At 44.1% G+C, this 60,948-nt stretch overlaps 3 protein-coding genes and 1 long non-coding RNA gene across 8 annotated transcripts; 2 read left to right on the top strand and 2 right to left on the bottom strand.

The window, feature by feature from the left end:
- Positions 1–9,030: 9,030 nt before the first annotated feature.
- On the bottom strand, positions 9,031–11,311 carry LOC111074849 (keratin-associated protein 10-6). Of its 2 annotated transcripts, XM_041592361.1 has the most exons (4): positions 11,203–11,311; positions 10,740–11,133; positions 9,591–9,710; positions 9,031–9,524 (listed from the first exon to the last, which is right to left on the bottom strand). In XM_041592361.1, the coding sequence occupies exons 1-4, from the start codon at positions 11,216–11,218 to the stop codon at positions 9,191–9,193; spliced, it is 864 nt and encodes a 287-aa protein (XP_041448295.1). In that variant the 5' UTR covers positions 11,219–11,311; the 3' UTR covers positions 9,031–9,190. The 2 variants fall into 2 exon arrangements, with proteins under 2 accessions (XP_041448295.1, XP_041448294.1); XM_041592360.1 differs by having other exon boundaries at positions 9,031–9,710.
- Positions 11,312–22,700: 11,389 nt separating this feature from the next.
- On the top strand, positions 22,701–23,832 carry LOC111074857. Of its 4 annotated transcripts, none has more exons than XR_002607863.2 (5): positions 22,701–22,811; positions 22,879–23,050; positions 23,123–23,308; positions 23,364–23,604; positions 23,671–23,832. It is a non-coding gene; the product is annotated as an uncharacterized LOC111074857 (long non-coding RNA). The 4 variants fall into 4 exon arrangements; XR_002607865.2 differs by having other exon boundaries at positions 22,704–22,811; positions 22,929–23,050; positions 23,671–23,831; XR_002607866.2 differs by having other exon boundaries at positions 22,706–22,811; positions 22,926–23,050.
- Positions 23,833–30,607: 6,775 nt separating this feature from the next.
- Positions 30,608–36,511, bottom strand: LOC111074845. The gene has a single exon (XM_041592461.1). It carries the CDS (start codon positions 36,259–36,261, stop codon positions 30,667–30,669), a length of 5,595 nt encoding a protein of 1,864 aa, XP_041448395.1. The 5' UTR covers positions 36,262–36,511; the 3' UTR covers positions 30,608–30,666.
- A 23,197-nt stretch (positions 36,512–59,708) lies between these two features.
- LOC111074854 (protein kish-A-like) lies at positions 59,709–60,412 on the top strand. The gene is made up of 3 exons (XM_022367818.2): positions 59,709–59,812; positions 59,871–59,980; positions 60,050–60,412. The coding sequence occupies exons 1-3, from the start codon at positions 59,810–59,812 to the stop codon at positions 60,153–60,155; spliced, it is 219 nt and encodes a 72-aa protein (XP_022223510.1). The 5' UTR covers positions 59,709–59,809; the 3' UTR covers positions 60,156–60,412.
- Positions 60,413–60,948: the final 536 nt, after the last annotated feature.

Here is a 60,948-nt window from a genome sequence, read left to right on the forward strand (position 1 = left end):
TCATAGTCCATACTCTGTGCTGCTGCTGCTGCTGCATGCCCCATCAACCGAGAAGCGTATCCAAAGGAGACAGAGTAGACAGTGGAGCCGGTAGAAGTCTGCTATCTAAAGCTGTTGATAAAGCGCACATTAAAATATATATACGTATCTAAGTATCTCAAAGATACTGCTGCTGCTTCTGCTGCTGCTGCTGCACTGCTGGAACAGGTGAGGCGAAGCGTCCTTCAGCCTTCATTCCAGGGATATGGCCATGTGGCAGGGGGAAGGGGCATTCAAATGAAAAACCGTGAGAATCAAAGCAGCAGACAAGTGGAGCGGAAAGCTTTCAGTGCGTGGCCAAGACGAGAGGGTCGGTCTGGTATGGAAGTCTGTCCAAACCGAAAAACTGTGTCTTGGTGGGGGGACGGGGACGGGAACGGGAACGGGACCCAGTGAAGCAGTCGTTCGCCGATTGTCCGGTGAAGACGAGGCTCCATAGTCCGCCTGTCCCTTCTGTCTTCGTTGAGTTGTTAAGTTTCGTTTGGTTCTTGGGATGGTTTTTCTTTTTTTCTTTTACATTTCATTTATTACGCAGAGGTTTTCCTTTTCTCTTTTTTTTTTTGCTGCTTTTTTTTTTGTAAATTAAGAATTTCCCTGCAGCTTTTTACAGCTTCTCAATGACTGACTACGTCCTCGAATCCATGCCCCCCGCAATCTCTCCAGTCCCCTCCCCCAACACAAAATGCTTCAGTCTCTTAGTCTCCGCTGACTGTTGGCGTTATAAAAGCTCAACGCTTCATTGCACAAACATAGTGAAGAGACCGGAAGGCAGTCAGGCAGTAGAGGCATCGTCAATTCTAAAGGCCTAAAGGGGAGTGGTTGGGCAGCAATCTGGAGCAGCAGCAGCAACATCAGCAGCCGAAGTAGATTGAGTGGGGGGGGGCAGTAGTCGAGTATTGGGGAAGGCATTCCACCACTTAACAGAGCACACAACTTGGCTTGCGGTCGACGCGTCGACAAAGTCGGCTTCGGTGGTGAATGCTCGCTCCCCCAGCTCCCCCTCCCCCAACGACGATGGCGACACGATATCGTTTCTGCATACGTGAGCATAAAATATGCCAAAGGGGGGAGACGGACGAGGCTGCGTCGCCTCCGGAGCGGTGTCTGTGGCAAAGACAAGAACTCAAAATTAAATTAATTAAAACAATATAAACAATAAGCGAACGACATGCGAAGGAACACCTACGAGAGAAAGCAACGATAAAGCAGGATGCAGTAGGGTACAGTGAGGACTCTCGCTATGAGTTGAAGGCAAATCAATTCTGGGCAAGAAAAAGACAAATGAGAAAAGTCAGTCATTAAATGATATTTTTCTGGGCAGGATGAAAATTCTCCCTACATAGAATAATGATAACGTTTTCTGTGCCAGATCCACTCTACACTCTTCTGTATAGCCAGTGACCACTGTAGCCAGTCCTTTGCTTTCACAGCACACACACACACTCAGTGTGGGCAAAAACCCTTTTCTTTGTAGTTTTATGCGTGACATAACCCATTCATATGCCAGGCAGCTCACAGCTTAATCTTATTGTTTACTTGTTGAAAGATGCCCCCAAAAAACCAACCAAACAAACAAACAAACAAATGGCTAAAAAATAGGAAATCTTTTTGAAGAAAAATATCCAACCATCTCTGACAGATAAAAAGTCCAAGCATTTTTCCTTTCTGACATTTTGGAGAGGTTCGGCGCTGCGCTGTGCTGTTCCTGCCAAGCAGAAATCAAAGCAAATAAAATAAGCAAATTATGAAAGAGATGAAATGGAGGAGGCGAGTCCAGAGTGCTGGAAAATAAATTCAGAGAGCGTCTGGCTGGGAATTTGTTGAGTGGAGAAGATTGGACATTGATAGCGTACGTGGTCAGGCTTCCAAAAAAAAAAAAAGAAGATGCTTCTCTGCTCTTCTTGGCTGCAACCTGGAGTGGCAGCAGAAATATGTATACGAGTATGTAGTATAGTCGGGTAAACATGTTTCAAATATTTATGCGCTCATTTCTGGTGGTTCTGCTGCTGCTGCTGCTGTTGCTCAACTATTATTGTGGCAGAGAGCGCACTTTATCTTTGGCTTGACAAAAACCGCGACTTTCAGTCCTACCAGCAGAAGGTCCTTCAACATAGTACATATTGTAGCTTTGGCTGTGGTTGGATCTGTTTTCCCCCCTTCTGTGGCAGTCGGAAGGCGAACCCAGGACACGTTTTGGCAATGAACACGACAAAGGAACGTGTGTTTATTTTTATTTGTGGCTCCCACCCCACAAAAGGTAAAGGTGAGCACCAGAGCAGGACTCCAATATTCTCGCTGCTCTGTTTGGGGCTCTCGGGAAAAATTTATGTGGCAAGGAGGCTCGTAAACGCCGTGCTGTCGCTTGGTTGATTGAATTTTTGCCCATTGCATTGCCGCCTCTTGCGGCGGCGAGGCCGGTTGTAAATTTTTAGTCGCGCAAACTAATTGGAAAACTCGAGAATATCGAGGTGGGACAACTGAAGCCTCAGATAATCCATAATTAAAACTAAACATTGCATAAGTAAATTTCATTGTAGACATTGGATACATTTATCTTGTCTTTGCAAAGAAAAATGAAAGAAAATTGAAGGTAGATTTAATTTTTTCTGGGCTAATATCAATAGTAAAATTGTAAGAAAATTAATTAAAGAAAAGTAAATGTAGGGGAAAAAAAATGGTGTTAAATATATAGAAATAGGAGAATTCTTTTTTTGGGACCTTCTTCCACTTTGGGCCTCATGTTTTTTCTATGCAAATGTTTGCCCACGTTCAGGTTCAGTTTTTTTTTTCCTGCCAGAGCAGGATCTGTTCACATAAAATGCAAAAGTAAACAGCATCATTAAATGCGAAAAGCACCTGAGGACAACGCGGGCATCTTCTGGGGTGGGGTGGGGGGTAAGATGCGGGCTATTAACAATGTTGCCACTTCATTCAAATTAAGCAAGAGACCCTCCCCCAACCATTCACCCTACGCCGCAACCTACGTGACGGTTGCCACAAAAACGTCTTTTGCCTTTCGCCTCAATGTTCAAATTTTAATCGCATTTCTTGGTCGTGGTGGCTCCGAGTCCTTTTCACTTGCCGCCATGTCCTTTGGCTTCGACACTTGCAAGGCACAGGGAGAGGGACAGGGGGACAGACCACGACTGGGTCTTGGACTGTCAAGGCAAAAGCAGACCAGGAAAAGGGTTTGGTTTCTTTTTTTTCTTGCCTCTTGTTTGTCCCGTATTTCGTCCTTTGGCCCACTGCCCTCACGGCCCACGGCTGGCTGTCACTCACTCATTTGTTTTTGTCTTCTGTTCTGCGTTTTGCTGCCCGCAAAATGGAAATGGAAATTGGTTTTCTCTTGGTTTGCTCCCTTTGCCAGAACGCCCCACAAACAGCAGCAGCAACGGCAACGGCAACAGCAGCAACAGCAACAATAACATTCATTTAAAATGCAAATAAAGTGACAAATTACCTGAATTAGTGACACAACCAACGTTCAGCGTTGAGCGCGTTTTCCTCTTGAGGTATTTACTTTTGTTTTTATTTTTAAATGCCCAATTTGGCTGTTGACTTTGGTTAGGCGAGTGCTTCTTTGGTTCTTCTTGCTGGTTCTTCTGCTTTTGGTAATTGAATTGTGGAAAAACACTGCACAGGCAATCGAAATGGAGAGTTCTCGATGGGAGGGTGAGATGAAAATGTTTTTGGATGCCTTTAAAAGAAGAGAGATCTCTACTTTATATTGTAGGGCATTAGATGGCCATTCGATTTTGAGGTGAAAGAAAAATATCTGACCTTATAAAGTATACGAAAACATTATTAACATTTAATACCTGATAGACCTACGGTTAATAAGGCAAGCAGGTCTAGTAAAAAAAATACCTGAGTGCAGAGGAAATATATATTTCAGCCTTTAATCCCTATCAAAAAAGCATTTAATTTATTTTTAGCTAATTGAAACAGTTTTAATATAATTTTATTAACAATGTTTGTTTATTTATTTATTTCATTAATTCTCAATAAGTTAATATATTTTGAATTTTTTAAAATTTTTCCTAGTTTTTTTGATTTATAATATTCTGACTACTTTATTACTTTCATTTGTTCAAGTGTTTTTTTAGTACAAATATTTAAATATTATTATTGTTATTATTTACAGCAAACATTTAAGTTCTTCAGCTTTTTTTGGTGTAGCGGAATATGGATTGGCTATTGTGAAAATGTGTTCCCAAAGAAAAATAAATAAATATAACTTTCAAAATATTTTAACACATTTGAAATTATTTTTTTTATAACACCCCCTATGCCATATGCAACACTTTTTGTTCATCCATAATTCGCTCTTCAAATCAGCTGACAGCGCGGTTTCCTTTAAAGCCCCAGTCCCCGTTGCCCAGCCAGCTATTAAATTCAATTATTGCCTCCGAACAATATTGAATCAAAAGTAGAAAGAGAGTCTGGCAGAGAGAGAGCGATGAGTGCTCTAGAGCAGCAAAAGGAAAACTTAAGACCTTCTGCACAGCTGTCGTGTAAATATTTAATTTACGAAATTCCATAATAAAATTTTCCTTCTGGGTTGCGTTTGGCTGCTGCTGTTGCTGCTGCTCCTTTAAGGCAGCTGGGTTTTCATTTCGCATGCCAATTGTTTGGCAAGTGTCAAAATAATAACAAGCCACCCCCAGTAGTCCAATCCTGAACTCGACCTCAGGCCCAACCCCCCCAATCCAACTCGCACCCAGCCCCTTGGGTGCATACCAATGCCAAGTGTCAAAATATTTCGGCAATTTTTTTATGTTAATTTCGTATTAATAAAATAAATATTAAATCAGAGCGAGGCGAGGGATGTAGATGAGGGTGACAAATGACAAATGTCGGGGGCACAACGACGACTATATTAGAGACCAAAACCACTAATTTATCCCCAGAGAAAGTGCGGGGAGTGGAAAGAGTGGCAGTAGCCGTAGCAGTCTTGGCTGGCAGCTGTTGCCCTCCATTGAACCCACCCTTACCAGCAGGGGGGTTGGCTTTGATTGGAGCATTTTGCTGTGCAGGCTTTGCCTCAATTTAAATTTCATAAACTTAAAGATCCCTTAGCCAATTTTGCTATTTGGTTGCGTTATATTATTAAATTCTTACACTCTCGAGTCGTTGATTTTGATGGGCTCTGCGGCATTTTCTTTTATAATTGTTATGGCTCGAACCGAGCTGCTAACCCCTTTGGCATTGGCATTGGCATCGGTGGCATCGGTGGCAGCGGCTGCTTAGCGGCTCATTAGCCAGAGTTTTATGTCTCAGGCCATAATTTGTAGGCGCTGGATGGTAGTAAAAGTTTTTTGGCCATAAACAGCAGCAAGAGGCATAAGGAAAAGATGATTTTCGAGGCTGCGCCATAAAACGCTGTTTCCGTTTCCGTCGGTGTTTTGAGCATAAAATTTCGAGTCTAGGGAATAAAGGTAGGAACATAATTGCAGCTATTTTCGATATAAATTTAATATAATTGGAACGGTCGATTGGGATGGGAAATGACACCGGACCATAGCCGCAGGGCACAGGTAATACGAAACCTATTAGAAATACGTTGAAAACTCTTTAAAAGTTTTGCAGTTGCTAAATTTCTATTGCCTTAAGAAATGTTGGAAAATGATTGAAAATATATTTCGTATTCAAAATATTCTCTGGGGAAACCCTAAACAGGTACACAACTTCCATGGTTCCCAATCCCATTACGACCTGGGGCCAAATTGTTTTCCTGTTTGCATAGTTTTTTACCTCCCATGGACCCCCTGTCCCTGTGCAACTCTATGTACTCGCTGATCCCTGGAATGTGCAACATCGTGTGTCTGCAACGGGAAGCTACTTGTTGGGTTAATGACATCGTAAAAATAGCTGCAGCTGCTGCTGTTGCTGCTGCTGCTGCAGATGCTGTATGCCGTGCGAAAACTGACACTGTTCCTCCAGCAGGGGCCATAATAATTAAGCCCTTTGCCTTCCCTTTTTGTGTCTGTGTCTCGTTTTTGGCTCTAAATAGTTCCAACTGAAATTTGTAGCATTCCCCAAGAGAGTTTTCAAGTAAGCAAATTGCTTGAAAATGGCCTCTAACTGCAGTCCAAAATACTTGATGGTCTTACAGCAGTAAGGAAGGACGTAATGAGGCTGCTATTAGGTACTGCTGGGTATTCATTTACTAAGAAAATTTCAACACCAGCAAATCTTCAAAACTTTCAGCCCATTCGGAGCATAAACCTCTCTATTTTCTGTAGAGAAAATCCCCCAATGTGTAGGCCTTGATTCTAAGTTTTCCCAAGAGAAACACGTACTTCCTCTATTTCGAATCGAAAAAGTTCAGTTGTAATTTTTATCTCGAACCGTCAACACCTTTTCCCTGTACCTAACGGATTTGAAAGTTTCGGTATAAAAATTTACAAACAACACAAAATTTTCAAATAAAATATTTTCGGTTTGTGTTCCTAAATCCGTGAAGCTTTTTTTGCTGGTCAAAACTGTTTCGATCCAAGAGAAACTTTCGTATTCCGTGTGAGAGCGCAACAAAGAAGAAATCATGTGCGGCGGCTATGGTTGTGGCAGCTACGGGTATGGACCCTCTGGTCCATGTGGTGCCTGGTGCGGGTCGTATTGCGGACCCTCATGTGGACCATCGTGTGGTCCCTGCGGCTATGCGGGAGGTTGCTGTGGGTCGCGCGGTTGCGGCCCAAGCGGACCGGCCTGTTGGCCATACGGGCTGTATACTTGCTGAGCTTCAGAAGGATTTCAGGAACCAATGAGAAGAGACCATCAAGGATCCATCCACACTTGTTAAACGAGGAGGTGAGCACGAAACAAAGAACACGTCGACGTCGTCGGCGCGGGCACGGGCACGGGCACGGGCGCGTTGCCAATAAAAATTTCAGCTCAATGGGTTGGGGGCGCAATTCAATAACTCGTCCTGGGACACAAAGGAGCTCGATGGACGGGGATAGGTGGGTGGCTAGAACCTTCTCCTCTGCCTTCGATTGTAAACAAAACTCTAATTTGAATTCTTCTTTTGGAGGGGTGGGGCCAGCCGCATCAGATGTGCAAAGCGAAAAGCGGATTTCATTACAGCGTAGAGGCCTTTGGTTACCGTTGCCAACCAAAGAAAACACAGGTGTAAAAAGGGGCTCCAACGAAGCTTTCACTCCCTCCCTCTCTCTCTATCACTCTCTCTCTCTCTCTCACTCTCTCGCTCTATGTGTGGGAGTTTTATTACGAAATTTTCTGGTGCTTTGTGTTCATTGTTTATTTGGTGAATGAAAGAGCGGCAGTAAGGACCCGCAATCAGGGCCTCCTGCAGTGCATTTGGAATTGAGGCACACACGCACCCCCTACTGAGAGTCTGGCTAAATGCTCTATAACAAAAATTTGCCATGTGGCACAGCTTGAATTGTGTTTGTGTGTATGGCACTCAAATCTCATAAAGCTAAATATTAGAGTCATAAACACATATTAATCATATGAATTTCGCTCTTTTTCATTGCAGGTTGGTGTTGTCTAAGCTACGACTATATTTTTTGGATGAACTGAAAATTGGATGGGAAAGGGAAAACATCTCATTAAAAAAGAAAAAAAACTGGAGGCTATTGACATAAAAACATGTTGTCTATTGCTGCTCGCGGGTGTTCCAACCTAAAAGCATGAGCAAAATTTGTCCCCTAAGCCTTTAGTGCCTCCCAAAGTCTTAACATGTCTGTACGCCTAAGCCACTAAACAAGCCAAGAGGCAGAGACAGGCAGAGCGAGAGAAAGTAAGCCTCGCACCTTCACATGAAGCGAGAAACTCCTGCTTGTAGCTGTAGCTGTAGCTGTGTACCCCCTCCTTGGGAAAAGCCATTGCCAAACATGTCTCGGAAAATGGCTGGCGGCTAAAAAGTCTGCGTTTACTTTTTGGTCGCCTATGCGAAACTGAAAGTCATGCGTTTTCCGCGCTTTCCGGGTGCCAGCGTGTTGATTTTACTTTTCAGCCTCTCTCTGCTTTCGCTGTTCACATTTCTGTTCTTTTAAGGGAAAAAGTGGAAGTGGAAGTGGAAATGGGATAGAGACTTGTGTGGGGTGGGGGATGGTGTAAGGCTTAGGGGTTAGGGGTTGTTGGGTGGCTGGGAGGCAGCTATTTTGCCAGCAATGTCATGCTGTGTCACGTTATTTATTTTTGCTGTAATTTTTGAGCCTGCTCCTCCAACCCGTTCCCCTGCTCCGTGCTGTTCCTCTTCTGTTTTTCTTTGCCACAAACTTGACGTCTTTAAATTAACATAAAAGAAACGTTAGGCTTTTCGATGGCGCTGTCGTGAGTTTGGGTCTGGGTGTGGGCGTGGCATATGTGCCCATTCCGTTTAATTATTTTGTTAAGCAGTTGTCACACAGGCGGCAGCGCCCGAGGGCCTTAAGCAGACACTTTATGGCCAGGGCCAAAAACTTCGTTGACTAAGCCGATAATACGGCAGCGAGGAGTCCTGGGTCCAAAAACTAACCCCAAAAACACTGGGGGCCAGCGAACAGCGGCGGCCCTGTGGAGCCGCCCGCCCGCCTCGATAAGCCTTAAAGCGCATTGTGGTCAGTTTTTCGGTGGCCAGATCTCTTTTATTTCTGTTTGCCCTTCTGCGTTTTGTGGCCCAAAATCCTGTTATGGCCTAATCTGGAGGGTTGAAGAGAGTACTACGGCGAGGACGAGGACGAGACGAGGGCGAGGGGTCACGCGTCTCTAAGCCAAATACCTTAAATACTTTTTGACGTTTTCACATGTGACTGGAACCAAAATATGTCGCACCCTTGGTCAACGGGGTTTCTCCCTTAAGTGGGTCGTAATTCGTTTTTGGCCACACATTGGGGTCTTTAGGGGGGTAATAATGTGACCCATACCCTGCCTCCATCAGTGTGTGTGAGTGCGACAAAACTTATTGGCTCGAGAACAGATGTGTGATGGCTCCTTCTTGAGTTCTAAAATCCTCAAATGGATACAAAAAACAAGCAGAGATTATTGTACATTTTTGTAGCTTTGCATACTCGTTTATTTGACTATATTATAGGCTTGGATAGAATCGATTAGACATAGTATATCAAGGTGGGGTTAGGTGGTGCTGCTCGATTGTTATGGGCTATCGTGATCGTGATCGTTATCGTTATCGTCTACGCCAGGTCTAGGCCGAGGGCTGCACACAGCGCGTGTTCTCGGGCAGATCGCAGATGCCCTTCAGGGCGTTGAAATACTTGTCGCCGCAGCTCACCTGCAGGGGCTTGCCGTAGCGGCAGATGTAGTAGTCGTTGCAGCTCTTCAGGGAGGCCATCATGAAGCCGTCGGGCTTGTTACGGCACACGTAGTGAGTGTAGGTGAAGATGTTCAGCTCCTGGGCTTGAGGCGCGACCTGCTGCTGCATTGCCTCCATAAGTAATCCGGCGGGACGGGTAGGACGAGGGGGTCTCACTTGCATGGAGGCGGGCTTGACCTTGACAGCTGCGCTGGCTCCGCTGCATGTAGTCGTAGTCTCCCCACAGACTGTAGTAGTCTCATCACATGATGTGGTGGTCTCTGTCGAACATGTAGTCGTAGTCTCCCCACAGACTGTAGTAGTCTCATCACAGGATGTGGTGGTCTCTGGCGAACATGTTGTGGTTGTCGTTGTCGAACATGTCGTTGTCGAACATGTCGTTGTCGAACATGTCGTTGATGTCGTTGTCGTTGTCGAACATGATGTCGTTGTTGTCGGTGTTGTTTTCGAACATGTCGTTGTTGTCGTTGTCGAACATGTCGTTGTCGAACATGTCGTTGTCGAACATGTCGTTGTTGTCGGTGTTGTTGTGGGTGTTGTTGTCGGTGTTGTTGTCGGTGTTGTTTTCGAACATGTCGTTGTCGAACATGTCGTTGTCGAACATGTCGTTGTTGTCGGTGTCGTTGTCGGTGTTGTTGTCGGTGTTGTTGTCGTTGTCGAGCATGTCGTTGTCGAACATGTCGTTGTTGTCGGTGTTGTTGTCGGTGTTGTTGTGGGTGTTGTTGTCGGTGTTGTTTTCGAACATGTCGTTGTCGAACATGTCGTTGTCGAACATGTCGTTGTTGTCGGTGTTGTTGTCGGTGTTGTTGTGGGTGTTGTTGTCGGTGTTGTTGTCGGTGTTGTTTTCGAACATGTCGTTGTCGAACATGTCGTTGTCGAACATGTCGTTGTTGTCGGTGTTGTTGTCGGTGTTGTTGTCGGTGTTGTTGTCGGTGTTGTTGTCGGTGTTGTTGTCTGTGTTGTTGTCGGTGTTGTTGTCGGTGTTGTTGTCGGTGTTGTTTTCGAACATGTCGTTGTCGAACATGTCGTTGTTGTCGGTGTTGTTGTCGGTGTTGTTGTCGGTGTTGTTGTCGTTGTCGAGCATGTCGTTGTCGAACATGTCGTTGTCGAACATGTCGTTGTTGTCGGTGTTGTTGTCGTTGTCGAACATGTCGTTGTCGAACATGTCGTTGTCGAACATGTCGTTGTTGTCGGTGTTGTTGTCGGTGTTGTTGTCGGTGTTGTTGTCGGTGTTGTTGTCGGTGTTGTTGTCGGTGTTGTTTTCGAACATGTCGTTGTTGTCGGTGTTGTTGTCGGTGTTGTTGTCGGTGTTGTTTTCGAACATGTCGTTGTCGAACATGTCGTTGTCGAACATGTCGTTGTTGTCGGTGTTGTTGTCGTTGTCGAACATGTCGTTGTCGAACATGTCGTTGTCGAACATGTCGTTGTCGAACATGTCGTTGTCGAACAAGTTGTTGGTGCAGACGGTGTGGTAACACAGGGTGATACGGTGGTCGTCGGACAGGGTGTCGGTGTGCAGGCAGAATCAACATCTTCTGTGACCAACGCCGATGACTGTACTGCAATGCATCCAGTGTTGTAGTTGACACATCCCTGGACCTTGGCGTCGAAAAAGCGGGAGCAGGTGCTTACCAGCGCCTGTCCTCCCTGACACTCGTAGTACTGAGAGCAGCTTCCCGGCACAAGAGCCCTGAAGCCGTCCGACTTGTCGACGCACACATAGCGACGATACAGCTGATTATTAATGGAGGTTGGCACGCCGGGCACACTAGCGGCACTGATACTGGCCACCAGCAAGGCGGCACAGGCAATTACTGCAATGGGGGGGGATATGGGTTAGGTTAGTCCTTGCTGTTTGACAGACAATAGTCCAAGATTCATACCGAATATGCTCTTCATTCTCAGATGGCAGCTATTCCTTTTGATTGCGGGTTCTATTCTCCTTGACAAGCTTGCGTACAAAGAGCTGTACTGGAATGGCAGTTTCGCAAGTGCCGCTGCCTTTTATACAGTGGCCCCCGCACGGAAGATACGTATCTTTACAATGCCCAAGTGACCCTTATCGATGGTCTGACATGTAGATGGAGGTTTGATATCTGTGCGTCTTGCGACGACAACCTTGATTTTGAAAGCTCGCGGTGGCGAGGGGGAATGGGATGCTGCTTTGATGCCGTGCGTTATCACCTCACGAATGTCATATGGCCTAAACTTTTCAATTTCAATAATTATTTCGCACGAATCGGTGCCAGGAACAGGCATGACACATCTCTCTGCATCTACAACGTGCTATTAATTAAGAGTTTTCGACTATCATCATTCGATATTTGACACTCGGCAACGGACATCCGACATTCAACATTCCAGCTCCGAGGATATTCTCTCTACCTCATCGCAAATACAAGCCCAGCCTCCCTCCCATTCTCATTCTCCTCCACTCCGTCCGGGTGTGTGTGTGTGTGTGTCCGTGCGGTCAGGGCCTGGTGACGTTAATTTATCAAAGGAATTTACAATTGTTTAATTAATTAGATGCATGCCGCATACGCACAAAGACAGCGGCTAGAGAGTTGAGAGTAAAGACATAGCCAGCATGCCAGACAACAAATGAGCAGGAGGCAGCAGCCATGATTTGAATTGCACATATTTGCCGTCTATGTCATGGCCCGAGTCCAGTAGTCCTTTTCAATCGTGTCTAAATAGATGTAAATGGGTGTTTGGTTTGGCAAGGACAAACCTGGGTTGCTTTCTACCATGATGTTAGTCCACCATTAACGGCTGATCATTCGATGAAATAAAGCTCTGCTATCGATTATTCATTCTTTGTATTTAATTTCCCTTCCACTTACACTACCCGACACGATTTTTCCTCAAGGAACAAAACCAACTTTTTCTTAAAGATTTGGGGCTTAGAAATGGTTTGATGATATTTTTTTTTCTATGGCAGAACTTTTTTTTTAAGAATTTTTGAAAACTGGTATTTTTGTAAATACCATTTTTGTGTTGTAAAGAACTTTGCTATTTTGAAAAGATAATTAAAACAGCTGGAAGTTAAGCCCAAACACTTTGTGATTTCAGCTTACCGTCTGGGAAATATAAAGCATTGAAATGCAAAAATTATGATTTTTGTGCGGTATTTTTTACGAAATTTTGACTTTAAAAACTCAGGAAAAGTCGAAAAAAAAATTATATCCTGTGTCCTAAAAGTCCATTTCCTGTCGCGTTTACCTAATCATAATTCAATTAAACCAAATTAGAAATACCTGAGATATGGGATTTCATTCCTTAACCCATACAACAATCAGTAATTTTTAGTCTTTTCAGTCAATTCTAAGGATATACAAACTTTTTTATTTGGTGTTATGTTGCTACAAGTTTTTAAACATAAGTGATACATTTGGTTTGCTAATGCTTGTTAACATTTTTTTAAATAATTTAAGTTTTCTGGCTGTCTTCCTTTTGTATTCGAACCAGATTCTCTTATGAGATTCCACACATAGTCGCCCATCATGTTCTCATTCCAAACACCTTGATAACGTTGTTCCATAGATTTAAATTGTTGATGAACGATGATTGCGACTAACGTCGCCTAGGTTTGTCGGAAAAAAGTCCAAGTGGGAGTGCAGGAAATGGACTTTTAGGACACAGGATATAATGTTTTTTTCGACTTTTCCTCAGTTTTTAAAGTCAAAATTTCGTAAAAAATACCGCACAAAAATCATAATTTTTGCATTTCAATGCTTTATATTTCCCATACGATAAGCTGAATTGGCTTAACTTCTAGCTGTTTTAATTATCTTTCCAAAATAGCAAAGTTCTTTACAACCAGAGGTAAGATACTAGAGTTATGTGAAAAAAACAAGCGCTACCTCTGAAAAAAGCTTTAAAAAAAATAACAGTCTTCAAAAATCATTTAAAAAAAATTTCTGCCATAGGAAAAAAAAAATCATTAAACCATTTCTAAGCCCCAAATCTTTAAGAAAAAGTTGGTTTTGTTCCTTGAGGAAAAATCTTGTCGGGTAGTGTTATCATTTAGTGGGGGGCTGCCCAAAAACTACCAAAATGCTACTCACACCCCGATAAAATGTCACGAACGTGTTGCAAACATGTGTTTTTTTTTTCCTGCTGAATGGTTTCCCCCTCGATAACGATCAATAGAGCAGCATGTGGTGGTGGTGCGGATCGTGCGGGCGCTCGTCAAATGCTTACTATGTAATTACAATCAAATCGATAAGAAATCAAGTCAAGTACAGGTCGTGGTCGTGGTCGTTGTCGTGTTCGGAAGTTGTACTCAAAAAAGTTCGTGCGTGCAAATCGCCTGTACAATCATTTTTCATGTCACATCAAAAACAATTACCAAAGTCGAGACTTGAGACGGAAATTTCTCATACGAGTATGCCCAGCAATAATTTGTTGCCTCTCTTTTTTTTTCATTTTTGCATGCAATTTTCAAACATTTACTTTATAAGAAATTGTAAACAATTATTTTCTGTGTTAGAAGTAAAATAAATTAAAATTCCCAGGAAAAGGTGAGAGTTTTTTACGGCTAAAATAATATACAATTTCTTAGAATCTGTGTGGAGTCTTTTTCGTAGCAAAATACTCCAAATGTGTTGTCTGATAGCAAGAACGGAGTTCCTGTTGTTATTTCCGTTCAGAATAATGCAATTAGCAGTCTCCAAATATATGATAAAAGTCGTTAGTTTATTTAGTTCAAGTATTTTGTAGGTCTCTATTAACCTTTTACAAATTCTATTCGAGGTATTTCCCAGCCGCTTAATCATATAATAACCATCTAATTTTATCCAACGAATATCTGAACCATGAACATTAATTTCAAATTAGAATTCAATTTGGTCAAAACGAACATTAGGAGCGGCGGTCAGGGGACACAAACCAAAATCCAAAAAAATATCCACACAGCAGCCAATGTTGTTGCTTGTTAAGCCATAAAATGTGTCTGTCTATTACCGGCAATTACATTAAAATCTCGACTACCCGACAACAACACCAGAAAATCTTTATAATAAAACATTTCAACGAAATTGAATTGAAATTTTGTTGGGTTTATTTTTTCATTTTTTTTTTTTGCCAGCTAGCAACCCTTTCATAGAAAGGTGGCTAGAAAGAGTCATGGCTGAGTGTCGTAATGGTTTAATGGGGTGGAGGTAGAGTGGACCCAACATTTTGGGTCAGCACCGCCTGCAGCGCATTAAGAGAAAGTTGCTGCCTTAAAAAGGGGGCGGCTCTGTAAAGGATACAAAAATCAATAGTTCAGTAGTTGAAAATTTAAATTTCTATGCAGCAAACAAAAAAAGAGACAAACAAATTTTAAATGTTTCATGTTTTGTTTCGAGCAGAGATTATTTATGCGACTTTATTTTACAGTTGACTTGAGGCAGACGAAAAATGCCAAAGAGCAACAAAAACAAAAGGAAGAAATGAAAGCAAAAAAGAAATCACTTAACCCTTGAGCAACCCCGACACATACGAAATTGACTTGAATTATCGAATTTCGTATCGGTCCCTGGTCTGGCTCTGGCTATGGCTATGGCTATGGCGACCCTTTTATCCAACTTGAACTCGAGTTCAGTCGGCGGAATGGCGGGCACACACACACACACACACACACATGGGGGCAGAATCAAACGGAATATAAATCAGTTTAATGATTTCTCTGCCAGCAAAAACAAAGCAGAAAAAAAACGTGGAATAGAAAAAGAGCGGGAGAGTGGGAGAGCCGAGGGGGAATTTCTTGTGTGTTTGCACTCCGCTTGGCGCCCGGAAACGGAAGCAGCGCCAGAGTGTGTGTGTGTGTGTGTGCGAACAAAAAAAAAAAAAGATGGCTATACTCTGAGAGGGGGAACTTTAAACGGTTTCTTGTACTTTAACTATCCCTGTGTCCTGCTGTCCTGCCCTGTGTCCTTTGTGCAGCGGAATCACCTTGTCGCAATGGCGGGGCGTACTCTGCGGAACATTGCCTTACACTTTGCAATTTCCTCACAGCGCAACAAGTGAGAGGGAAAGGCCCTGCTGAAGCCTCGACTATTTGATGGCCTGTAACTAGGAATATTCTTTAGGAGAATCTCTGTAAGGAGAGTGCTCTTGGTGGACAGAGTCTCCTGCCTTGATGAATCCATGTAGGAAATAATATTTTACGGGACATGTAGGTCTCCGCTCCCGATTCTTGGTCCAATATGCTCCGCTTGTATTGGTTGTGGGCATAAAAAGTAATCTAGCTTGTCCTTTTGCCACAGCATCGTCATCGTCATCCTCGTCATCGTCGTCGTTCTGGCGTGACCCCATTTCCCCTCAAATTAAGTTCAATCGAATTGCCTGCTACTCTGCCACAGTTTCCAATCAAAGTCTTTCAGCATGAGGCATGAGGCCAGCAAACGGAAGCTGCGAGATATGAAAAGGGAAGCGAATCGAATTAAGTCGGCAGCTGCTTATTGATTTTCATAAATGAAATGCAGCAACATGGATTGCTTGGATAAAACACACCACAGCACACCACAGCACAGCACAGCACACCACTTACCCATTCTGCTTTTAGGAGTCTCTGATGTCGAAGCTGATGCTGGGATGCTTTGGGTACTTGGAATTGTTATTCCGCATGCATTAACCGTTGCTGCTCTGCTGCTGCTGCTGCTGCTGCTGCTCGTCCCAGCCAGGTACAAACTTGCTGATAAATAATTTACAAGGAGACAAACTTTGGAAAGCTGCACGAAGACTGCGCTGAGAATCACTGACAATATAGAGAGCAGAGGAGAGCAGAGCAGAGCGGCCAGAATGGCCGGAAGGCATGAAGCAGTTTTGTCGCAACGCTAAAATAAATTCACTTGCATGCCAAGTACATTTACACACACACACACACAGGGATACAGGGGATACAAAGGATGCAGGATATAGTTACTCACACACACACACACACACAAGAGTATCCTCAGTCGACTGGCTACGCGACGATTCAGTGGAGTGCAAAGGGCCATTGGCTGGGAACTCTCCGACTCCGACTCGGACTGACTTATGGCAAGATAAGCAGACGAGTTTGAGTTACAGGTTAATTTATTATTGAAACTAATGTCTGCACCCCCTCAACTCGCCATTAGGGTGGGGCCAGGTGCCAGATGAGTCACATATCAGAATGGGCAAATCGGAATCAGAGTGCTGGTCTCCGCAGGGGTAGGCGAAGCGCAAATTATGAAACTCGACTTGACAAATGTCACTGACATTAATTAATCGTTGAGATACGACAGGAACTGCGCCTCAGCTGTTGGCCTGTGCGCCCGGCCACACCATGTGGTGCACGTACAGTCAAGGGCATTGGGCAGGGACAGGGACAGGGGCATGGGCATGTGAAGGGGATTTGCTGGTTGGGTTATGTCCGGGAAGGTGTGGTCATTCATTTGCTGTGGGTTGCTTACTGAAGAAATTAAGAGAACTTTTGCTTTGAAATACAATCAAATACATCCAAAAATATCCCCCTATATCGATACACCTTCTTCATTCATTCACTGTGTGCTAGCTCCTGCCATTTTATGCATCCTCCGTAGTCCACACTTGATTTACCTTTTCGCAAAATGACAGTCTTGGGCATGTGGAAACTTTATGATTTATATGCCATATAAAAACTTATTTTTATCATCAACGCACTTGCGGAGTCATCAGCAGCATATCAGGGGCATAGGGAAAGTGCCCCAGCAAATCCCTTTACAATATACGAAATCCACAAAATTTCACAACGCAGGAGCTTGAAGGATCTTTAGCGAGCGAGTGAGCGAGCGAAATCCATATAAAGAAACACGCAAACACATAAAATCCACAAACAAACGTGCCCATATGCGAGCAAGTATATACTTAGTATATGTACATATGTCTATGTGTATGTGTATGTGTGTGGGACTGTACATAAAAAGTAACGCTGGTATAAAAATAAGCTGAAATATGCACACACACACACCTTGACGATTTGCTGAAGGAGTAAAAATTGTACAGTGGAATTTACACGCTAAATGCGTCCCTAAAGAGAGCAAGCGAAAGTCATTAAATGGCCCCGGCCAGCAGCTGGAAGGAAGACACCGCCACACACCACACCAATCCACACCACCCTCGCAGTAGGCACCAAAAAGGTTTTACATGTCATTGCGGAGAGCCCCCCCCCCCAATGGAGAGTGGAGAGTGTAGCCAGAAATTGACATAAATACATAATGAGCAGCAATTTTCGTACCTGCTGCACCTCCACAGATACATATGTGTGTTGTGTGCTCAGAAAATGGCAGACGGCAAAGTGCGTGGGACTTGGGGCTAAAAAAGCGTAAACTTTTACTTTAATTTCCCGCCGGAATTGGCCCAAGAAATGGCAAATGGCCGCACGGCTAAGCCATTGGGCCAAGAAAAGCGAAGCTGTCAACATTTTTTGCCATCAAAGCGCCTAGTTGTATGCAATTAATGTGTGTGTGTGTGTGTGTGTGCCCCACCCCCGACTTGAGGCCTCCAGGCGTGGGGCTTTGAGGAAACTACTTACGAGGCACTACAAACGGCACGGCAAAGCCTAAAGAAATGAAATTCCTCTACGAATTTTGTATGCCCTTACGGAAGTGACAAACGAACGTTTACGTTTTTACTAATGTAATGAGATGTGTATCTGGCTGTTTTTTACTTTTAGCAAATTACTTACGTGACTGATAGGCCATCAATCAGTTGATATCTTATCTTATCGCATCAAATCTTACAGCTACATAACATACATAACGTAAAGATAGGAGCAGAACCATTCATTCCATAACGAAATGAAATAACTGCATACAAAATACTACTAATAAAATATCTAACGAGGTGGAGGAGTTCCCCGTTTTTCCCTGTTGTTGGAAATACCCTTTAGGAAGACATCGCTTTTGGGCTGTGGACTGTGGGCTGTGCTCTAATATTAAGGCCAAGTTGTTGGCTGGCAAAGTTCACACGAAGCCAAAAAGGAACGACAATTCCCGTGAGACATTTTCAATTATTTATGCTCAGGCGATGGAGGAGGAGGAGGAGGAGGAGTGAGGGGCTCAAGCCCTGGCCATATGTGTCGTGTCCTATTCTGTGGCTGTCGTGTCCGTGGCAGGACTGTCACTTGACAAATTTGCAGCCATGTCCATGGCCAGCTTTAATGTGGTCCAAGACAGCCAGACAGCCAGACGGCAAGGAACGTGAAAATTTCGTTAAGAAAATTATTTACATTTGCAAATTTTATGAGCTTTGTTTTCACGACTGAGACGGGAGACGGGAGACGGTAGCCAGGTGAATGGGCTAGCGCTCGGAGCTGGATCTCTCCCACATGGCTGCATATTTAATGTATGACTGGAAAAGCAAGTGTGTGTGTGTAAGTGTGTGTGTGGTGTGTGTGTGGAGTGTGCTTTGCACCCAATCCACCCACCAAAGCATATACTCGTACTCGTAAGTATTCGGCTGACTCTGACTCTGGGCCGCTGACTCCTCTTACCCTACACGTGTCGTACTTTTTAACCGTATTAAATTACATCCCTGTTGGCGTTTATTAATGGCGCAAACTTTTAATGAGAATGTGCATATTTAATTGCAAAGTCAAGAGGGAAACAGAGAGAGAGAGTGTAAGAGAGTGTGAGAGAGTGTGAGAGACCTCCGTGCCAGAGTGTTTTTTTTTTTTTGGGTGCTGCCATGGCAACCGCTAAGATTCTGCTGCTTCCCATTTTTGCACATTTTTCGGGCTCTGTCGAGCTCACCAATATTCCCAACATTCTCCTGCAGGAGTCGAGGTATTTGTTTACCTGCTGCTGCTGCTACTGCTATTCCTGCTGTGGGAATGGAAGTGAAATGGGTACTGGGAATGCCACTTAGCGGCAACATCTCATCAGCATTAATGTGCCCAGGTCGTCGTCATAATCAGCGCTGAGGTCGCAAACGCCAAATTGCCTCAATGTTTGCTTTGTTTTGTGCTCACTTTTCAGACATAGTACCACAGCACGGCCACAGCAGCGAAAGGTCCATTAAAAATGTGAACTAATTTGGAGAGGTTATTAACAGAGGATCGTGGAGAAGGGGTTTTAAGTGTGGAGCTTGGTTTAGGACATACATTTGACACAGTTTTAAAAGCGCGAAATGATGTTGCTGACGTAAGCTGAAAGAAACGATTTAATATTAATTATAACCTAAAGGTTTTTCTTGCTGCGTTGAAGGAATTCTCTGAGCTGTTTATTCAATTCAAAATTACCCAAAAATCTGTAACGAAAAATTCTACTTCAACAAATCAAAATGTCTGCAACTGCTCGAAAACATCTCCATTTCAATTAATATAAAAAACTGAAATGGGGAAAACTCCATGAAAATGCACTCTGCAAAACTCCCAGGGAAACTCCAAATGTGATTGGCTCTCAAATGTAATTAATTGCGGCAGCGAGAGCAGCAAATGAAGCTCAAATCATTCCATTCCTGTAAATGGTATCGTTTTATTTTCGTATACATTAAAGTTTATAATTTGATTAAAAGTTCGCTGGCGGGTACAGTAAAGCCCCTCACCGTGGTGTAAAGGTGTCATTTAACACAATCAACTCTGAAATGGAGTGCAAAACATCCCGTGGCTATGGTTTATTTGCCAGTCGCAGACCAAACCCAAAACAATTAATAGAGTTGCATGCGAAAAACCTTTTTGGTTCCAGAGATTGTTGCCATTTTGAGTTAGTGCAAAAGTTGTAGAAGCGCCACAAAAAAAAAAAAATGCAAAAGCAACAGCAACAGCAACAGCAGTAGCAGCTGAAAAAAAAAGATTGAAAAAATATTTTGCCAGGGCGGATGTTGGAGGCGCCAATACAGAGCTCCATTTCCGTTTTTTTCATTTTTTTTTTTGTTCCCTACCACCAAAAAGAACATACATACATTGCATACATTTTGTGGCACAAACACACACACACATGCAGATGTCGAGGCGTATACGTAATATTTTCTGAAAATTTGTTCGTGTGTTGTGTGTTAGGTTCGCGTTGGGGGGTTCAAAGGTTGGCTGGTTGGGGGCACACACTCATAAAAATAAACTGAAATTGTCAAATAAATGTATGTATTCAGAAACGAGTGAAGGAGTGAGGAAGAGTGAGAGACGAGCGAGGTAGAGTTGGGGCAAAAAGTGTCTCACGCTGCTGCTGCTGCTGCTGAAAAGTATGCAATGGTAATGGACTTTTAATGTTTGTATTTTTGCGTTTCTCCACTCTGAATGGTAGGGTGTGTGTTTCTCTCTCTGTGTCGGTGTGTGTGGGAGTGGGTAGTACCAGCGACGCGTTCGGCATTATTATTTCTATATAAATATAAATTTGTTGAATAATGGTTGGTGGACTCTCTCTCTGTTGGTCCTTGTTGAATGCAGAATCGAGAATGGGGTTCTGGTATCATGAACTGCTGGGGGGAAATGGCGAATCAACAACGAATCAAATGCAAGGAAATATATACGAAACTGTGCTCTAAACATAACTTAAAGGTTTCCATATAACAAATACTGCCAATCGATTTTAGTTTAAAAGAAGTAACTGTATATATTTTTTAAAATTAATCAAATATCCATACCACATAGTTTTATTTTTTTGCTGCACTCAATCACAAAAATAGTATTTTATTTCGATTAAATTTAAAAGCTTATCCCAAAAATTAATTTTGAAAATTCGTACGTAAGTTCGTAAGCAGCCATTAATTCTTGTTTAGAAAACGACTAGTTTAAGGCTCTATAGAGATCTCTTTTAGATCTTTCCTCTTAAGTTTCTATGGGGATATAGGGGCACCCCACTCGTAACGACCCAAGCCAGCCACAACAGTATCTTTTGCAGACATACTATACTTCGTACCTCTCCCCAGACACGTTCTATTCATCATTCATTCGCCCCATGCTTGCCTTTTTTTCTGTGTGTCTCTCTCTTGGGGGAAGCCCCGTTACGCTTCATTAAAAACCACTTGGATATTTAAATACGCCCATAAATGTTGCTCCACCACCACCACTAGAGCCGTCGCCAAAAAAAAAAAAGCGCACGACCCCTCGTTGGAAGAGCCAAAACAAATGATGGCCCTTTCAACCCGCCAATTGTCAACTCGTTTCAACTGGGGGGAATTGCCCTACCCCCAGAAACAGCAATCCCCTCCCCCACTTGAAACGCATCTCGTTGTATGGCATGACATTAACCCCATGACACCCACAAAAAAAAAAAAACAAGCAAAAAAGGTTTGGCAGCAAAAATTATAAACCACTCGAGCATATTTTGCAAGTCCACACACACACACACACACACACAAGCACGCCCACTCCACAGCACTACCCTGCAGCTCATCAGGATTGCAATTTTTCACCGAGAATCAAACAGCAGCAGAAAAAAGCTTTGAAACGGAAATGCGACCAAACCAAAACCGGATATGAGTGAGGGATATACACAAATATGTATTTATGTGTTGTATTGTGTGCTGTATGCCCAAATGTGTGTGCTTGTGTGCATATGAGTGTGTGTTTATATAGCGGCAATATACATACATATAGTCGAGACCGCGTCGCGTCAACCTATAAATAAAAGAAATGCGAGCCTCGACGTAATCCTCATCGTCTGTTGCCTGTCGCCTGCCCAACGTGGAAGTATGCAACAAATTTTTTGTGCCCACACACCCACGCCCCCCGTCACCCCCATCGCTAACCCCCTCTGTGTTTGGTTATTAAGGAGCATCAAGGGGCGGACGGACTATGGCAATGCTTTTTAAAATATATGAGCATACTTTTTGGCTGCCTGACAGTCAAAGCGCACACTGGGAGGGTGAGAAGGAGAGAAGAGGACCGACCGGAAGCCAGTGAAATTATTTTTAAACGCTTGCAGACGGATGTGTGTGTGTTTGTGTGTGTGTGTGCAGCGCCCGCAGAATGTAACGTTATATTATGAAACAAAAGCTCAGAAAAAACGTCAAGCTCTGGCAATGGAAATGGAGACGAACAACCACACGACAGCAGGGACAGTAGTGGGTACAGGAGGGGGGTGCGAGGCGAATGCGCTTTAAATGTCAGCCATTTATTAAGTTGGCCCAAAACGCAGTAGACGGGCAAATGGCAAAACGGCGAATGTCAGACTGGACCAGAAATCGCAATCACTTAGACGAAACGAAACGAAACGAGACGACAGATGCGATGCGATGAGGGACATTCCCGGGGTTGAATGTGGGCGCGTATAGCAGGGAAAGAGGAAGGGAGAGCTCCAAAGACATTTTTGGTAATTGGGAGAGTGCAGAGTGGATTCCCGATGGATACCAATATATTTAATAATTTTTTTAGGATCAAATTGGATTGCTTTTGTCTGCTAGAAAAAATTGATCAAAGTATACCGTTTGGAAAACATTCAAATTTGTAAATTCTAAATTGTTCTTAATTTATTTTTTGTTTCTTTTATTTTTAGAATGTGAGTACAAAATTATTGTAAAATTAAAATGGAATATATTACTGAAAATAGCTGAACACATAACACAGGTATGTAAACAGGCATCTAGTTGAAGAACCACTTTAAGGTTCATTTCCTACCGCCCAAAATTAACAGTAATACAAATATCATTCACCTATGAAAAAAACACTTTGGATCCCAAGCAGGGCACCCCTTATTATGCACGAAAAAAGGGATCCAAAACCTTGAGCTGCGAATTGCCCCCCAATTTATAATTACTCACTCATTCAAGGCAAACAATTTGAATGCTTCGCCAACAAACAAAAAAGTTGGTTTTTTATTATTTTTTTTAGGGGTTGCCACGAATTTTCTTTTATTTTTATTTTATTTTTTTTAACAGAAAACATGAAAGGAGTCCGCTTGGCATCCGACTAGAATATACTTATTACTCAAGTTTATTTTAAGATCAAAATGCAATTTGGTGGGAATGCCTTGGGATTTGACTTCAATTGCTCCCAACTGTTTTTTTCCGCTGTTTCTGCTGCTGCAAATAATTATCAAGAATTCACACAAAACACACTTTTGGGTAATGTTTTGCATCTATATTAAATAATGCTTAAATAATATCAGACCTCATATAGGGATGCCAAAGGGGAATAACAAAATCTGCTATTTATTCTATTAAATTTTTGTATCTGCTGGATGCGACGCTTCTGCTAAGCGGCTTCTGCTAATCTTCCTCCTGCTGGGCCACAGCCCAGTGTCAAACGTGTCACTGGCAAGATTTAACTCAAGATTTACACAGCAAAAAAAGTTCTACGCAAAGAGTAGGATTTTTGTATTAAATATGAAACAGGAATAATATTAAACTGTCCACAAAAGGTGTGTATTGCTGTATCATTTTTTGTTATGGAAATCATTTTATTAATTGCATATCCTCGCACTTAGATCAATATGAGCTCCGATATGTATTTTCTAACACTTATTCTTTGGCAAGGACACGCTCTGAAAAACGACACTTGATCGCTTTCCGCTGCAATCTTTTTGTATGTAAATTAATTATAGTAACTAAATTGACTTAAAGTGCACTAAAATCAATTTAATTGTAAAATGATTTGCTTTAATGTCGTTGCATACCTCCCTCTAGATACCCGCTAGTCTTTTGAATTTTCCAGGGTATGGAAGAGAAGAAAAATTTATGTTTAAATTGTTCGCTGGCCAAATTAATTGAAACTTTATTTGGATTATGAAATTAGCACACGGCCAGCGGACCAGTGGAGTTCTTCTTTCCCCAGCATTTAAGCGCTTTTTAATTAGGTTTCACATTTTTCTACCCCGCGGACTGTGGGACTGGTTGGGGGGGGAGTAGCAGTAGCCAGCGTTGGCTTTTGAAGTGGATCATTAGGATGAGTGTTGGTGGTGGCTCAGTGGTTTCAGTGGCTGACCGGGCACGGGGGGGGTGGGCAGTTCATAAATTGGCGCCACTTTTTAATTGTGTGGAAAAATGCTTCAACTAGAAAATAATAATTTGTCGAATTTGTTGAATGAAAATGCAATTAAACTTTCGACTTGAAAGGTAGAAGGCAGGCAGGCAGCGGGCAAGGCAGTCAGGCAGGCAGCAAGCAAGCAAACCAAATTGAGATGGACATGAAAACGACGGCCAAATGGCATTTGAGGCAATCAAGCGGCAAAATGTAAATGAAAATGGACAAGAGAGCCAGAGAGCGAGTGAGCGAGGCAAAAGTTTTCTTTTGGCCTAACCGAAAATCATTCATGAAATTTGATTGACTGCATCAATGAGTAAATGACTTCAACCACTGACAGATGAACCGAGACACACACACAAACACACACACACGGGGCTGCCTGTGGGGCAAAAAAGTTTCGTTCGTTTCGTGCGGCGGAAATGTCCTGACAATTCCTGACTCAACTTTTCCCCACACAATAACAAAACCTCTCGTCTGTCTGTCTGTCTGTCTGTCTGTCTGTCTGTCTGTCTGTCTCTATCACTCTGTCGAGCTCTTTCTCTCTCTCTCTCTCTCTCTGTGCCTGTTGGTGCTCTCGCTCATGAAAATTGACAATCAAATTGCAAATAGCTTTATCTTGTAGTTTGCTTATTTATTTATATCATTTCGTACACTTCCTGTGGGTAGCATGCAGGCAGGCAGGCAGGGCAGGGCTGGGCACAGGCAGATGGCGGCCATAGTTGTTAAGCTTATGCCCTGTCTCGCTCGCTCCCTCGCTCGCTCGCTCGCACGCTTCATCTATGTGGCCGCCATTTTGTACGAGTGTGTGTGTGTGTGTGATTGCCTGTCCTTTTTGGCCTGTTATCCTTGGCTTATGTTTTCAATTAAATTTCCATACAATTTTCATGACATGATGAACTACCTAGGGCCTGGGCCTGGGCCTGGGCAGCAGCAGCAGGACTCTCGACTCGACTCGACAGGACTCTGAACTCGGATTCCGATTCGGACTGGACTCTGCTCTCAGCTGTGACTGACTGAAGGATGATGCTAGCCCCCGCCCCCCGCCCTTTTGTCGGTGTGTGTGTGTGTGTGTCAGTCAATTTATTTAATAACAAACGCACAGGACACAGGCACAGATACGCAGCAAGTTACAATAGCCCCCCCACCCACCCTCCACTCAACAATTCCAGATCCATCTCCTGTTCCATCATAAAAATCTCCACAGAGATTTCTGAATAAATCAAGAGCCAAATATTTTATTTCATTTCATTTTCACTTTAATAAAATAGACAAAAAGAAAAAAGAAAAGAACAATAAATAAAGGCCAGTCTGGAGGGGCAGACGAAGCTTTTGATACACTTTCGTAACAATTCATTCCCATGGGGGGATCTTTTATGTAATAAACCGATCTCTACTCTACATTCTGCACCAAAAATATGGCTTAGATCAGGTTCGATCAGGTTCTAACATCAAATTAAAATCATAATACCCGCTGCAAGGGTAACCAAAAGAGACTGATGGAAAAGAATGCAAAGATATGCGCAACAGAGTCAGAGTCAACGGAAGCGAAAAGAGTCAGAGCTATGGGGGGGTACAGGGACACGAAAAATCAGAAGAAAAGAGTCAGGGGGTCAGAGACAGAGACAGAGAAATCAGAAGAGAAAAGAGTCGTAGTGCTGGGGGTCAGGGCTGGCATAGAGACAACGGAAGAGCAGCAGTCGTAGATGGGGTCACGGACAGGGCCAACGGAAGTGAAATAACGAGAGATAGGGTCAGGGACAGGAACAGAGAACAGGAACAGGAGCAGGGAACACACTCAGAGCTGGCTATAGCTCCACAAACAGAATAAGCAACAACAAAACTGTTTTGTATCTGACTGCTGGAAATTCATCATGCAACTTTTTTTTTTTTTTGCAAACTTTTTCTTTCCCTTTGACTTTGCGGAATAACTGAAACTGTATATGATTGACATGATTTTTCTATTGTACCCAAAATGCTTGAAGGGTTCTTCGTTCTTGGAATGCAGAGAAAATGAGTTCGTTGGCAAGAAGGAAACGAAAAGCATTCGGTGATGGACAACACAAGTAAATGACAGATGCAAATGACAGAGAGTGAGAGAGAGAAAGGGAGAGGAGTGAATGAATTTTAACAAACGGCAAAAGGTACACCATCTGCATATTATTTGTATTCCAGCTTCAGATATGATAATCGAATGGAAGAAGAACTTCAACCTTCTAAAAATGATTAAAAATAATTAATATAAATATAAATAAAATAAAATATTATGGCAGCTACAAATATGACAATTAAATGCAGAAGAAACTTTTACTAGAAATTTCAACCTTCTACAGATGTTATTAAAATATAAATATAATAAATATAATATAATATAATAAATATATACATATGTACATAATTAAATATAATAAAATATTTTTCCAGATATGATTATTGAATGAATCTACAGCTATTATTAAAATATAAATAAAAATAATAAATATATATATATATATATAAATAAAATAAAATATTATTCCAGCTACAGATATGATAATTGAATAGCAAATAAACTTTTACTAGAAATTTCAACCTTCTACAGATGTTACTAAAATATAAACTCCTCAATATTTGGAACCACAGATATGTGGCATTCAGATTTAAGGCAGATTAAATACCCTTAAAATATATACCCAGCCATATCCTTGACTTGTCTTCTCGCAAGTCTAACTTGACATATTCCAATCACATTCCAGTTTTCTGCGCACATTTTCTCCATTGCGGTTTGGTGTATAAGCCATCAAAATACTTGTAGCCGATTGCTTCTGCTCGACTTGCCACCGGAGAGAGTCCAGTCGTCAGATTTACTTTATTATTTATATCAATCAACCGTTAACCAAAATTGCTGCGGCAATTGATTTCCGTAGGACATTGAAGCAAACAAAGTGCTGGGCGAACTATCAAAACAACCGCATTTTTGATGGGATATATGTATATGCATGCAGAGATGAGAGAGAGAGAGAGAGGGTGAGTGGCAGGCTGGGCAACCGGCTCTGGCTCTGTCAGACAGGCTGACAAAAACAATAAACCAATGAATTTGAGATGGGCATAAATAACAAAGGGCACCAAAAAAAAAATCAAAATGGAAATAATCGAAATGAGTGTGTGGGTGGGTGGGTGGGTATAAAAGTTAATTTCACTTATCTGGATCGCTTCATTTAACTGTGGCAAAGTGGGTGAAACTTTAATGGATAAGGCAGGAGAACCCGCCCAGAGGGAGGTCCAACACAAAGTAGGAGTCAAGGAGTATACCAGGTAGGGGATAGCCATGCCACACAGCCAACCAGCAGCAACATCATTTCAATCAAATGTATTTTGTTTATGACAGGCAGAGCAATGAGCAACGGGGCAGAGAGAGAGAGAGAGAGAGAGAGAGAGCTGAAGCCAAGGCATGATTTATCATTATGCGACTCAGCCAACGCACCCAAACCCAAGCCCAATCCTGACTCTGGCTCCATCTCTGCCTCTGCCCTGCCACTCGGACCGGGTTGTTATGCAACATAAGTATATGTTCAATATATAATAACATGAAATATATGATTGCCTGCCACATAAATAAAACAGCAGGGCATAAATGTTACAAATGAACAGACGTCAGGCGAAAAATGTTACGCAGCCTTCACTCCACAAAAAAGCGAAACACGAAACATCATAAAATGCATATAATATACATATGGAAAATGGATTAAATGTGTATGTTATGTTATATGGTGTAGTGATGCCTCAAAAGAAGTGCCATAAGCTGCACTAACAAATTGTACTTAAATGAGTCAAATATATTATTAAAATGGTTAGAAAATGGTTAGTAAATGTTTCATAAATAGTTGAGCTATGACATTAATTTTAGTTTTTAGGAAAAAACAGTGGGGTTTTAATCCCACTGGAAGATTTCTATAGCTGAATGGCTCTAATGTTGATTGAATTCGTTTTGAGAAGAGAACATTTTTTGGGTGTGAAATATAGGACATAATTCATATTATACTTATATTAATAATAATTATTATATAAATATTTTATACTATAATAATAATTATTTATATATATTATAATTATTTATTATTATTTTCTGACAGTTTTCTTGTGGCCAAAATAATTATATTTATATAAAATATACTTAATAATAATAATAATTATTTATATATGTATATTATAATTATTTTTTATTATTTTCTGACAGTTTATTGTAGGCAAAAAAATTTTACGTCTTCTGTGACAGTATTTGCAGATAAAATACTTATGTATTAAAGTGTATAATGTAATCAAAAATATTAAAAACTATTAAAGTTCGACTCCCTGTGAGGCAAAGTCAATGCCCCATGGCCCATTTCTCCGCTGGTATAGAATGTCGAATTGGAATACTTTTCAAATATAGATAGCATTTGCTGTTCGGTACTCGTATGCTCATATTGTTGCCAGATTGTCGTTGCAGATATCAAAATACATGACTATGGCACAGATATATATCTGTGAAGATGTTTAATTTCCTAAAAACAAGATTCGGAAGCAGCGTTATCAATGGGCTACCAGAATGCATTAAATACAAAAAAAGCCTATTAATAGAGCAGCAGCTACACTTTCCTTAAGCATTTTTAGAGTGATTTTTCACATCTACCGTCTACCGATAATTTAAATTTAAACAGACGCTGAACTTTGACATGAATAGCTTAATTAATCGAAGTGGCCTCAAATCAAATCAAATCGCAAAGCAACGCAACGCAACGAATCGAATCGAATGTGAATCGAAGCTCCTCCAAAGTGATATTAAAAACCAACTGGCGGCGTCAATTAAAAATAAAAGGAGCAGCAACTAAATAAATGGCATGCCAAGGCAGACAGTCAGCCCCGGTCAAAAGGCAAACATTCAAGTGCTGAAAGCATTGACAGACAGATAGACAGACGGACGGACAGACGGACGGATAGAGAGCAGCGAGAACATTGGCATCAATGGCCAAGCCAATCGAATGTAGGGGATAGGGGGATGTGGCGCGAGTTTATTGAATGAAATTAGACGGACAAATAGTTAGAGTAGCCATTCGATGCAGAGATTTTTCCATTGACTGGTTTGGTCTCTGCCGCCTACCGCCTACCGCCTGGCCATAAGCCTAATGTAAGTCCTGCCTTCATCCTTCTCCTGCCTGCCATTCGATGTCGCAGTCCGCAGTCCGCAGTCCGCATTGGGAAACGTCCATTAGCTAAGCAGATTAATTGCTAAAAGGTATTTAATTCGTGATGCTTTTATATTTTCAGCGAGAGCTCACTTTACTCTGTCCACTCCCCACCACTCTCTCTCTCACTCTCTCTCTCTGCTCACTCACTGGGCGTGGGGTTGGCATCGCTTTTCTTTTTTGCCTTTCCTTTTATTTCATTTTACGGCTGCTGTGCTTTTTGAGCTCCTTGGAAATATGGCGTTAAGTACTCGTATTTCTCTGTTTCTTTGGCTTCTGCTCTGGCTCTTTTTTTTATTCTGCCTGCTCCTCGTTTTTTTTTTTTTTTGTCACTTTTTTTAATGCTTCATTAGCTGCTAATGGAAATTGTGTGAGGCTGGCTGGCTGGCTGGCTGGCTGGCTGGAGTGCCGTATCTGTGATTTTCGCTTTGTACAAATTTCCCTTTAAATGTGTAGAAAAAAGAAAAAAATGGTGGATCCAAATCGGGCAAAATGGCAATCACTGTGGACAACAGAAACGTAGCGACGCACACACTTTCGCTACTTTCACGCAAATAAAGGAAAGGAAAGGCTAAAAAGAGAACCAACAGCAGCAGCAAATAATTTCCAGAAACTTGTGTGATTTATGTGCAAATATAACACAAAAGCTGAGGCAAGTTTTATGCCATAAAGTAAGAAAGAAAGGAGGCAAAGAAAGAGCTCAAAACAGGAGCTGGAAACATAGTAAATGCTGTAGCAAAAAAAAAAAGGAAACAGAGAAGCAAACAGAGAAGCAGAGAGAGGGAGAGAGCACTAGTGCTAGTGGCAATGAAGTAGGACATCAGGTAGCAAAATGAAAATTACCGCTGCAGCTGTTGCCAAGTCAAACAAGCAGAGTGACGAGCGGAGCGAAGCTAAGAAAAAAAAAAAAAGTCAAGAACTTGCTACACAATAGAGCGAGAAAGAGTGGGAGGGGGAGAAGAGAGGAGGGGTGTAGCAGAAATAAGTCCAAAGAAAGCGACAGCTGCAACAGTAGTGAAAGCTAGCCCCAGAAAACTTTCAAAAAGATTTTTATAATGGACACAAAAAAAAAAAAAAGAATATAAATAAAGGAAAAACACAAAAGCCAGAAAACTATCGAACTGTAACCAAAAAGGAATCCTCGGGTTACCCCGCCTGTACCCACCTGTACCCCCCTGCACCAATCGCACAAAATTCTCTCACTTGTAATTTATTAAATATTATTAAATATTGCGCATAAAATAGCTAAAAAATCTCTAGCTAATATTCTCATACATTTTGGGATTACGTTGAATATTCTCCTCCATGATCTTCTTGTGTGTCAGCTCCCAGTTCTCCAGGCGAATCAGCACATCGGGTATGACCTCCTTGATCTTGAGGCGAGCCACCTCGGGCCCGTCGCGCAGCTCGATGTTCGTCTTGAAGTTATAGTTGGGCGTATAGCCGTGGATTTTGAGGAAATGATCGAAATAGAAGGGCACTATCTGCTCCTGCATGTTGTCCACCACCAGCAGCGAGTCCTGTGTCAGCGAGTCGGCAATCACTTCGCCATCATCCTTGAACGCGCGCATAAAGTTCTTTGTGTTCTCCGAGACGACAAGCTTGGGCACCGGCACATGCACGACGCGCTTCTTGAAGAACAGTCGCGGCAGCTTGCCCTCCCGCTTGGGCGGCTTGTACGGCGGCTCCAGGTTGCGCTTCACCTTCTTCATTTCCATTTCGATGCGCCGCTCCACCTGGTAGGCCTGCGCCGATATCTTCTCCAGATAGCGGCGCTTCTTGCGCAGCGACAGCTCCACCTCGCGCACCTTGTGTATGTCCATGTGCTCGAATCGGCCGAGCAGCTCCATCACCACATCGCTGACGCCGGCCACCATATCGGCAGTGCAGGGCACCACATCGCTGGTGCCACGCACCGTGTCCGGCACGACGCGTCGCCACACCTCAGCGATGACGGCGCGATGCTTGTTGAACTCCTCGTCGGCGAAGGACTGTTCGATGGGCTTGTCCAGATAGTGCAGCACACGATGCTCCATTTCGATGGCACGACCCTCCATGAAGAACTTCTTGGCCGATTTGCGGGCCACGTACTCCTCCTTCTCCTTGAGGTGCTTGCTGCACCAGTCCATGAAGGTCTCCAGTCGCCCCTGCAGCTCCGTGTGAATCGACAGCGTAAAGTGCATCTCCAGTAGGGTCATGAAGGTCTTTGTCTTGAGGTTATCCACGCCCTGCAGAAAGGCCTCGGCATCGGGAAAGACCTGCAGAATGGGATGGATCTTCTGCATGTAGACGTCGTAGTAGAAGGCGCGTATGGCCCACGCATCGTCCTTGTCGCGCACACGAATGTTGACAATGGCTCGCCTGGCTATGGAAATGTCTGCGCGTTCCAGCTCGTGCACCACATGCTCCGGCTCCCCCTGCTCTGCCGCCGCCTGCTCCTCCGCCACATCTAGCTCCTGCTGATGCTGCTGCTGCTGCTGCTGCTGCTGCTGCTGCTCCTGCTCCTCAGCCACTTCCTCGGCGGACTCGCCCTTGCCCAGCTTCGAGGTGGGCAGCAGGTGTATCCAATCGTGCTCCATGCGCCAGTCCTGATCGCCCATCAGGTAGTGAAAATTCTGCAGCATTATGCAGCGTATCCAATGGCCCTCAATGAACACAATGTCCATGTTGAGCATCATCAGCTCACGCTCCAGCTCGCGAAACTGCTGCTTCAGCTTGTCGGTGATCTCGTAGTAGGCCTTCACCTGATAGACCAGCGTCATGGCCGCATTGTACTCCTTCTTCTGCCACTTGGCAAAGAGTCCCTCGTACAGGTTCTTGGTGTTCTTCATGTTCACCCAATGCCGCTCGTTCATCCGATCGTAGATCTTTGTGCGCACCATCTGGCCCTGGATCAGCAGCGACTCGTACTTGAGTCGCATGGCATCCTTGAGCAGCTCAATGCCCGTCTTAAAGTTGAATGTCTTGACATTGGCGCGACTCTTCAGCTCCTCGATGTAGTTCTCATCGAGATCTGTGATCACAGCGCCATAATATTTGCGATTGCCGGGGCCCAGCAGTGTATTGCGCACATCGGGCACCTCCACCTCCAGGCGCAGGCGCAGACTGTTCCGCAGCCGTGTGCTGAACGTAAAGAACGTGTCCTTGGGCCCCATCATGGCCGACTGTTCCTTGTGCTGGCCCGAAAACGGCAGCATGCGATACGGATCCTCGTCCTCGGCATTCACATCGATGACCGTGGTATGGAACCGAGAGCGTCGCATCTCCTCGAACGGCACCAGTGGCTTCCGTATGTAGTCCAGGGGTATTTTGGTCTTGCCCTCGACCACCAGAAAGCTGCCGCTGTCATTCGACAGATCTGTGCACGTGGAGCTGCTCAGCGAACTCAGGCAGTTCTCAATGCTGCGCAAATCCTCCTCCAGATCAGCGGTGATTGCCTTGCGGTCCACCAGCAGCCGCTCCTCGCCCGGCTCAATGTCCTTCGTCTCGTAGATGGCCTCGCGCGTCTCGCGCAGAAACTCCAAATACTGCCGCCGGCCAGGGAAATCCAATTTGGCTATTTCCTCCGGATCCCTGGAGTGAAACACAAAGTCATGCGGATAGCAAAGATCCTGCACCACCGCACCCGCGGCCTCCTTGTTGTCGGTGCGCGTGGCAGCCAGATGCTCGTGGATGATCGTCTCAAAGTCATAGCGCGGCATGGTGAGGTCCATGTTGATGTGCTGCTTGCACGGAGGATTGGCCTTGTCGAACTTAATGACCGGCTCCTTGATCCGCTTCAGTACGGTCGTGATCTCCGGATGCACGGTCTTGTTCTGGTACTGCACATGGACATTCTTCACTTGGGTGGGCGCCCAGTGGTCGTGGTGGTGGCGTGCCTCAAAGATGTCCGTATAGCGACGTTTCTTCTTGCGCACATTCGCCAGGCGTATGCGCTCTGGCTCGGGCTGTTCCAGCAGCGGCACCGGGGAGTAGGGCAGCACCTCGTTGAACAGGGCCGACGGGATGCGTTCGGCCTCGTAGTCGCGCCGACGACGCGGATGGATTGTCAGCGTTTTCTCGCGCAGCTGTGGTGCCGGCATATTGCCGCGATAGCGCATCGGCTGGTACCCGGCACCGGCCAACAGGCGTCCGTTGGAGGACATTTGGCCGCACATTTTGCTGTTGCGCCAGTAGCCCTCGCGATTTCGGCTATTGCGAAAGATCGAGGCGACCGTCTGCTGACCATCGGGCGTGCTCTGTCGCCGCATGATGCTGTTGCGCCAATACCTGTCGTGGTTGGTGTTCTTCTGCTGGCTCTCGGGCTCCTCCCGGGGCGACACGCGTCCCCGGAGAATGCTGTTGCTCCAGTTTCTGTTGCGGTTGCGATTCTTCTGATTGTTGTTGTTGCTGGCTGTTTGCAGCAAGCCCTGACGCTTCCAGTGGGGCATAAAGCAGCGCAGGTCCTTCCGCTGAGTGTCGCAGCCGCCGGAGAGGCGACTGTTCGCGCTCGAACCCGTTTCATCGGTGTGCGCCGACTGATCGTAGGGTGGCTCTGGCGTTGGCACCCAATCCACTTCGATTTCCTCGTGATCGCCCTCGTCCTGGCCCAGATCCCGCAGCTGTTGCTTCTTGATCTCCTGACACGGCAGCCCCAGCAGCTCCATGCGTGCCAGCTTCTTCTTGTGCCGCTTGATCGAGGCTATTTTCTGCTTTAGATTCAGATACTCGAGTGTGGTGGTGGTCTTGGTGGCATCCAGCACATCCACATCGGCGACATCCACCTGATTGCGGTCTTCGAACACAATCACCTTCTCGGGGAAGACATACCGAATGAGATTGAACTTGCGCACGTTGTACTGCAGCTTCGGCTTGATCACTTTGATGTTCTTGCGCAGCAATCGATGGTAGTGCATGCCCAGCCGCTTGTCAATGAACTCCCGGACGGCGCTCTGGCGCACATGGCGCTTCATCGTGAGCGGCAACGGCGGGAACAGATCCAAATTGGGATCGTCGGGATCCATGACCTTGATGATGCCCCGCTCGATGTCCAGCTTGATGGGCTCCTTGTGCGGCACCAGCTGATTGAGCCACTCCTCGCGCGTCAGACAGCCCTTGACCGTGCGCTGGCCCTGCATGATCTGGTGGCGATGCAGCTTGCCGCGCAGCCCATCGCCGTGCTTGAAGTGGAAGCCACGCAGCTGGAAATGGTCACCAATCTTGCCCACCTTCAGGTAGTCCTCATCGTCGCTGCTCTGCTCGCTGGGCGTGGACCCCACGCTGCCCTCGATGCTCTCCTCGCAGCGCAGATTCTGCTCGGCGGCGCGCAGCTCCTTCAGCTTGCCGGTGCGCTCCAGGAAGAACTGTTGGGTGACCTTCGCCTTGTCCCGGGCCACACAGTTCTCGCGATGCATGACCGCCTTCAGGCGCTCCGTTTCGGTGAGGGTCTTGGGGAAGACCTTGCGATTGCGCACCACCGGCTTGATCTCGACATTCTTGCGGAAACTCCGCTCGATGGCATCGTCGATGATGGCCAGATCCTCGCGCAGATCCTGCTCGGCGACGGTGCGTGCCTGTATCTCCTTTTCGGCCGCCTCCTGCTTCTGGCGCTCCTTCTCCTGCTCCAAGGTGCGCTGCTTGTTGCGCAAATAAATGTCCTTGTAGCGTGCCTCACGCCTGGCGCGCTCCTCGTCGATCTTCCTCTTGTTTGCGGGCTTGTCGGGACTGCGATAGAGATCCACCAGACGTGGCGACTTGACCACCGGCTCCTCCTGCATCGGCTCGTCCTTGATGAGGGTGGTGAAGCGTCGGGGCACCGCCAGACGCTCCGCCTTCAGCTCTGCCTCCACCTTCACCTGGGTGTTCTGCTTGGTGGCCCGCCGGGCCATGTACCGATTCACGCGCCAATAGGTCTGCGTGTCCTCCTGCTCGTTCTCGTCCTGCTCGTACGTGTTCTTGTAGTCCATGCCATGGAAGTCCAAGTTCAAGGGATTCTGCAGATCGATCAGTTCGCTGATGTGCGAATCGGAGCCCTCGGAACCGGTGCTGGCGCACAGATTATCGCCGTGCTTCACCATCTTGCTGATCACCTCGTACTCCTGCACTTTCGTGAGCGGCTTGTGCCGCAGCGCCACAGGATTCACCAGGCAGTGCGTCTGCCGGGGGTCCTGCGTGAGGAAGAACTTCTGGCGCGACGGACGCAGCTTCGCCAGCTGATTGTAGTTATCCGGACAGCGTCCGATGTGGGAGCGTGGGGCGCCGGCAATGAAGCTGGCCGGACACGGCTTCTTCCACACCTCGCCCTTGAAGAACGGCGGTCGCTCGGAGGGCTCGTGCAGCGAGTCGATCATCTCCTGCGAGTCGGGCATGCCGCGCACCGGGGCCGAGGGCCGTGCCGACGACACGCGACTGCTCGATTGGCTCGATGCCGTCGTCGAGGTGCAGCTCTGCTTCCGTATCTTCACCGTCTGCACGCCATCGCGGAAATGCGAGTTGCTGGAGCTGGCGAAGTCGCGACCCCTCTTGCGCACCACACTCTGGCCGCACTCGTCCCGCCGGTGCAGATCCGTGCGCTTGATGTTGGCATCGGGAAACTCCAGCGTCTGCACCGTCAGCTGGTGGTCCGAGTCCTTGCGCGAAAAGTCAATGTTGCGAAACTGCTGAATGATTCGCTGCTCCTTGGTCTTCTTGCCGGTACTCTTGCGCGGCGGACACTTATTCTTGCCCAGCACACGCTCCGATCTGTCCTTGTGCTCCTTGTGCTTGTGCTTCTCCTGCTCCTGCTTTTCGGCGACATCTGTGGGCTTGGCCTTTTTAACACCCAGGCGCACCTGCACAGTTGTCGCCTTGAAACTCTTGCGATCATCCGCCATGCTGGCTTGGGGGAAATTTAGCAGCTGAAATTCGGCTTAATAATTATTGTTCACCTGGTTGCTCCCTGCGCTGCTTCTTGTATAAAAAATATATTTAGTTTGCCTCTACTTTTGGCTATTGGTTTGTCTTTGGTTTTATCTTTGGTTTCTATTCAAGACTGACTTGATTACGAACTGATATTGAAATCATGACTGGGTTTTTGTAGGATATAAATGAAAAGTGTGGCAGGGAATGCTGTGGCTGGAAGAGAGCGGTGATGTACTGTTTTCGAGTAGAATCTCTAGGTACAGTTGCTGTCGAAATGTTTTTACATATTGCTAATATTTTCCGCTCTTCCTTCAACAGTCGAATTTATTTCTCTACTCGTAAAAATATTAAGCATTGCCGTCCTTGATTATAAAGTTATACTAGCCTATCTCTTTTCTTTACGTTACATTTCGAGATTTGTTGATAAATATCACCATTTCGATGCGGTCCAAATAATATGTGTGCTACCGAAAATTTTGAAAATTATGAAATCTACTTAAATTTTTGCAACACTTTCGTTGTTAAATAATACTGGAATGGTTTATTTAACAGTTTCAAGCTTTTTCAGTTTTGTCTTTGGTCATTTGGTACCGGTGTCATGGATCGTGGCAAACACTCTACAGCGGAAAACGGTTCGTGCTTAAAGCGCTCGTTTCAGTAGGAAAGTAATATTTCGAGATGCTTAATACTATTAGTTTTTTAGCTATTATGATCAGAAATGATAATAAACGCGAATTTTAAAGCAATAAAGCAAAACACGTGATCAACGAAGTTATTTGTCAAAATATCAGTAGATCAACCATTGCAACAGGCGAGGGGAAACCACTTTTCTCCTGCTTCAGCATTAAAACATATTTTTAATGTTGAAACTAGTATTGAAAGTATTAGAAGAAGCGTTAAAGATCTAAAAAAAAATCGAAAGTAAACGTTTGATTAAAACCGAAATGAAGATACTCTTGGAAATAAGTTTAAAACTTAACATGACACAACTCACATTTTAAAAATATTTAACATGTTTTTTATTTAATAATAAATCCACTCTTATTTTACTCTCTAAACTAATTACTAATTTACTTGATTTCTGTATCTTTATCTTTCCAGAATTTGGAAATTTTTATATATAAAAACTTTGAGGATCCGCCTGAAGAAGTTTCTTACTGATTTTATCAGTTGCAAGCTAATATTCTGGTAAGCACATACATACATATGTATGTACATATATCCCTTTTCCAAATATTCTTACATATTTTTTTATTTTTATTTTAAATCTCACAAAAACTTACTTTATTATTTCCTATAAAAGTGAATAAAGACATCAAGAAACCCAAGTCATGGATATCTGCTAGTCCCCCCCTTACACCTTTCCTTTGCTCTGCTATTTTGCTTATCATATTGGAAACCATAAATATTTTTGCACACACACACATCTGTCACTCCCCCAGCCCACCACACATACACACACACACACAATCAAAATTTTTATTACAATTCTTGGCAACATTTGTGCCGTGGGTTCTGCCCGGTTCCTCCCGTGATTTCCTCTCAGCCTACTTTTGGCATCTATTTCAGGGTTTTTTTTTACCGTTCGTTCGCCCTTAGCTGCGGTGCGCCCAGAAGTATGCCATAAAAATTGACTTGTTTTCCATTTGTTTTTGTTTGTTTTTTTGTGGTTTGTCGCACTGCGGTTCGTTCGAGTTGGAGCTGGGGAACTTTCCTTTCTGTTTGTTTTGCATTTTATGGCTCACATATGTCAGCTCTAATAAGTCAGCAAACTAAGCCCCAGTCAATCCCCCCAGCTTCAGCTTCAGCTTCCTCCAACTGCCACTCCCCCAGCTTCAGCTTCTGCTACTGCCATTCCCCCACTGCTCTCTCTCTCCACTGCCAACCCATCCTGTCCCTAATGCCAAATAATTGAAATTAATAACAACTCGAACGGAGAGGAGAGAGCCCCAATGGAAATGCTGTGTAATAATTCAACAAAACAACAGGTAAGGGGGAGACCACCCTCCTTGCCTGTCACTTACCTCTTTTCAATTTAAACCAAATTCACGGCATATTCATTTCATATTTATGTTTATTTCTGACACTGCACAGTGCTCACCCCCGCCCCCCCTCTCCAGCGGAAATGAAGTTAATTTTTGTACATTTTCTATTCGAGCGTCAATTTTAATGCGCAATTATTGTCCGTATTTTCCGATTTTCCGTTTTTCGTGTTATTTACCTTTGACTGACAGCATTTCCAATTGTTTCCACGGTAAGGGTTTTATCTGCCGTTTTGTTGTTTCTGTTATTGCTGTGTTTTGTTGTTAGTATTCTGTTTTTTCGCTGAACAAATAAATGATTTATAATAATTTCAGAAAATGGCACTTAGAGAGCGGAAATTGCCCGAAATGAAGCCGTTTTAGTGGGGCAATTGTGTGAATATATAATCCGTTCAGCGAAATTCAATTAAGGGGTAAAATTTATATAGACAAAAAACAGGGGAATGCAATATGGTAAATAAGCATTAGGAATGGGGTATTATTCATAATTAATTGTTATTAAATCAATTAAGTTCCCTGATGCTCTCTAATTGAGCGAAAGTTTTTATGGAAATTATGGAAAATTTTTCTCTTAGGCTTAAAAATATTTCTTAACTTAGAAATCTCCAGGTAAAATGTGCAAAATCTTTCCTACCATTTTTCCAAGACTATAAAAATAAAAGCAACTAAAAATTGGTTAACCTTTTCCCTACCCATCGTCTGCGCACTTTTCCAGCTAAAAAGTTTAATTCAATTAAGACTTTTTCCCCCCTCCCGACAGCATTGTAGTTGTTCTTGTTGTGTGAGGAAAGAGCGGAGGGTCGTGAGTAGAGCGAGGAAGAGAGGATACACAGCGTCAGCGGCAAAGTCAAAGTTGCGCTTTTCAATTTTTTGTAGCATTTTCCTCGGGTGGGCGTTTGGTTGGTTGGTTGGTTGGTTGGGTGTTTTTTTTCCCACCTGCAACTCTCTCGCTGCATGTTACATTCACCTTTTCTCATGGAATTCATTAAAAATGCATTCGACGGCTGTGCAGGCCGCAGCGGAGCGTCGCCCCGAAAAGAAACTGCAAAATTTAAGCAGCAAAACTTTCGAGTCGACGCCGACAAAAAAAATAAAATTAAAAAGTGTTTGCCATATGGCCGGGAGTCGGTAGGAGTCTGCCGGGCGTGGGATTTTCCCTTTGTGCTTAAGTTACTGCCAGGGTGAACAATTCTTTGGGCCAGACGCTGTCTTAAAGCTGCAGAGGTTCAACGTTGCTTTGGGGGCTTACTTTAATTGGCTGGAATTCTGGCAAGGTGAAAATAAATCAATTACGAGGGTTTCTGGGAAGAAATCTGAGACTTTGGCACCCCATGGCAAGTCTGAAAATTCACCTTTAGCCTTCACCTTTATCGTTAAATATTTTCTACAACTATGAGGTATTTTCCCTTGAAGATTTCTGGATTCTAGAACTGCGTCTGCTCTTACTTCCCGCTTCTGCTTTTACTTCTATTCACTCTATTGTATGTCTCTATGTTCTTCTAATTGCAGCTCCTTTTTTTCATTTCCTCCCTGCCCCAGCAGCTCTGATTTCCATTTGTATCTTTGTGCTCTCTCGCTTTAATCTCTCTTTCGAACATCTTTTCTCTGCTGCTTCTCCATGTCCATGTCCATGTTTATGTCCTTTACTGCTGTCCCCTAATTAGCCAGGTGAATCTCTCTGGCTCACCTTAACTCGTAATATCCTTCAACCTAATTCGCTTAAAATGCATATCAATATAAGCAAAGTTTTCCAAAGTTTTCCACCGCTTGCGCAGCAGCAGCAGCAGCCCCACCCCGCCCTGCCCTGCCCTGCCCACGCTGCTTTTCCCTGTTGCACTCGGAGTATCCCCCGAGTTTTTTTTCGCACGCGCTACAAAGTTTTTAATTGAAAGTTTTAAGCCTTAATTGAAGTTTGCCCAGTGGCAAACTGGGCCCTCCCCCCCGCTGGCGCTTGTAATGCATTTGCCGCTTTGCCAGCAGCCTTGCGGCTTCTTCCAGTGCGGCTCCAGCACCTTGGCTAACTTCACTTGCAGCTTCCACCTCTAATTTCCACCACCCCATAGCCCATAGCCCATAGCCCATTGCCCATTGCCATTTACAGCTTCTCCAAAGTGTGTTAGCCGGAGGAGAGCCGCCTCGTCAAAATCGCGTACTTTTTGAGTGAAAGGCAAATTTGCCTTTTTAGTCCCAGGTACGAAATAATTATAATTTGCAAATTTCTCCTCCGTGCGGACGTTGTTTAATTTTCTGTGGAAAATGCATAAAAGTTACACCAAGTCGCGAGCACTGGCCACAGTTTTTTCAATTCTTTTTTAAGCCTTTCTGCTTTTTGAGGGATTTCTGCTGAGACTTCCCATACTCCGATACTTCCTCGAAGGGATATTGATGTGGCTGAACTTTTCATTTTCGATGGCATTTATTTTAATTAAATGGGTTCACAGCTCCTGTGGGTCCCCGTGGGTCGTCCTGTGTGCGTGGCTTCGTAGAGTCTAGTGTAATAATAATATACATTTAACACTATGCCGCGGCAACTCTGTTGCAGCTTCTTTTTGGCGCAACAATGTTAACAACTTTTAATAACCAATCGTCGGGCAATGCCCTCCCAGATGCGTTGTGTCCTGGGAATTATTTAAATATATATTTTATTGTAGACAAGATCGCACTTTGAATGCACTTTCTGGGAGGGATAGATATCCATGTACATGTATTTATATGTTTTACGTAAGAGCATTTAGACATTCGAAAGATTTTCACTGCACTGGAAGCAACATTGAATTAACCAAAATATTTACAGATTAAAAAAAATTATTTCGATTAGAGTTTGAATATACTTGAACCCTGACATGAATTTTTATGTGCGATATCTCGAATGCACATAAGAATAAATAATAATTATAATAATAATAAATAAAAAATTAATAAAATAATACATAAAATAAATAAACTAGGATTATTTATCATCCACACAATTGCATTTAACGCTGATAAACCCAATTTCGATGTGATCTTAAAGATATTTTATGTTGAATACTGGTAGTATATATTATGTAAATGGTACATAAGGTGGATGGTTTTGTTGGTTCATCAAAAACTAATACCATCTGTGGCAGAGTTGGCCGAAAATCAATAATTTCTGATCATTAAAACGTAAATTTTAAATGGTGCAATTAAATGGGAATTTCAATTTAAAATGTGGGAATTTACGCAATCAACGAATGGGGAATTTTGGAGAACTATCTGATAGTGATGATATACGGATAGCTCTTGATTGCCACTCTTTTTCATACCAAACTCTGGCTAAAAAACCTTATCATATATCATACATTTCTTCCCCTTTCAAACTTCTCCTGCAATGATGTATAACCAACTTGCTACCCTTTTTTTCCCTTTGATATTTATCCCTCTGCTCTTTTGTTCCCTGTGGAACATATGACGCAAATACTCACACTCCCGCCAGTCACCTCACAGTTGACCTCACACCGAGAATACATAAAAAAAATAAAACAAAATGAAGAATCGACCATTGCATATCGCGTTGTTAATTAAATAAAAATATTACATTCGAATTTACGAAATATTTTATTATTTTTTACGTTCATTTTTGGCCCGCATGCGGCCCCTACTATTGTTGGTTTGTGCACACACACCCACCCACCCGGATGTTGTTCTTGTTCCATCATGTTGTCGTATACATAAATATATATGTACCATGTATGTATGCATATGTAGGCATATAAAATTATTCATTATTTTTCTCTGATTGTATTCGTATGAGTACTCATGAATGTCTGCGTGTGCGAGTGGGTGTGCGTGTGTGGGAGAAGTTACCCCAAAACCAACGCACACAACACAAAGAATCAGAAGAAAATGTCAGTTTTTAATTAAATTTTCACGGAAGTGCAGCCACATTAAACGGAAATGTTGAAACATTTAAATGCAAACGACATGAGGCGGTGGGGGGAACAAAAAAAAAACAACAAACTGTAGGACACGATGGATGACCCACAGTGTACCCAGAGTACTGTCACGACCCCACCCAGAATCCGGCAGCCCAGATGCAGCACATCCTCTCATCATCACCATCATCATCATCAGGAGCAGCAGCAGCAGCAGCAGCAGCGCCTTTGTGGTCGTTGTCAAGTTGTTTGCAGAGCTCTCGAGAAAACTGCAGCTTTAATATTAAAAAATAATAATAATATCAATATGTACGCGAATCATAAGTACTTATGTGGCATCAATGGGTGAAGGTTTTTAAATGCTTAATGTAGGGAATAAATAGAGCAAAAGGGTTCGTTCATATTTCGATAATTTAAACCATATTAAATATTTAGAGTCTAATATTTAATACTGAATACCTTATAATACCTATTTAATTTAATTCTTGATTTAAAAACACACAATTACTGAGACTTTGCCCATGTAGTTTTTCCCCCCCAAGGGCCCTAAACTTACAGGGAAAACTGCAGTTTTCGGAATTACATTAAAAACGAGCATCGAATATTTTAATGGTGTGGGGGAAATGTGTCTGTAAATTCATTTCATATGCAAAGAGTTTTTAGTGTTTATTTATGCAATAATGCAACGACAATTAGGCCAATTAAATATTTATTTTTACACTCGCATTTCGGCCATCGGCCAATCCCAGTGGACTGGAATTGAGAATTTTATGAACATTTTAATATTTGTTTTAATTTACAATTGTTTTTGCTCTGCTCTGCTCGGATGGACCCAATGAACCATCCATTTGGAGTGCTGTTTTCGAGCCGAGCCACCACAAAGGCAGCAACAACTTGCTTAATTTCCATTTTGTTGTTGGTCAAATGAAAGCAAACAACAAGCTACAAAAAGGGCTGGACTATTGCACTTTGTCAACTCCAAACAAATTGAAAAATCAACAAAGAAATGAAGGCAAAACTTTTTGAGCCGAAGCATCAAATACGCTTGCAGCTCGATTTGTGTTCAATAGCTGAGAGTCAAGTGAGCCGTTTGTTAATTTTTACGGAGGGTTTTAATGAGCATGGGAATTGACAGACGGACCTACAAAATATAAGGAATATTTATCAGAGAAATATCAGACATTGTACTTCCCTTCCCTTCAATCCAAACATTCGCTCAAAATTATAGCACCCTCTGTGGTTAGGGTATAGACAAAAACTACATCCGACAAGTAAAATCAACAACAAAGTGCAAAGTGAACAACAATACCGGGCCGTGGCGACAAAATAAACTATAAATAAAACCACAAAAATTAATTAGTAAACCAGCAACTAACTGAAAAACTAAAGTATATTAATTAATCGCTAGTTGAATTTCCATTTCATTTTTTGTTTGTTTGTTGATGCTGTTGTTGCTGCTCGAATATTTTCATTTGGTTTTTCCTGGTTTCGTTATTAGTTATTGCTCACTTGGGCATTGGCACACACACACAAACACACAGCAGACACACACAGGACACACACACGTGTGTATAATTGATGGGCGAAAAAAGTTTGGATTATGATGCATGGGCCTCTGGACAAATGATCCAAATGTAAACTGATATGGATTCTCTGGGGTAACAGAAAATGAAGTGGAAATCCATGAGATACACATAGCAGCATATGTATCTGAAGGATGTAGCTAGCATAAGTGTGGGATAGAGAATACATTTTGCTTAGGTCTGTAGTTCATTTGGCTCCACTAATGTGGCACAAGAAAAAATTAAATTATAGCCGTTGGTTCAGTAGCCAAGGCTAGAAAATTCTGTTACTATTAATATTTTGTTTTCCACGCTTAATTAAATCCCACCCGCAGATTTTCAATATTTTAAATATCCCATAATTCTTTATAGTTTCACCATCAACCTTTGACACCTTTTATTATTACCCACCGACAATACCCGACAATTTCAATTTCGCATTATAGACCCAAAACCGCGGCAATGAAAGAGAACACAGACCACAAAATTATTATTACTGCTACTGCGACGGCAGTTGCTTTTACTCCTGCCGCTGCCGCTGCTGTTGCTGCTGCTGGGAACACGCATAAACATGAACAAAAAAATTAAAAATAGAATGCGAACAAAAATTCATAAAATGCGATAGAATATTGAAATATACTCTGGATATTCAGCTCAGTGTACAGTGAGAGAATAAAAGAGGGAAAGTTGAAGGTGGAACCAGTAAAGAAATATGAGTAATAATATTTCTTTAATCCCCTTTCCCTGATTTAATTATATGCTCTAAGAATTGTTTTCCTTGACTAGTATTTTCTCATCTTACAACAGCTTTAATTACAGTAATTTTCTCGCCGTGCACATTGATTATAATCCGCCCCCCCAAACACTAACCCATAAGTATGCGGACGCCACCCTTTACAAACCTGACAAATCTCTACAGATTGCCCCAAACTCCAAGCCGTGCCAACATTCTGCCGTGCTGCCTGACCGACTCGGCTATATGTTATTAAAACCATTTTTAATTGAAAATTAATTGAAATATCAATTGAAATGGCATTAAAATGCGTCCAACCGAGAGCGCACAAATGCCATGGACAAACACAACCTGTAACCTATAACCCCCTGCCGCCAGTTGCTGCTGGCACCCAACTACAACCCACTTGTCCATCATCATAATAATTCCTTTGGCGAATTTATGCATTACAATTTATTATGATGCCATTTCATTTGGCATTTATCCAGCCACCCATACGGATATAATACCCACTCGTACATAAATACATACATATGTACATATTTACATACATATGTATACTAGTGTGTGTGTGTGTGTGTACGCTTGAGTGCCAGTATCTGGTTTCCTGTGTCCTGTGACTGTGTCTGCTTGTGAAGATAATTTGTAATGGTTTAATTTGAGCCCCCAAATATGCATTTATCAGCTCGGGCGAGTGATCACTGTACTTGAGGCTCGAAATCAATTAATACTCAATTGTAATTGGCGAAAACTTTCGAATCGAATCGCATTGCAGCGCATCGCATCGAATATCGAATGCCGTCATAAATTAGCCAGAGACAAAACACTAATTGAATTAAGCGGATTTACAAATTTGTTGAACATTATTAATTGAAATTGGAATTTCGTGTGTGCTACGTGTGTGTGTGTGTGTGTGTCTGCTGTATGCGTGGGTGCACGGTTCAGTTTAAATCATTTGTTATGTATGAGTATTAGTTTCATGCTGCGCCCCAAGGCTGTGGTAGGGCACCCTGAAGCAGCCATAAATTCAGATGCGACCCACTTTGACATTGCTGCAGCTGCCCCTCAAAGATGGTGGATAAAGGGTTTTTATGCTGTGCTCTTTTCTGAAATGTACACTTCATTTTTTTTTTAGATTTTACTTCATAGAACCCCCTGAACAAACAGGTAGCTGGGGAATACAAAAAAAAAGAGAACCTGCATCAACCCAAAGCAAAACGTGGCTTCAGTGTTGCAGTTCAACTGGCAATGGGTCAATGGATGAGTTACGAGAAGAACTCAGCAGCAGCAGATGCAAAAACTGAAACTGTATCGCGATTTTCTACCTTTTGTGGGTGCTGCTGGCCTCAGTGGACCAAAGGTTGGTCACTTTACCAAGCGAAAAATGGGTCAGGACTGGCAGATTTGTCGGGCTTTTTCCCCACCTTAAGCCCTCACTAGACCCCAAAGAATGCTGCATCCCAAGCAATTTGCAAGTGTTTACCGAGAAAACCTCAGTCATGGGGGGGGGGATCGAAAACAAAAGAATCACAAATCAAAAAATCAACACAAACACGCTGGGAAAACAGAAACAGAAAACCAAGAGCCAAGAGCTAAGAGGAAACGGAAAGGAAATGCGCCGTGGAACATGGCAGGGACTTTTACAGACAAATACAGTTAACCACATTTTAAGCACATTTAAATACAACAACAAATGGGGAAAAATGGCCCCAGACGTGGGCGTGAGCAGGGACTACTGGCAAGTGGAGTGGGAGTGGCAAGTGGAAGTATGGTTAAGGCCGGGCAGACGAAGGCAATGAATTACAATGACACGCACCTAAAAAAAAAAATAAAAGAAAAGAAAGAAAGAAGAGACAATCAGATACCTCGCGACTCTGTGCAATAAATACTTTACGGGTTGCCTCTATCTGCGCTTTCAATATACCCTCTGACGCGACGATTAATGGGTATGGCAAAAGAAAAGGAAAAACTGTGCGGCATGACAGGGAACAATGCCGGGCAGAGGACATGCCAGAGTACAGCAGCAGCAGCAGGAGAAGCAGCAGCATCAACAAAGGAGGCGGCGGCGGCATGCCACTGTGCGAAGGCATCCAGCAGGAGCAAATACTACAAGCAATTTAACATTATTTTAATGCCAACCTCCTTTCGTCTCTTTTGTCTCTCAGACACGGCTGCCACGTCCAGCCCTTGCATGGGAATCTCCAGCACAGCACACATCCCTCCACCCACCCACTGTGCACTCTCCGGCACACACCCCTCCATTCAGCACAGCATATTTACATGCGTGTTTATCTGCCATGTAAGTAGTGTGTATAAAATAGAGCGACTGTTATCTATGTGTGTGTCCCTGTGTGTGTGTGTCCCTGTGTTCGTGTGTCATGGCCGCCTGTTGCGAATTGGAAGGGAACTCGCCTCAGAGATGCCTCTTAGCTGCCGGATTTGCTGCCCTGCAAAGCTCCCTTATTCCTTTTCCAGGCTCTGGCTCTGCTTAATGTGATTCGTGACTGAAACTATCGCGACGACGACGACGACGACTGTCATGAGCTTTCCATGTGAATGAGAGTCGTTCCCCCGTTCCTTCATGAGTGTCCCCATCGCTCATCTCCAGCATACACAGACAGGCACACACAGACACGCACTTCAATTGTAATAGTGTGCAAATGTGTTTGTCATTTGTCTTTTTAACGCCAAACTGCCTTTGAATGTGTACGTGTGCCCTGCCCTGCTCTGCCCTGCCCTGCTCCACCCTGTTGCCTGTGTTGCCCTATTCCCTATTCACTATGCCTGTCTCCAGGCTACCCAAAATGGAGGACTGCTAGCCCGCTGTGAGGCCGACGACATTTCGACTTCCGCCGGAAGTGCGCATTAAAATTGCCATTAGCCAAGCGGGCAGGGAGATGGTGGAAAGCAAAGCGGCAGGGAGAAGGTTGAAGCAGAAGCAGAGAAGGAGATGGCACATTTTGGCAACTGGCAAACAATAGGCGCGTAATTTGCTCGGCCACACAAAAAAAAGGAGCAAAAGAGCAGCAGAACAGGAGAGACCAGAAGAGCTTTTGAAGCAATTGTGCCGCCACTTTGCCACAGAAGAATCCCCCTAATGACGATTTGTTGGTGTTAGTTGGACCACAGCCGCACTTGAAGAATGCCAGAGAGAGAGAGAGGAAGAAACAGGGATAGAAGTAGAGATAATACAAATAAAGAAATTAATAAAGTTCTAAACGGAATTTGGTGCAGTTTAAAAGCAAAGTAAGGAGAGAAAGTGAGAGATGATTTTCTGTTTAAAGCTGCAACGCCCCACGGAAACCAGCTCCCTGTCTAGCAGGGGAACCCTAGCCGTAACTTACCCTACATGCCACATGGTGTTGACTGCACTAAATATTCAAATTTTATATGGTTTTCCCTGAGGGAGACTTTAACCCTTTCGGTTTGCGTCTCCGCACTGTAACCCTTCCTCGCACAGAACATTCTATAATGTAAAATAGTGTTGGTGTGTTTTTTGTAGTTTTTTTTGTAGTTCAGCTCTAATTAGGGGTGCATTTTTAATGATGTTCAACGCTTTGCAGCACTGTTTATTTTTGTATCCACTTTTCCGCCCCCTCAAAATCATTTCAAGCGTGTGAAGCAAAAAAAAAAAAAAAAGAAAACACAAAAACAAAAATAAAGTGTTATTTAAACTTTAACCAAATGAAATGCATAGTTCAGCCATCCTGTGAATGCATCAAAGAATTTCACCCAAGCGGGTTTCGCATAAATATTTGCACTAACCGCACAAAAGTGCCAGAGAGAGAAGGGGTGAGCGAGAGAGTTCTGGAGAGCAGAGAGAGGAGAGCGGAGTGCCACCACACACTCCTCTTCCCTACGCCACGCATGAGTAATTTATTTAATTAATTTGTTCATAATTAATGCCAATGGCAAAAATACCGTTTGCTCTGTATGTTTATAAAAATGTCATAAATTTTCAACGTTTTTTTTATTTTCCTCGTGCTGCTGCTGCTGCTACTGCCACTGCTGCTGCTGCCACTGCCACTGCTGCTGCTTTCTTTCCTTCGGTCTGATCGACCCACCGACCAACCGTCTGTCATATTCATATTGCATCGCCTGATGCGACTTTTTGCAAGCTATTTGTTAAATATGTCACTTTTAATATGCCACGCACATTTTCACTTATTAAGTGCGCTTCATTCGGTGACAAAAAAACAACAACAACAAAAAAAACAGAGTACGATATAAAAAATAAATATTATAATAATAATAATGGGTGGGGTCGAAAGGCGAGGTGCCCGCACTGGCGCCCGCCATTGTGCAGCGTTGCGTATGCGTGATTTTTAATCAACCCATGCAGCAGCAGCAGCAGGTCCACTACAGCTTCAGCTACAGCTACAGCTGCAGAGCCTCATCATCATCAGCATCATTCTCGGCGGCCTCATTCACATTCAGAACCGCAATCCGCAGTCCTCTCAACCCTTCAGCGTTGCATTAAATGCATTAAAGAAAAGTATTTTATTTCGTTTCATAATGTTTATGATCGTTAAAAAATAAAATTACGTGGCGCGAAAATATGATGAACAATGTGAGAGACCGCGACAATGCTGCCACAACGTTGCTGCCGTGTCTGCTGCATCTGCTGCTGCTGTTGCTACACAAATGATAATGATGACGAAACCCAGTGGATTAATGACGATTTATAGGTGGAAATTCAGTGAGAATGTCGTTAAGCTAGGTGTGCAGAGGTATACCGGGAAACAAGGTATTAACACATCATATAGAGAAGAGGTAAAAGAAGTTTTAAGGGCTAAAGCTGAAATATATCAATGGATGGCAGACAAATTTGATTGTACAGAAATATGTTCTATATATGCCAGTATTTATGTATAAATAGATGAATTAATTGAATTAATGGAAACTTTATGCAATTTATGTTGTAAAAGTATTTTATTTATTTTATTTATTTATTTTATTTATTTATTTTAATATTTTATTTTTGTTTGCTTAAATTGCTACATTTTATACGTTATACAATTAAATCAATGGACTCCATTTTAGACTGATTTCTCAGCCGTGCACTTGATCTCAATTACAATACCAATACCCGAAAACATGCCAAAAACCTCTCAAAAACACACACACGTGCCGCACACGACAACGACTGTGTGTGTTCCATCATGTGCAATGAGGCGTATGAGCGATTTCTGTGTATGCGCGCAGAAAATGTTAAGTGCTTAATGGTTAATGCCACTTATGTGGCTTGTATCAATTCGGCAGCAATCGAGACCGCAACTTGTGACAACAATTGAGAGCACAGATACCGCCCCGTGAGCAGATACTCGAACAGAGCAGAGAATTGAATTAAAATTGCAAATCCACTAAACCGAAGGGGTGGGGGTTAGGGGGGGAGGAGTGGCAAATAAGGAGAGGCTTAAAAAAGAAATCTCACTTAATGCAATAAAATGCCAATGCCAAGAGGGGCTATTTACAAGAGAGGCTGTGGGGTGGGGTGGGTTGGATGGTAGGGGAAAATGTATCAATTGGCATGCACACAACCCCAAAACACACACACGCATGCATGGATGTGGATGTGGATGCTTCACTCAATTTGCAGGCAAATAGCAAGGAGAAAGCGGCTTGATAAAAATCTATTGCATACTAATAGGCACTTCAATTCAATTCGCTCACTTAGCCAGGACCTACATGTATATACATCTACATCTACACATACATATACGTGTGTGCTGTGGGTGTGTGTGTGTGTGCTCAGTGTGTGTGTGTGTGCTGCACTTTACAATGACCCATAATAAAGTTTGTTTGCCGCTCTGTGTCTGCCAATTTGAACATTTTGTGTTTGCCCAACGATGCCAGAGCAAATAACCGATGTCAAAGAGCAGCCAGCACAAAACCAGAGAGCGATAGAGAAAACAAGAGAAAGAGAGAGAGAGAGAGGGAGAGGGAGAGCGAGCGAGCACCAGTGATTGTTGCTTCGCTCACACCTTTCGTCAAGTTTACACAATGTTACGCATACGCCACGTTGCCCATTCACCTGCCGCCATCATATGTTTCCCACTTTCCGGTTTCCTGTGCCAGGCTACTCTAGCCGTGGTGGGCAGGGTATTGCAAGGGATTACAGGGGCCAGAGCGCATGTTTGCTGGCTGGCTAAAAGCTCTCTTTAGAGTTGAGCGTAGAGCTCTTAAAGAGAGCGAACCAGAAGAGAAGCGAGAGAGAGAGCGAGTATTCACGGCAATGGGCAGCACTTTTCTCCGGAGTTGTGGTATTTTCTTGCTAGTATTTTTGCCGGTGTTTCAGTTGGAGTTTATGGCTTGGAATATATAAAGAAAATGCATTTTATGTGCCAAGATTTTCATGTGATTTTTCCATTAAGAATATTCATAAGATTTTAAGCACAAGTACGCCCCGAATTCTCATTGATTTAATCTCAAAATTTAAACTTTAAACTAATCCTAAATCATGGAGAGTTGGACAGCAGCCCACACATCGACCTCAACCCGGGCTATTAATTAGCCATTTTGAATGCCATTTGGAATTCAACCTCAATCGATTGATGACCCCTCCTCTCCTCATGATGTCATTTGCAAGCTGTCAAGAGCAAATCCTGTGCGACACCCCCACTCGCCCACCCCTTGCTCCCATACGCACCTTATGCGAAGGCATGCAAAATACATTAAATGTTTGAAGTTAAATTGAATGGAGGGGGCAAACGGGCACGGGAACGAGGCTGGGTACGATGCCTCAACTAGAGGCCCAGCAGTGCGTATGAGTGACATTTAATTAGTACGACATAAGCGTCGCCATAAAGTACACTTTGAATTGTATTTATTTGCGAAGAACAGAAGCAGCTCTTCGAGGCAGCAGGGGGAGAACTTTTGTGTTGCTGTGTGCCATTCATGTGTATTTGGAGGGTATTTACACACACATTTCACACCACCAGACAGACACTTGAACAAAGTGTAAGACATTTATAAGCAAATATTTATAGCGCACTCTCAGCAGCAGCAGCAGCAGCAGCAGCACCACCACCAGAAGATGGGAGGGTGGGGTAGGGAAGTGCGAGGTGCAAAACAAAATAATTACAACATAAATTAAGCAAAATAACCGCAAACGCGTAAATGTTACTTCGTGACTTCTCCACTGTCGCTGTGTGTTTGCGTGTGTGTGTGTGAGAGAGAGAGAGAGAGAAACTGGCGTTGAATTAGGGGTTGTAAAGCTGTGAGAGCACGGGGTTAGGTTACCTCTTAAGTAGCTTGCAACAAGATGCTCAAGATGTTGCCTTCGTGTAATCAAATTATACTCGTACCTACCTGAACCACCTAAGAGATGAGGCTGAGGCTGAGGCTGAAGCTGAGAATGAGGTTGAGCCTCTACCCCCGGCCCCAAGAACTGAATGAAGATGGGAAACTGTGTGTGGCGGCTTTCAACTCTCAAACCAAAATATTAATATACGAAAATAACAGAATGATGTGCTTGAAAAATGCGCAAGTAATCGCGGAATGAAGGATGTGCAAATGGAGCCTGGCAGCAACTCTCCCTCGATGAAAGAATGGAAGCTGCCGCACACAAAGCGTCCGTATGGAAGCCACACTCCTCAATCCACACTCCTCACTCCACACTCCTCACTCCACACTCCTCACTCCTCACTCCACACTCCTTTCTGCCAGCAAAAGTATTTTCTTTTTTTTTTAATTAGATGAAACTTTCACCTGCAGCTGCTGTCGCGGTAGGGCAGGGCAGCGCAGGGCAGAGCAGAGCTACTGATGGGGATGCTATCTACGTCTTGGAATTTGACTTTATTTCATACTTGGTAAAGTCTTTGGTTCCCTTTACCCTCCCTGCCTAAAAGCAAACTTGGCGGCGGGAACTATGCAAGAGAAACTCAACACAAAAACAAGATAAAAGTGCTGCCCAGCAAAAACCGAAGGCTTAGATGCCCTGCCAGAGCGGTCAGTGCTGTGTGAATGATACAATGGGCATTCTTTTTCTGCTTAGAATATTCCAAGAAAATAAATACCATTTTATGGAAAGTGTAGCATATTTCCCATGCTAAGAGTATCACATATTTTGGTTCCTTCTTTGCTTCCTCCTTGCTTCAGTCGGGGGAAAAGTGACAGCAGAGAAAGTGGCCAAAAAGCCCAGCAACGAGCGGCGGTACGAACGACACGACACGAGACGCTGGTAGTTAGTCCTCTTGCCTGCGAGTGCGTAGGAGTTAAATGGAGTCAGCAAACCCATCTTAAAACCCCCACAGGTGTGCTTCCCTTATTATATTTCATTTGACAATTGCCTTTCTCGTGTTAGTGAAAGACACAACCAAATGAAATGAAATTAAATGAAATGAAAGGAAAAAAAAAACGAAATGAAACGAAACGAAACGAAAGGAAAAACATGAAAATGAATGAGCCCTGGCTGAGTGAGTGAGAGTCGTCGAGTAGGCGTGGTCGTCTTGTGGGCGTACCAAATTGTGTACATGAATAAGTTAACTACCGCACTAATGTACATTTGATGTACTTTTCTGTCCCGGTTGTCAGGCTGTGCGCACTGAGGGGTCTGAGGGATCTCTGAGGTCTGAGGTGTGTGAAGGCTCTTGGAGTTGGCTGGATTTTAAGGTATGACTACGGGTAGGAGTACGAGTACGAGTACGGGTAGGAGTACACTTCTCTCAGGTATACAGACAGTTATTTGTATTGAGGCACTGGCACCTGAGGCTGGGTGTCTACGCTTGACAGGTGCCACAAGGCAGCCGTCGTCAGCAACAGCTCCCCCCCCCCCCGCCCCCCCACCACCCACACCCATTACCATCTCTACACTCATCTTCACATCCCCCCCACCCATCTTTAGCTCCTTGTGACGCAGACTTTTGGCGTATTGAAGTGGAAGTGTTGTGTGTGTGTGTGCGAAAAGTTGCGTTGTGTTTTGGTGTTGTCTGACTTTCAGGCATACGGAAAGTATTCCAGCTGGGTGCACCGTGGGCCTAGGAGCTTAATAAATGCCACAAAAATTAATTGGACAACTGTGAAGAGTTCTCTAAGCGAGAACAGAGTAATATATACCCAGGTAAAGTCCATACAAATATGCTTCTGGAACTCGGGCCTTCTTTGGAATTTCGTTCCTTGTTTCTCCTTTCTCCCATTACACACAATAGTTGATTAATTTCTGCCACTGCCGTTTAAGTTTGGCCGTCACTTTGTGACTTATTTCGGGCCCACTGTGCCTGCGGGCAATTTCCCCCCAAAATCTATATCTGTATGCATTATATCAACTTATATTCAATTTCCTTGCTTTTCACATGACTTCCCGGCACACGCATTTTGCTCCAGGCAACACTTCTGCCCCTCTTCACACTCCACCAGGGTTGTCACCTAAGCGACAATGGCAACACGTTTATTAGCTTCCCAGTGCCCTCCCACCTGCTGCCCGACTCACGGACTCCACGGCCTACTTTGTCAGCTGAGCATTCGAAAATTTTCAAAATCAAATTAACTGTCTTTCATTTCAGCATGGAATGAAAGTCGAAGGAGGGAAGGACTTGTGGGACTTGTTTTCGGTTTCCTTTCTTTTCTTTTTTTTTTCTTTTTTTTTTTTTTGCTTTTTTCAATTTGCATGTGAAAAATTCACTTTTATTGTTACATTTTCTGTTCATTTCCTTTGAGTAATTCAAAACCTGCATTGACAACGGAAAGCTGCATCAGTGAATGGAATGAGAGAGAGCAGGGAGAGGCGAGAAAGCGAGAGAGAGGGGGCAAGGACTTTGGAACAAGATCTGTGGCTGTTGCCAGGCCCACCGACCCATCCCCCGGAGGATGTCTCTCGTCTTTGGAGACACATTTGCCAGAGCATTAAGTTTCACAGGCTGACGCCAGGCTGCCAGGCTGCCAGTGGAAGCTTCCGTCATGAAAATGATTTTTATTAAAATTCGTTGACAATTACAGAGCGAGAGGTGGATGGGTGGATGGGTGGAGGGAGGCGCCACCTGAAGACGCAACCGCTCCGCTTGTTTGGCTTTTATTATGCCTGTTCTCTCTTCTGTTCTGTCCTGTCCCTTGTCCGCCCCCGTCTGTCGCTGGCATGGGCATGAGTAATGTACACGACGGCTTGTGTGTCACAATTACCCAAAGGGATTTGTCTGCCGACGTGCAACAGCCAGCGCTGCCGCTGCCGCTCCCGACTGCCAGTGCCAGTGCCAGTGCCAATCCCCCAACTCCACCCCAAACTCCACCCTTTCCTTTCAACATTCCGCAGGCAACATAATACCAGCATTATGAGCAGAGCATGCCAAAGGGGATATCTGCACATTGTTATACACTAGCCATGGAATTGCTTTACCCCACAAGCATACGGGTCTCCCTGTGTAATCGGGGCAGTTCCTTCAACTATATTCATGGGCAGGGGATCGCTTAGCTTTAAAGATTCACATCGTAAGTACTTTTGCTGGTAAATTGATCTTTAACTGCTCTTCCATCTGTAGGTCTCACTCGTCGTTGAGATGCTGCCCTTGGCTCAGCCTCAGCTGCTAAGTGCATGGCGCTCCCCCCCCCACACACCCACCTAAGCCACGTTCATCCGCTGCTTGAGCCCCGTCTGCCTTTCCGCTTTTCATTTATGTTTCTCCTCTGCCTTTGCTCTCTGTGTATTAAGTGCAAGCGACTGAGCAGCGTAGCTCGTACCTTCAAGGTATTTTGACTTAATATTTAAATTATATTTTAATATTTTTGCTTCGCTCTCGACAAGAGCAAAGACAAACAAGTGCTCTCTGGCTCTGGCGCTGGCTCTGCTTCTGCTTCTGCCTTTTCCTTTTCCTTTTGCTGGCTTCTGTTTGGCGCTGCTCTTTTTGTGTGTGTTGTTTGTGTGTGTGTGTGTGTGGCTCTTGCTGCCTTTTGGCTTATGCTGTACGGTGTACACCGGTGCGTATGCGTGATTTGGCATTTTTGTTTCCATTTTGAAATATTTATGGTATATTTAAGCATATTTTTGTGCCGTTGAATAACGTCTAGTGTCTAGACTTTACTTAAATCAAGAACAAAAGCGCACAAAATAGCTGCAAGCCAAGTGTCGGAGAAATGTAAATCCCATTTGTGTGCCATCAAGCCAGGAGTAGGCGATGCGGAGTGGGAGTGGGAGTGGGAGTGGCCAATAACCTTGAGAGACCAACGAACGAAGACGCAAAACGATAAAGAAGTGAAATTCATGGACTGCCTGCTGCTGGCGGGGAAGGGGGTTGTGGTACGTACGTATACGTACCAGGCCTGCTGGCACTTAAAATGCACTCAACTAAAATGCCACAAATGTTGCAAAGAGCCAACAAAACATCAACAGGCCATGAGGCATCAACTGGGACCCTTGGTAAACGCAAACAGCAAACAGCAAGCCAAAGAAAAGGTCATTGAGGCAAAACGTAAACGTAAAGGAAAATACGAAATGAAAATAAAACTGCAAATAAAATTAACACGCACATGAAAATGTGCGAAAGCCAGACGGGGGGCTCCAGCTACGCTTCACTCGTAGTTTCTGCGACTGATGCGAGGGTCAATCGAGAGATTTGCTCAAGGGAAAACTGGCAGAGAAAAATTAAACGGAGAAAATTGATGCATGATTTTCTCCGTTCCAGGAAGCATATTTCAAGCGTATAATTTATTTTACTTTATTTTATTTTTATATTTATTATATTTATTTTTCTTTTTATTTTTTGCTTCTAAAAATTCGCACAAATTTAAATTAATTAAATGGGAAATAAAATCATTGGGCTGCAATCACTTTTCGTACCTCACTTTGCCTCACCAGTCTCGAGGACACGCCTAATTCATTTTTCCATAACATTTTGATGCACATTAAATCAAAATTGCTATGGCACCGCCCCACCCCTGCCACCCTGCCACCCTGCCACCCTACCACCCCACGACGACGCTGTGTGTCCCCTCCAGGAGCCTCTTTAGACCACTATGCAGAGAGCTGCCTAAGTGCCGGCAGCTACTACTATCGCTTGGCAGCTCTCCGGCAAAGTAAATTTATTTAAGTTAAAAGTCAACACCACACACACACACACACGTTCCACCTATTGCTGCCCCCCCAGGGGTGCACATTTGCACACTTAATGTCATACTTGGACCCGTGCCCCCCCCCCCCTCCCCCCTTGGCACCCAGCAGCCACGCCCATTTACTTTGGTAACGCCATAAAGTATACAATGCCATTGGTAATAAACCGCAACGCGTCATTGGCACTCTTCAGGGCAGCCCCTGCCACGCCCCTGCCCCTGCCCCTGCCACCAGCCTGCAACCACCACCTTATACTCTCTCCAGTCTCCCCTGCGGTTGCCGTTCGTCCAGCTGGCCTTCGTCCTTTGTGTGCTGGCTTCCATGTGGGGGTCTGCTGCTGCTTCCACTTCCTGGAAGTTATGTTGCATACACCAAAAGGCGTTCGCCTTTTGTGTCCAACTTATTGACGCGAGCACTCCGCTGACTGACTTTCAACTGGAAGGAGGGGGCAGTGTAAGGGGGGGAGGCTATGCCCAGAGTTGGGGGCTCTGCCTTGAATGCATGTGAACGTAGACATGGATGCAGACGATGCCCCCCACACACCACCGACTGCCACTTCCTGCTGCTGGCCATGCGCCATGCTCCTGCTCCATGCTCCACTGCTCGATGGCGTTAATGTTTGCCCCCCATCCACAACGTACGATATATACAGTTACTATATATAATGCATAACATTTACCACTGCCAGACGTTGTCGCTCATCAGGGCCCTGGTTCCCTGGTCCCTGGTCCCTTGTCCCTTGTCCCATCCGGCATGGGTTCGGTTCCTTTGTTGCGTTCTTGTCAAGGTGTTGATATAGGCGTTGGCTTTACTGCCACTGCCACTGCTGCTCCCTCTGCCACTGCTGCTGCTCCTGTTGTTTGTTTGATTATTGATTGACCGCTGAGCTGGAAACCAGAAGAAGACCCCACAAACGAGCCCAACCTCAGTTAGGGGGAGACGTTCCATAAATGAGACCAGAAAGTCAAGTGTACTCCTGGCGCTACTTCAACTCCTTCTAAAGATAAGTCGCAGAGAGAGGGGTAGATGCCACACCTCCTAAAGATATGCCTGATAGCTCTCATATACCCCGCCACCCCATCAACGTGCCGCATGCCACATGCAACATCATCATCATCATTCTCATGCTCATCGTTGAAACTGCCGCCATAGACAAGCAAGTTTAACAAGCTTTTTATCAACCTTAACACCCAGTCATAAGCCCCCCATTCAGATTATTCATTCACTAGCGGAAGTTTTTCACACGCTTCGCCATAAAAAAAAAAAGAATGCCAAGAGAGAGCGAGAGAGGGGGGAGGGGGAGGGGAGGGGAGGGGAAGAACCCCCAGCTAGCAACTTGAACTTCATTGTCACACACAAAAAGGGAACGATGGGGGGGGCGGGCAGGCAGGCGAGAAACTCTAACCCCAAGAGCGTGCAACATTATGCAGGGAGCGCCTCGAGTGCCTCATGTGCATGTCACTTCGATCACTGCGCAGATTTAATCAACTATCCATCCATCCAACCATCCAGCCAGGCGCACCCCACCCCGCCACCCTCCTGGACACATCCTCAGACTCAGACTCAGACTCAGACTCAGATTCCGAGTCTTTCGCAGCAGTTCGCTGCGGGCGGGCACCAACCGATGCGATGATGTGGCGTGCTCTATTATATTCATATTTTATAGCTACTTACATTTTACAGCCCCATGCCAGAAGCACCAGAAGACCCAAGACCCAAGACCGAAGCGAAGCGCTGCTAAACCCATTTTATCCGCTGCCTTCCCGCCGCCCCAGGAACCCAATTGCTGGAGTTATTCTGCTGCTTGGAATTTATGTATGTGTGGATATATAGGGTGTGCAGAGGGCGTAACAGTTGGATGGTGGGTCTGGCAGGCCATGGAGAAAATTGTGACTTATTTTAGCAGTTTTGGGAGTTTAATTGGGGAGTTTAATTCCACCTCTGCCCCACTCTTATTATTCTCATTTTTCCCTCTGTTTCTTCCTCTCTGACTCTAACTCTTTTTCTGCCTCTGTCCCTTTATCGTTGCGTGCTAAGTCTGGCCAAAATAAATTGCCAAATCATGCCAACATACATACATACATACATATGTGTGTAGATGACTGTGGCCCTTTCTTTTAAGCCACAACAGTTCCCCATTAATAAGCATCCCTTAGTCGATACTTTTAGCATTTTGCTGCTTAAGTATCTTTTTCTTTTCTCTTCTTTTCTTTTCTTTTCTTTGGCTTATTCCATTGTTGTGCAAATATTTTTTAGTTCGTCGGCACTTTGAACGCCTTTGCTGCTTCTTCTCTCCTTTACTTTTTTCGCCCTTTTTTTTACTGGTGTGTGTGTGTGGAACGCCACCCACTATCAGCCTATCAAACAGTGCCGTTGTCTACTTTTGGTTTGGGCTGACAGTCGTCGGCGTCGTCGTCTCTGTTGCCACTTTCTGTGCGCTCTTTTTTTTGTGCTTTTAACATGTCTTTTGTCATTTTGTGTCATTTTTGCAGTATATATTATTATATTTTCTTGCATCCGCATGCATCTACTGCTGGAAGCCAGAGAAAAAGTAACACAGACTGGACCGAAGTAGAGTGTAGGATTGGGGGCGTGTGTTGGCTGCCTGCCTGCCTTCCTGCCTCGTGACGTCTCAGCCACGTCCACTTTGCGCTTCATTTCATAAAAATGCATCAACCGCAAGTTTTTTGCTGCACTCCATCCTGGTCGCCCTGTCCGAGGCCCGGCCCTGTCTGTGTCCTGCAGGCGCAGGACAAGGGCCGCAACGTGGCTTGGCTGGCTGCCTTTGTTGTGGCTGTCGTCGGCTGGCTACTTGGCTGCCGCTTGCTCAATGCAATTGGCGCAGCAAATTCCATTACACGTCTACATTTGCCACTGTTCGCCAGGCAATTTCGTCTAATTTCATTTTGAGCAGCAGCAGCAGCAGCGGAGGGAGGGCAGCACTGCAGTTTCTGCTGCTGCCAGTCAATCATTGTGACGAGCATGCACTGAAATCTAACTAACAAAAAGTTAACCACAACTTGAAACGAGTTGCAACAGTTTTCGAAGTGTAAACTGGCTTTGAATGCCACTTCTTGCACTTCGATGGGTGCAGAATGTTTGCCATGTATTATCATAAATGTGCTTTACAACACTGCTAAAACAATCCCTGTGCAACACTTGATTCCTTGCCATTAATTTGGGATACAACTGTCAATTATTTGTGGCATTATTACTACGAAATATTCATCCAAAAAAAAATACATACACAATGGTGAGTGGAAATCTTCAAACTGACATTGAAAATAAATTGTATTTTCCCTTCCTGCAAGTCGGCAATATTTCACTTCTCTGGCATGCTGTCTGTGCTGCTGTTACTCATCTGCACCTGCGCCTATGTGCGTTCGATGGTGCCACAGCTACTCGATAATCATCGCACCGGGTAAGCCGCGAGTGGGACGCTCGACTCCTCCACTTGGCATTAAATCAGTTCACTTGCTTCCCCATTTAGATGGCAGGGTGTCTTTTGGAAGATGGCAAGGATTGGCGAGCGCCTCAGCCCCTATGTGGCGGGGGCATGTCTGCTGCAGGCCTTTGTCGTGCTCATTGGCGTCTGACGAGCAGCAGCCGGGCAGACGGACAGGCAGTCAGACAGCCAGGCAGGCAGGCAGGCAGTCAGGCAGTCAGGCAGAATGAGGCCTGGAAGACAGAAAGAGTAGCTGGACTGACCAGCGATTGGCTTTTTGCAGCTGTAATCAATATGCAAACAAACCATTTGCCACAATAATTACAAAGTAATGCAGCGCCCGGCGCGAAATGTAAAAATAAACGCCAGCTGCCCCGCAATTCGCTTGATGACTTGCTACCCGGGAAAACAGTCAAATGGGGTTTGTCGGTTGGTTGGTTGGTTGGTGAGTTGGTGGGTTGTGGGGTTGGAGTATGGGTACTGGGGGGCTTTGTGGCGTAGCATATTGAGGCCATGCCAGCGGAGTGTCTGGTCGGAATGACGACCGATGCGCTCGCCAATGATGAAGCAATTAATTTGCAATTAAATCGATGATGCAATTGCAAATAAGCGCAGCGAAAAAGAAGCTACTATAAACTGTAAAAAAAAAAAAAAACAGAAACTGGCAGGAAGGAGGAAGAGCTGGCAGAGGAGGTGGGCATGGCAGTGGAGCAGCAGCAGCAGAGGCAGCGGCAGAGATAGTGAATGGGATCAAGTGAATAATTGAATGCTCTTGAGGCTGAGCGAGCGAGAGAGAGAGAGGAGATGAAAGAGGAGTGTAACAACCAGGATAACTAGGGGAAACCTATGGGCAAGAGGACAGATGCAGACGAAAGACTTGGGGATGGACTTGGAAACCCTGCAATAAATTGCACCATCGATCGATCGGTGTGCTGATCCTCGAT

The sequence above is a fragment of the Drosophila obscura genome, unplaced genomic scaffold (assembly GCF_018151105.1).
Source record: "Drosophila obscura isolate BZ-5 IFL unplaced genomic scaffold, ASM1815110v1 contig_179, whole genome shotgun sequence".
Classification (NCBI taxonomy): domain Eukaryota; kingdom Metazoa; phylum Arthropoda; class Insecta; order Diptera; family Drosophilidae; genus Drosophila; species Drosophila obscura.

What these genes read in the sequence shown, in the direction of transcription:
- LOC111074854 (XM_022367818.2), top strand. An exon ending in CTCGATAATCATCGCACCGG is followed by an intron (nt 59,981 to 60,049) that starts GTAAGCCGCGAG and finishes TTCCCCATTTAG; the next exon opens with ATGGCAGGGTGTCTTTTGGA.
- LOC111074849 (XM_041592360.1), bottom strand. An exon ending in ACGACATGTTCGACAACGAC is followed by an intron (nt 9,711 to 10,739) that starts ATGTTCGACAAC and finishes GACATCAACGAC; the next exon opens with ATGTTCGACAACGACATGTT.
- LOC111074845 (XM_041592461.1), bottom strand. Translation starts at nt 36,261, where the DNA reads ATGGCGGATGATCGCAAGAGTTTCAAGGCGACAACTGTGCAGGTGCGC.